The sequence below is a fragment of the Callospermophilus lateralis genome, chromosome 5 (assembly GCF_048772815.1).
Source record: "Callospermophilus lateralis isolate mCalLat2 chromosome 5, mCalLat2.hap1, whole genome shotgun sequence".
NCBI classification, from domain to species: Eukaryota; Metazoa; Chordata; class Mammalia; order Rodentia; family Sciuridae; genus Callospermophilus; species Callospermophilus lateralis.
Window position 1 is genome coordinate 121,487,060 of NC_135309.1, and position 72,089 is coordinate 121,559,148.

A 72,089-nucleotide genomic window follows, 5' to 3' on the forward strand; every position below is an offset into this window, starting at 1 on the left:
AATCTATTTTCTTCTGGCAAATATGGGGAATCTCAAATGGTCAGAGGTTGAGCAATTTACAGGTCTCCTTCCCATGTGATCTTGATATCAGGTGAATATTACAATAAAAACAAATCTCAGAAGCAAGTCTGCTTTACATACAAAGATGTACTGACAACAGAGATTGAGAGTGCTAAAAGAAGAATACATCACCTGCCAAAAGAGAGAAGAAACTATTGAAAATCTCATGGACCAGGAATATGTGGAGGGCTATGTGACACTTCTCAGTATAGCCACATAAAACACATACACCCTTAACCACCTAATGCTTTAAAGCAACCAAACCACATAAATGGGGAAAAATCCTTTTTTCCTTACAGTTTTGCAAGAAAAATTTTGTAGCCAAAATATTGTTCAATAATCTAACTCTGAACTCCACTACTTCAGATATGTTGATAAAATTAAAAGTTAGGACCAGGTTGAATATGGCAAAAATAAATAAGAAAGGGATTATAACTAACAGACATATTAAGTAGGAAGAACCTCATTAAGGATAATATCCAAATTGAATTTTAAAAACAGTTTAGAAAGTAAAACACAAAATAACATATTTTTTTTCAGAAATAGAAAAATACATATAAAAACAAAGCTAAGTAGGAGGGATGGGCAAAACAGAGATGGGAATATTTTAGAACTGATACCATGAAGAGTTTGATTACAGTGGAAAGTTTTATAATAGGGCAATGATTTGTAAGGAAGCAGAATATGCCACCTCATAATATGCCACTTTGGCATAAAGATTATTTTGAACTGGAAGCAAGTGGGAATTCACAGATACAAACAACAATAACAACAAAATACATTTCTCAGAGCTTCCTTATCTGACCAAAGGCAGAAATTTCTGAAAAAGGAGGACTCCATGAATCCCTTCCTAAGGAAGTTTTATAGATGGAAAGTCAGCACAGAAATGGACCCATACAAACAAACCTTCCTTCATTAGTTTCCCCGTATATTTCCCTCCCATAATTTCCTGCCCTTAAAAGTTTAAAACTCTTTGACTTTGCCATGACCCTCCTCTACAAAGATTTGTGTGTGTGTGTGTGTGTGTGTGTGTGTGAAGATGCTATATAAGTCCAATTCTAAAGCCTCTCTGGAGGTATTCTTTATTGTATCTTCTTTCAAGTGATGTGCATTGTAATGTCAATAACTGTTTATTTCTTGCTAATCTGTCTTTTGGCAATCTAATTTAACATGTCTCCTACTACAGATTCTAGGACAGTAGAAGAAAAATAATTTTTTTAAGCCATAGAGGAGGAAAAATTTTTCCTCTACACTTTGAGGGTCTCTGACATGGCCTAACAATTAAACACAAGACAGATTCATATTAAAAAAAAACATACAAATTTACTTTTATGTGACATGAGAGCACTACTTAGGAAGTGAAAACCCAAAGAAGCTGAAGTCAAGCACATATACTAAAATGGACAAGTTTAATAAATTATGAAAACATGACAAAAAAAAAAAAAAAAAGAGGTTGGGTTAATGTTGTATATATAGACCAGGAAAATGAGGTTCACTCTGCAAGGTTTGTTTGTGCAGATTTTTCTCAGCTCCAACTCCCCATCTATAATGATAAGGAAGTTATGTCCTCCCTGTACAAGGAGGATATCTCTTAGATGGTGGTTTATCTCTTCCTTTCTGGAAGAAAAAGGGGAGATGGAACTTCTCTCCTGGAATTTATCATTTTTCAACTGCATCTGGCTCAAAATAATCCTTATGCCAAAGTGGTATTTTTTTGGTGTGTCAGAGGAACACATCTGCCATCATTCCAACCCCCACAGTGCTACTGAAGTATGGCTGGTCTCATAACAGAACAAATGCAGGGGAGAATGTTCAAAGTCCAGCCACCTAGGGCAGAAAGATAGTGTTGGAAAGGCTAGAAGTGCAATATGGTAATGGGTTCTTCACAGGGTACTTGTTCTTTCTAGTGAGCAGAGACTCAGAGACAAAAATATGGTATCTATAGATATAATGGGCCTTAAAAGAAGCAGGAAAGGGGGAAGATAGGTCTAGAGTGAGAACTCTGATTTACTCTTTAGAGAAGTTCTTCAATAGTATATTAAACTGAGTGGTCCACAGTTCCTCCAGGCATGATGCCCATATGTTCTCCTTTCATCCAGACATTTTTGGACTTTGTATGTTACCAAGATTCTAAACCACATCTGAATTTCAGGGAAAGGAAGACAGCATGAAGGTCAAGGTCTACGAGGCTAGGTTGAAGGTCCTATGAGAATCAAGTTCTTCCCGGACCATCTGACCATCCTTGGCACCTAAACTACCAGGGGCGTCTACGTTCATAAAATATGATTGCTCTATATAGTTTTGAAAAGCAGCAGTAATCTCATCTAGCATGCAGCACAGAAGCTATACAGACTGTAATGTTACAGTCTCCATTGTTTACGTTCATTTGAGTTTGAGCAAGCCCAGTGAATCTGAAAGGTAAACATTCCTTCTTCTCAACTTCTCTGTGAGCAAGGAGAATGTCATCAAATGTTCCCCCTGTGAATCTGTGGCTTTGAAAATATATAAATAAGCACTGAGCTCAATTTTTTCATAAAATATTCATAGCATTTTTAAAAAGAATTAAATAGTTGACATAAACAGGGGGGAATCTTGCGGATCCAGCTGCAGAAAATCAAGCACACAAATTCCCAAGTGGCTGGGTGTCCATGTATAGTTTGGGTAATCATGTGTAAACAATTAGGTGGATTAAAGGAGAACAATACCAAATGTGTAATCAATTAGAACTAACAAGAAAATTATTGTTCTAGGAATACATGCTTCCTTAGAAAACCTTACAGAAGTTTTTATTACATAAATAAGTTAACAGTGTTGTAATATTAAAGATCCTGGAGTAAACTTAAACTTCACGATTCATTAGAAATGAATCTGTTAAGTTTAACTGAAGGAGAATGCTTTGATATTAAGATAATGTGGGATAACCATGATCAATTTTATAATCTCTCACCAGCTCTCTTATTTCCCAACATTCCTAATATTAAAATTCATAAATATTTCAAGAGCAGGGTAATACATCTGTTTCTTATTCATTTCTATTTCATTTGTTATGATGTTTAATATGAGCTATTAGAAGTTCCAGAAGTTTAAAACTCCTGTGGAGAATGTAAACTTTTCTTTGTTTTTTTTTTTTCCCTCGAATAAAGGAAAAGTCTTAGTTTAAGCTGCAATATGAATTCCAAAACTTCAAGTGGGATTTGAGAGTTGGCACAATGTGTCTGTCCAACACTGCATTCATTGAAAGACCTCAAGGTGTCTTCTTTCCAGCTGTGATTACATGTTGGTGGGCTCCTGTAAAGGTGATGATTGATGTTTCATAGAATCCTGTGATTTTATTGCACAGTAGTAATCTTTCTAAAATTAAATTTGAAAACTCAAATACAACCTCAGAGTCATGTTTGAGAAAATGAATTCTTGAACTGGTCCAGAGATATAGTGATGTTAATTTTGCAAGAGTCTAACCGCTACTTGTTCTCAGTGTTTTAATTGATGTAGAATATATTCAACCACTCTAATGTGACAAGAAAAAAATGGAGTGTATTTCTTGTTCCGAATTTAGGCAAAGCAGAATAATTCCTAGGATTAGATAGCCAAATGTAAATGTATTATTAAATGTTTTACTCATTTCTTAGGGTGATTGCTCTATCCTTTAGTCTTTTTGCCCTTCATCTACCATTGATTTAGATGAGCTATAGATTATCTTATATGTCTTGGTAATAATTTCTTAATTTGCCTCAGAGTCTTCCTAGCAGGTGCTCATGAAAAGTTTGAAGAATAAATAGACAAATGAATATTAATCTTTTAAAAGTAAGGAAATGTGCTCTCAAAAGTAGAATGTTAAGTTGCATTCAATTCTCTGCACAAAACTCCTCTGTTTGTTCTAGCCTTCTATGACCATTTATTTAAAAATAATAGAAGGATTTGTAAACATGCCTGGTCTCTTTTCAAAGGGATGCATCTCATATGCAGATTCTACCTAGAGGAGAGGTAGAATCTGAGGTAGAGGTAGAAGCTGAGGAGCTTTGAAGCTAAAGGGACAACACAGTGGTAATAACAAAGTTACAGCAAAGCCAAATGGTGGAGAAAACAAGTTGCTAATGACACAGCTGATACAAGTCTTCAAGAGATGTGAATGGGAATTAGGGAGGCACATAGATTTAGCTCTACTTGAAAGTGATTGTTCTAAATTAAAAATAAAATAAAGATATTGTGTTCAACTACAACTAAAAAAAAAGAGTGATTGTTCTGTGCAAAGCACTATTCTAAAGATTTTATATGTATTAATTTACATAATTTTCAAGCAATCCTAAGAAATTATTCTTAGTATTGTCCTCTTCTTTTCCAAATGAATAACAGGCACAGAGAGGTTACACAAAATAATCAAAGTTTTGTAAACAGGGAAGCTAGAATTAAATTACTAACAATCTGATTCCACAATCTGTGCACCTATCCATGGTATGCCATGTGCTTCTCATAAGCGTCAGGAAAAAGACCAAAGGATGGAGGAGTGAGATTTACCAAACGTAAAAAGTTAGTTTTCCAAATATGTAAGGGTAAACACAAGACAGAGAAGGTTTTCTGTAATCACTCTCTTTAGTATGTTCTTTCAGGAAAATTATATCACTTACTAACAAACAAACTGAAGAATCATTGATCCAGCCAGTCAAAATCTAAATAAAAGCTGAAGTCCCAACTTTGGGTATCATATAAGTAGGTATTCCAAAAAACTTAGGGAATACAAAGTCATCTTTTGCAACCCCAAAAAATGTATTATTCCCAGATAGTAGCAAGAAGATGGTGGTTAAAAAAAAAAAAAAAAAAAAGGTTCACAAAAGAAACTTGCCATGAATTTAACACTCTCAAACACCCAGAATAGTGACTAAGATTCCCAATCAAATACAAGTAATTGAAACAACTAGGTTTGAGTATTGTAGGAAATAGAGTAATTGACTTTTTTTTTCTCTTTAGTTGGGCTGCCATTTTAGTATAATAAAGAATAGAATTTAGGGCAATGTCATGAGGAGATCCATGAAGATCCATGAAGATTCCACTCCAAGGATGGAAGCAGAGCCTCTTCCAGGGCTCAATGTGCCTCCTTCTGGGTCTGGTCTTTCCTCCTACTTCTATCTCAAGGGAACTAAGTCATGCCTGGCTTCACCAACGCTTGCCTCATCTAAAATGTGTCTAGGAGCATTTCTGGAAGGATTCTGACCTGGCTTGGATTTGCTTTTTGGTTTCACAAAAACAAATATATGTTTGCTATAAAGAAATGTCCCAGTGCAGGCATCTAGATAAAAAGGCAGTGCTCAGTGGGGTATATGGATGTTCTGTGGCCTAATGATTTGACACCTTGGAATCTAAACAATCCCCACCCATATTTCCTGTCTGTAGTTGGCAGCTCACAGCACCACACCCACTTCCCCAAGCAAACACCTTCAAAAGGATTGCTGACTTTCCTATGGCTCACACTTACTTTTCCCAGAGGACACTAATGATCCCTCTTCTACTTCATCTGTAAAGTGTCAGTAAAACCTCAGAAAGTGGTCATGCTCAAAGGAGCTCACCCATTAAAAATATGGAAGGGCTCTGTGTAACTAGCACAGGAAGGTACACAGAGAAGGTGCCCAATCAAAAAAGTCACCTCCATGGTGCTCTTCCTTTCCCTTGCAAGCAACAGAATTTGCACCCAGGAGTCATCAGAGGAGTCATCCAGTCCAGAGTGAGAAAAATCGGTTCACCAGAAAAGTCCAGTGTCCTGTGGTCTCACCATGGCCAACTCATTTGTTTATTTTCTACTTTGTTTAATGACTAAGTCATCAAATTTGTTCTCCTTGAAGTCTTAAGGAAGAGTGATATGCTGATTGGATGTAACTTCTAATTGAGGTTTCTGGATTCTGTAAATTCCCTCCTCTATGGTGGCACAAAATGAATTGAACAATAATTTCAGACTTATTTCTTATTTATGGTAATTAAATGCAGGCACAAAAAAGAATTATGTTCAGAGTCTTCATGTGTCTGATTAAAGCACAAAAGACCTTTTCCAGCTTCCAAAATTCACTGTGCTGTTTCAGTTCCAGTCATGCTTCCAATTGTCAGTTCCCTGGTATGTGATTTTTCAAATAGAGAGATGAAGATGATGTATGTGTGTGGGTGGAGAGAGGGAAGGAAGCTGGGCTGTGCAGGCCCTGGCATGGTTAATGTGAGCAGATAAGTAGGGATGATGGGAGCCTGCACTGCAGGTGACAGAGGTCCCTCCTTTAAAATATCTCCCCACTGAATATAATCAAATGAAAGCTTGGTTTATTTTTATTTTTTTAGTTTGCTTTTTTAAAATGCAAAATGTGCCTTCTGCACTTAAACTTTTGCACAAATGTAAATAGATGAAATCTTTTCCAGTCCCTTCATTTGACTTGTGAGAAAACCAAGGCTTTGAGAGGCAGAATGACTTGCCTGTGCCTTTAGCTTGTTAGTAGAAAGTTCTTGAACTAGAACATATGTCTCTTATTTGCCACTCTGGTGCTTTGCCCTGATTTCTTCACTGTGTGGTTATCTGCCTGACTTATAGAAACAATCTGAGAGAAGTTTCTAAATATAAAATTAGGCATGCATAATGTACCATGAGCATTTTGCAAATGGGGACATGTAATAAAATTACACATGGCTCTTTTCAAAGGCAATTGTGACCTCCATGTTGATAAATCCAATAGACAATTTTCCATGTTCATGCTACTGGAACTTTCAGCAAGAGTGGGACTAGTCCCTCATTGCCTTCTTTCATCTAAACCCCAGCAGTCCATATTCTCCCAGTTTATCTGGCTGCCTGATCCTTCGTGGTCTCTTTTGCTGACTCCTTCTCTGTTTCCTAAGTCCAAATATTGAAATCATCAAACCTTGGTCTTCTGATTTCTCTCTTCTCTGTCTACTCTCATTCCCTAGGAAATCTTATCCAATCCTGTCCACCTCCACTTACGGATAAATTTAAATGTATGTCTTTGGTATCAATCTGTCCTTTAAATTCAAGACTCTTATGTGACTATTTATTGGACTTCTCTCCAATAATATTTGGCACATCAGAGTTCAATGTTTAAAACTGAACTCAACCTTCTCCTCTCTCAGCACTCACCATTATAGAAAATGATATGTGTTTCACCCAACAGCTCACATAAAAAAGACTGGTGGACTTTAGCACCTCCAATAGTCTCTACTACCCTTACTCGTGCTTCAAATATCCTGAAACTGACAATGTCCTACAACATCTACCATCCACAATATAAGCTAAGTCATCATTATTTCCCCCATGGAACTAGAGCAACCTTATCATTCTGGTTTTCCTCTGTCCCTTGCATACCACAGTTTATTCTTCACACAGATAAGAAAGAGATTCTTTAAAACCCAACTCAGATTTCATTCCTATGCTTGGAATGAAATTTTTGTATGGTTTTCTATCATTCCTAGAGAAAACAAAAACAAAAACACCATTCTTACCACATCCTGCAAGTAAGCCGATAGCTGCCTCCATGACTTCAGGACTGCCACTGCTGTCCTCACCCACCCACTGGTGTGAGGCAGCATGGGTTTCCTTGTTGCTCCTGGAGCATCCAGGTGTACTCTTTCCTCAGGTTGATAAGAAACCACATTTTTTAAAATAGAACAAGAGTTCCAATTGATGGACAGGGTAAAACTTAGAAATCAATATAAATTTACGCTCAGAATGGTGTTAAAATCAACAGATCTTAACAAAGACATATGCAAGCTTATTAATCAGAATGAAACAAGTTATTTTTTCATGCCATCATTATACTTGGTGATTCATTGGATAAGAGGGATAAAGCAAAGCAGGAACCAAAGGAGATACTTAGGTTTTTTAAACATGGTCCCCAAGGAGTATGATTGTGTTCAATTTATCTACTTGGGACAAACTAGATTAGGTAGGCACTAGAGTACCTTCAAGCCAAGGAGTAGTAAGATACTACCCAGAAGTATAAACCCCTGAAAAATAAATGATCTGCTTACAGATAAATCCACAATTTTCAACTGGAAGACCTTACGATGGCTCGCCTTAAGTTAGACTATACCAATAGGATTGTTTAAAATCTCAAAAACATATTTTTCAATTTTGTTGAATCTCAGTAAACTAGATTGAATTTTTTTTTTTTTTAAGTAAAAAAGCACGGACTGGGGATGTGGCTCAGGCGGTGGTGCGCTCGCCTGGCATGTGTGAGGCCCCGGGTTCGATCCTCAGCACCACATACAAACAAAGATGTTGTGTCCGCTGAAAACTAAAAAAATAAATATTAAAAAAAAAATTCTCTCTCTCTCTCTCTCAAAAAAAAAAAAAAAAAAGAAAAGAAAAGAAAAGAAAAGAAAAAAGAAAGAAAAGAAAAAAAAGCACTTCTAATAGTAAGAGTAGGAGATTATGCCTAAATTTTAGTCATTAAGTAAATAGAGTTGGGGCTACAGTCTTGTTGGTTTCTGGAAATTAATAATATAATCATCTATGAAACAGATATTATTACCCTATATACATGTATGATTATACTACTGGAATTAACGTAACAAAAGAGGTGAAAGACCTCTATAATGAGAACTACAGAACACTAAAAAAATAAATTAAATAAGACCTTAGAAGATGAAAAGATCTACCTTGTTCTTGGATAGAAAGAATTGATATTATCAAAATGACCATACTACCAAAAGCACTATACAGATTTAATGCAATTCCAATCAAAATCCCAATGACATTTCTCACAGAAATATAAAAAGCAGTCATGAAATTCATCTGGAAAAATAAGAGACTCAGAATAGCTAGAGCAATCCCTCAGCAGGAAGAATGAAGCAGGTGGCATTACTATACCAGAACTTAAACTATACTACAGAGCAATAGTAACAAAAACACTATGGTATTGGCACCAAACTAGACTTGTAGACCAATGCTACAGAATAGAGGACACAGAAACTAACCCACATAATTACAGTTATCTTATATTTGACAAAGACACCACAAACGTACATTGGAGAAAATATAGACTCTTCAACAAATAGTTCTGGGAAAACAGGAAATCCATATGCAACAAAATGAAATTAAATCCCTAACTCTCACCATGCACAAAACTCAACTCAAAGTGGGTCAAGAACCTAAGAATTAAACCAGAGACAGTGTGTTATAGAAGAAAAAGTAGGCCCAAATCTCCATCATGTAGGATTAGGCCCAAACTTCCTCAATAAAACTCCTATAGCACAAAAATTAATATCAAGAATCAATAAATGGGATGAATTCAAACTAAAAAGCTTCTTCTCAACAGAAGAAATAATCAGTGAGGTGAATAGAGAGCCTTCTAATTGGGAACAAATTCTTTTTTTTTCTCATTTTTATTTATATTTATTTATTTATTTTATTGGTTATTCAAAACATTACAAAACTCTTGACATATCATTTTTCATACATTCAATTCAAGTGGGTTATGAACTCCCATTTTTACCCCAAATACAGATTGCAGAATCACATCCATTACACATCCACATTTTTACATAATGCCATATTAGTAAATTCTTACCACACACACGTCAGATAGAGCACTAATCTTTAGAATATACAAAGAACTAAAAAAATATTAACACCAAAAAAAATTAACCAACAAATAACCCTGTTATTTTTTATATATTTGTACAATTAGTGTGTTTCATTTTAATAATGGAGATTTGATCTCATGATTATGAAACATTGTGGGCAATCAACAAAAATATCACTTCTACCAGTCAGAAGAGCATGTATCTAAAAGACAGAGTTGGTCATTGGAAAGAGAGATGATAGTCTCCCATATTAGTTTGGGGAGTAGTGGTGGAAGATAAAGCTATGGTGGAAAGTCTTTCTAAGCCCTCCACTAGAGTTTTCCTAAAATCATTTTCTCTGTTTTAATTCTTACCTTCCTTTTCCTACAGTAATGTCTAACAAGCTGCTTATTTTCAGGGACTCTGTTGTCTAGCTAGTCTTTTAAAATTTATTAGTAGAAATAAAATGGAACCACATTATATTTATTTTTAATAAACTGTTTTTAATATTACAGAGAATTGCAAAAGTATCATGGAGTGTTCCATCTAGCCCATATCCAGTTTCCCCATTATTAACATCTTACATTAATATGGTCCACTTGTCATAATCGATGACACAAGCCCTATTAATATTAACAGCAGTTCATACCCAATTTCAATTATTTTAGCATTTACCTACTATCTCCTTTGGGATATAAGATCTCATTCGGGATTGCAGTACACAGACATAATGACAAATATTAGACTTTCCTTTTTTTGATGACTTGACAATTTTGAGGAGTATTGGTCAGGTCTTTTGTAGAATTTTCCTCAGTAGGAAGAGGATGACCAAGGAGGCAAAGTGTCATTCTCATAGTGTTGTATCAAGGATTCAGGTTATCAACATGACTTACCACTGGTGATATAAGCCTTGGTCTGGTTGAAGTGGTGTTTGTCCGCTGTCCTCTATACAGGTATTCTTGATTATGCCTCTTTCCATGTTGCAGAAGTCACTAAGTATAGCCCATATTTAAGGAGCAGGGAGTTATGCTCCTTGAGTAGGAAGATCTACATAAATTATTTGCAATTATTTTATGAAGAAAGTGTGTGTATCCTGTTGTATTTATTTATTCATATATATATATATATAAACTTATTAATTTTAAACTTGGGTTATAATCCAATACTACCTTAGTTTTTTCCTTGTTCAAATTGTTATAGTATTGGAACTGGGCTTTCTTGCAGGTCTGCTACCATGTGCTCTAGATGTACTCTAGCGTGTTTGTGTGTGTGTGTGTGTGTGTGTGTGTATAAAATCACACTTTCTTACTTTATGTCTCTTTAAGATATTCCGTGCCATCTATCAACACAAATCTATATTTGTATCTGTATCTCTCTATATATCTGCTTCAGTCCTATTTCTCAAAAAATTCCTTTTATTTTCTTCTCCAAAAAAGGTTTTTTTTTTTAATTTGTTTGTTTATTTCTATTGGAAAAGTTATTAGAAAGCAAGACCTGTCAGCAGATGTACTAGTTGCTACTGGAATGTTCTTCCATCTAGATTTTGCAGGTGACCGAGTAAAGAATTTTTGTTCACATACACATTCCTAAATATCACATATGTACCTGTCTTTATCTACATTAAGCTGAATGAGTTCATGATGCACCCAACTCTAATTCATTACCATATAGATCATTCTGGTCTCATTCCATTGTTTATTTGTAATTTCCCAATCCTGCAGTGAGAAAGCTCTTTCCTCTCCATTTACTTAGTTATTCAGCTCTAGCATACATGTATAGTGGTTTCAGAATTGTTGATTAATTTATCCATGGGAAATAACTATTGAACATTCATAGTTCTTTTACTTTTACTCTTACAGAATACTACATTCCAGACACCTCAACACTTCCCCCCACTCCATTTCATTCATTGAGGCTGTTTTGTCAATTTGTAATATGCTTAAATTCTTTTGTAACATTTCATCCTGGGATTCTCCTAACCTACCCCCTAATATTTTTTTGTTTGTTTGAACACATTAGGCTCACTCTTTGTCAAGTTCCATGGGTTTTGACATACACATGTGTCTATCATACATGCCACTTTACTATCTGTACAATAGCTACCCCACCTCAAAATGATGACTTTAGGTCATCTGTTCAACTCCAAATCCTGGCAACTGTTGATCTATTTACTTTATAGTTTTGCCTTTTCTAGAGGTATATAAATAAATAATACAATATTAAACATTTTTGATAAGTTTCTTTCACTTAACATACATTTATGATTCATCTAAATATCGCAAGGCTTGAGAACTATATCTTTCTATCATTCAATTGTATTTCATTGCATGCATACTACAATTTATTTATTCATTTATTTAAGGATATCTTTACTGCTTACAGATATTGGCAATTACAAACAAGGCCATTATAAATATTTTATGCAGATTTATGTGTGGGAATGAGTTTTTAAATCATTTGGATAAACTCTTAGGAGTGAAGTTGGTAGATTATATAGTAAAACTACATTTGCATTTCCCTCCAGCATTCTTAACTTTCATCATCCTTGCTATCTATTGTCAGTATTCTATAATTTAACAATTCTAGCAATGTGTAATGGTATCTCATTGTTTTTTTTAAACTTGCATTTATTTAATGCAAAATAATGATGAGCACATTTTCATATGATTACTTCCATCTGCATATTTTTCTGATGTGTTTTGGCCATTTTATAATAGTCTACACTGGGATTTCATCTCATTCCAATCAGAATGACAATCATCAAGAATACAAACAATAGGCTGGGCATGGTGGCACACCCTTATTATCTCAGCAATTTAGGAAGCTGATGCAGGAGGATCTTAAGTTTAAAACCAGTCTCTGTAAGGCCCTAAGCAATTTAATGAGACCATGTCTCAAAATTAAATAACAATAATAAAGAGCTGGGGATGTGGCTCAGTGGTTAAACACCCTTGGGTACAATCACCAGTATTAAAACAAAATAGTAAATGCTAGAGAGAATGTGGAGAAAACAGTTCGTGGGACTGTAAATTAATACAACCACTATGGAAATCAGTATGAAGTTTCCAAAAAAGACCAGGATGAACTACTAAATGACCCATCTATTCCACTCCTCAGTATTTTTCTTAAAGAATTAAAGTACAAATTATTCTACTGTCTTTCCTATCCCATTGTATTTCTACATCATATACAACCACAAGAATAGGATCCTAATTAGAATAAGTTATACTCCCTCCGTGTGCATCAAAATACATTGTACAATCATGTATACCTAAAAAGAAAAAAATAAACAAAAAAAGAATCTAAGTCATCATACTATAGTGATCATGTTTATAGCAGCACAATTCACAATAGGCCAACCATGGAACCAGTTTAGGTATTCATCAATGAATAAATGGATAAATAAAATGTGGCATATATACACAGTAAATTTTTTCAGCCATAGAGAAACATTAAATTATGTTTTTTGCAGGAAAATGGATGAAACCTGAGAATATTATGGTAAGTGAAATAAGCCAAACTTAGAAGGTCAAGGGCTGTGCTTTTTCTCTCATATATAAAAAGCTAGAGAGGAAAAAGGAAAAGCAATGTTGGAAGGATCTTATAAAAATACAAGAGAGATCAGTAGAATAGAGGAAAGGGATTGGGGATAGGAGGAAAGGGAAAGATATTGGCTGAATTATATTGTGTACATGCATGAATATGTGAAAATGAATTCCATCATTATGAACAACTGTAAGCACCAATAAAAGATGTTTTGAGAAATATCTGTTTAAATATTTTTCTCATTTTCTCCCTATGGTTGCTTATCTTCTTAATTATTTATTAGTGTTTTTAATTTATTCTGTACATAAGTCTCTTGTTAGTTATGCATATTGAATTTTCTCCAATTCAATGACTTGTCCTTTTACTTTGTTTGTCTTTTGATGAGCAGATATTTTGATTTTGATGATATTATTTTTTCTGTTTTCTTCTAGAGCAGCATGTCCAACAGAAATATAATGTGAACCACAAACATGAACTACATGTGCAATTTTAAATTTTTCAGCAGTTGCAATAAACAAAAGCAAAAAGAAACAGATGAATTTATTTTAATAATTTAGTATCTAACCAAATATATCAAAATATTATTATTTCAAAATCTCATCAATATAAACATTACTAATGAGCTAGTTTACATCTTTATTCTAAATCTTTAAAATCAATGCCTAGTTTAGACTTAGAACATGTCTAAATTTGGATTAGAGACATTTCAAATGTTCAATAATTACATGCAGTTAGTAGCCATAATACTAGATAATGTTGTTCTAGAAACTTGTTTGTTTTAGCTTTTAAAGTCTGTAGTCTATCTAAAAATGGATTTGTGTATGCCACAAAATAAGAACTAAAGATTATTTTTAATATAGATACCCATTTGCTCCAAAAGTATTTCTTGAAAGACTTTTCTCATTGAATTTCATTAACCCCTTTCTTGAAAATCAAGTTATTAAATATCCTGTCTTCTTTATTCTACTTCGTTGACTGATTTATCCAACTTTGTGCCAATATCATAGTATCTTAATTACTGCAGATTATTGAAAGTTCTCAAAATCTGGTAGTATAAATTTCCCAATTTCAGTCTTCCCCAAGCTTATATTAGCTGACCTGTGTCTTTTGTATTTTCATATATAAAAGTATATCACTTATATATTTCATATACAAATCAGCTTATCAATTTTTTTTACAGCCTCAGGTGGTGATTGGCATGAAAAAAATTATTCTTTGAACTCTGAAAATCATCAACTTATTATTATTAATCTAAAAGACAAATTTATTTTTTAACTCCAAATTATTAAGAATTGGGTATGAAACTATGTTAGGAAGAAATGGGAGAGTTGCATGCTTTGCAATAGTCTCCTGTCACATGTAATTACAGGAACCCCAGGCTTTCAATGTGGCTGGTCATAGACAGCGATGTTCTTTTGTGCTTTTGTACCAGAAGAGAATGGCATATGGAGAGGATCAATGCCAAGCAAGCAGAGTGAGGAAGAGGGAGATAATCAAAGGAAAGCTGATATAAACCTGATTACACTAAATTTTAGAATAGTCTTTGAAGAAACTTAGTTTTTCCTTAATTTTCAGAAAAGATATAATGTTCTATAAATTAAAACATTTTCTCCCAAATATGCACACACAATAATTTTCATTTATTTATCTAATAACAGACTTCAATTTTTTAGAGATGAATAAATTAAGCATAAGAGAATAAATTACCAAATGATAATAATAATAATAAATAATAAATTAGCACAGAAAATAAACAATTGAGAATTGTTCTTACAAGTCTAAAAAACTATTATGCTAAAATCTAGTTTGTTCTTTATCCTGCCAAATAAAACTTCTTGATTCACTAAAAATCCTTCATATTTAAAGAAAAATGATAATTCAAGATCATAATATTGATCCTCAGACATTAAAGAGTTATTTCATTCACTCAGCATTATTAAATGAGTCCTAAGGATCAGATGTTTCACTTGACTGGTTTTCTTCGGAGAAACTGAACATCAGATAAAGATTCTTATCAATTCAATATTAAGCAATTCAAATTTATTTTTCTTGAAAATTGGTAATCCATGTATACACTATTTATATGAAATCTGTATAATCCAGAATCCTCTAAGTACCCTCCCTGGGTCAGATTACAAACCAAAACTATCTTTCTTTTGGGGGGGAGGGAGAAAGAACTCATTAAAAATTTATGGTGACTTTGACTCTTGGTTTTCAAAAAGCAATAGTTAGGAATGATCAGTGAAAAATCATCTCTCATCTACTATCTGGTTTTGACTTAGTTCTAATGTTGAAGACAAGTCCTGAATGAAATCCTAGAAAGGAATATGATTGTTAGTTAAGCTTTTCTATGCCCGAGAATCACCAGGAGATTTTTCTTCAAAAGCCCATCTCTTGTCCAACTCTCAGAAATTCTGACTCATAGGTGTAGCGTGGGACCGAGAATCTGTATCTTTAATTCATAATGCTTATGATTCTTTTCTCCAAATTATGAGTATTCACTGGATACCAACTGCACCACGGCATTGCAGAAATCGGAGTTTATGATAACAAGAGTGTGATAGGTCCTTTATGTTATGAGATTTGTTTCTAGAAAAGAGACATGGCAGAGAATACATTTACTGAGAACCCGTGCATCTGGATGGAGTTCTCAAACACACAGAGTTCCTAGTGGATAGTCAGCCAGTGGATGTGTAGAGCCAAATAGCAGTGAGGGCTAAATTCCCAGGAAGCAACCATCATGTGTCAGAGGTGTTTCCTGATGAAGGTGGGCTTGGAGCATACTCTAGAGGAATTGTGGGCTTTGAATGAGCATCACAGAAATGATGACCCATCAAATTTAACTTTATAGCACATTTCTGCTTTCTTTCCCTTCTTCTTTCTCCACCATTTTCTTTCCAGTTATGGAACACTTGGGAAAAAGTTGCTGGGCTTCATGGCTTCTGGGGATTTTAAAGTAGGTTAAGAAATTTTGTGTATATTTCAAGTAGGTGTTTTTGTTTTTGTTGTTGTTGTTGTGTGTGTGTGTGTGTGTTTAGGCATACCACGTAACTTCTCTTGAAATTTTTTCTAAGTTTTGTTTTTCCTGTTTGTTCTATTTTCCTTAGAGAGGCATTGTAGGAAATGTTGTTGTTTTGTGTCATTGGGGCCCTTAATTAGAAAGAGCATAGGTGGCTAATATTCATGTGAACAGAAGAAGTCTTGGCTTTAGAAATATAGAATGACATAATTATTTCTACTTAGTATGACCCTCCTTGCAGACAGATAATACTAAAATAAACTGTGTGGCCTTGAAACACTGCTGTCAGTTGTGGATTCCAACAGTTTACTATGGAAGATGTGTGAAATAGTCAAACAAAGTGAAAAACAAATAGCAAAATCACAATATAATTGCATTAGTTCTATCATTCTGACCTAACCAGTGAAATTGCTCTTAGTTAAATATATCTGTCCTGACAATTTTGATTAAACAATAATAAATAACTGGCACCTGTAGAGTACTATTTATTTCAACTGATTTCAGGGAAATCATTACTCAACAACCTCCTGGTTAATATGAAATTACCTCTCAGCTGTGCTTGGAATAACCACCCAACAGCATTTTGGGAGTTCATGGTAATATAAGAATATAAGCCAGGTGAAATTGCAAATTATTTTAAGAAAGCCAGTTGTAATCAACTCATTGATATTTTCCCAAGGACTTTAACTTTCCTGACCATTCAATAACCCAGATATTTGCTTATTTTCCTCCTTCCTATGAAAACAGTACTGAGGAGATTTTTTTTTAAATGTACTTACAGTTTCCAAATCAAGTGCAATATTTTAAGATCTTAGCTATCTTAAGTTCAAGTTAAGGTTAAGTTTAATGAGTTGGGAGAGTTCCCCCCTTCTTTATACCTTTGCTTGCTCAAACCTGAGACACATGAGTGAGAAAGTTATCTTCTAAAATCTTTTCAACACAATATGACAAAAATGAGATTATAATCATTCCAGAAGTTAATTGAAATGGGTACTGGACTGACAGCTCCATTCCACTGTTCCCTGTACTCTCTGCCATCTGTGCCATCTGATGGATCTCAATGACACAGCGAAGCCTGGCAAGTCATGATCCATAAAGACTCTCTCTTCATTCCTGCCCACCCCAAGATGCTTGTTTAAAATTTATAGTTTTGAACCAGAATTCCTTGGAAGTACTTTGCATCCACAAAATCATTGTTACAGTGACAGTGAACACGACGTTTTGTAGTCTCACCTCAATTGCCCAACAGGGAAGAAGCTTTACGATTATAATACTCATCATTATCTGATACTCTATTTTTATGTTACCCATTTAGAGTGAAATAAGGAGATACTAAGACTTTAAATTTCCTTTAATTACTTCATTGCAAGGGGAAGAATTTGACTCTATTTGGGATGGTTTATATCAGAAAAGTTTTTTTTTTTTTTTTTTTTTTAAGTTCTAGTGTCTCCGGGGCTGTGAATCTTGCTCTGAGTTCAAAATTCAACTTCATCCCTGGATGAAACAAATGCACATGTCACAAGTCTGAGATAGGATTCCTTCCGCTATAGAAGTTCAAGAACATATTTTGTATTGGCACAAGAGATATTTAATCATATGGCTATTTAAAAGAAGTAATTTTTCATTTTAAAATAAAATTGTGAATACCAAAACTTTCTGTATAAGACTTTTTCAATCCTTACAGGGGCCACTTCTAATAATAAGATGTGACTCAGTGGTAGAGTGCTTGCCTAGAACATGTAAGACGTTGGGTTGGATTTCCAGCACAAAACAAACAAACAAAAACCACTTGCCATCTACACATATCACACACACACACACACACACACACACACACACACACACACACACACACTGTACCTATGTGTATGTATTCTCCAGTTAGGTTTAGTACTCTATAATTAACAACTAGGTCAGGTTGATTGACACTATTTAAATATTCTCTAATCTTATTGATTTTTTGGTCTATTTTTCTATTAAATACTGAAAAAGAGGTATTCAAATATTTAACTGGGAATATGCCTTTTTCTATTTCCCCTGTATTTCTGTCAGATTTGTTTAATATGTTTTATAGCACTATTTTTAGGTGTGCACAAATTTAGGATGGCTATACTTCAATGAATTAATCTTTCCACCATTATGAAACACCCCACTTTATCTCTGGTAATGCCTCTTGTCTTTATGTCTAATTAGACTGCTGCGAAGATACTTTATTATATGGCTTAATATTTGAAGGAAGCAAGGATTTTTTTTTCTTCTTAAAGCCTTAATCAATTTTATTAATACTGACTTTTTGCAGAGAGTGGATATTTGGTTTTTACTTTTCTATTTCATCTGCAAAATCTGTGCTTGTCATATGGTTGAGTTTGAGTATACCATTTAATTGTTTTTTTCTATTTTTTTCCATCCAGTATTTTAGTTTATTTGTTGTTTTTCTGTTGATCCTTTCCTTCTCTTCATTTATTCCTGAACTCATTTCCTTCAGCCAAAGAATTTAGTGAAAATCTGATCAAAATTAATTATTTCAAATATTGTTTTCTGAATATTAGATCCTAATTTCATCAATATTTCATCGATATTTAATTCAAGATTTTGTAGGAGAGGACATTTTAGAGATGTTGTGTTGATAGAGAATTATCTTTCTTTATCTTCTAATCTACTATCTTTTTATTCTGGCTGATTTAAATACTCTATATTTTCAACTTTCAGTGGTTTGGCTTGGTTGTACTTATGTATTATTTTCTTTTAACCTATCCTGCTTGGGGTTTGCTGAACTTCTTAGATCTATACAAGAAAATTAAAGAAAAATATCCTTCAAATATTTTTTGAAGTATTATTTCAAATATTTTCCTGCCCTATTTTCTCCTGTCCTGTAATTTAGTTGCAGATTTATTGAATTACTTAATACTTCATTCATGTTTCTCATTTTTTAAAAAATCCTCAGATTGCATAACCATAATTTCTCTTCATTTGCTTCAAGTTTACTGATTTGCTGATTTGCCATTTCTTACCTACTTTTAACTCAACCAATTATTATTTTTTAAATGTCAAAATATTTTAATTTTACATTCTATAATGTCCATTTAATGTCTTTTGTGGGGGAGGAGGTAATCAGTAATTGAACCCAGGGGTGCTTAACCATAAGCCACATCCCCAGCCCCTTTTTAGTTTTTATTTTGAGACAAGGTCTTGCTGAGTTGCTGAGGCTGGCTTTGAACTTGTGATACTCTGCCTCAGCTTCCTAAATTGCTGGGATTACAGGTGTGTGCCACCACGCCCAGCTTCAATGTTGTTTTATAGATTTTCTTTTTTTTTTTCCTGCCTGGTAAGATTTCCCATATGTTCACCTATTTCATCCATTTCTTCTTTCCTCTCCTTTTTTAAAAAAGTATTTATTCTAATATGTTATGTATGATAGCAGAATGCAATTCAATTATATTACACAAATAGAGCACAATTTTTCATGCTTCTGGTTGAACACAAATTAGAGTCACACTATTCATGTTTTCTTTTTTAATTGATTTTGGCTTATTTCACTCACCATTATATTCTCCAACTTCATCCATTTACCTGCAAATGCCATGATTTTTTTTCTCTTTTAATGCTGAGTCATATTTTATTGTGTATATATACCACATTTTATTTATCCCTTCATCTACTGAAGGGTATCTAGGTTGGATCCACAATTTAGTTATTGTGAATTGTGCTGTTATAAACATTGATGTGGCTGTGTCTCTATAGTATACTGTTTTAAAGTCCTTTAATGTTTAAAAATCTTTGTTTGAGGGGTCGGGGTTGTGACTCAGTAGTAGAGCACTTGCCTAGCATGTGTGAGGCACTGAGTTAGATCCCTGGCACCACATTAAAAATATTAAAACAAAAACAATATAAAGGTATAAAAAAATCTTTGTTTGACAGTTCTAGTACTAAGGTTACTTCTGGGTCTGTTTTTATTTATTTATTTTTATTATAGCTTACATTTATTTTCTTCTCTTCATGTCTGTTTTGTTGCAACTAGTTCAAGATGGTAATGATACATTGCTGGAAGTCCGTTTTACATTGTCTTTCTTTAAAAAAAAATCTACTTTTATTCTAACAAGCAGTTAAATTGCTAGGAAACTTGATCCTATCTATTTTTATTTTTATTTATTTATTTTTTTAGGGAATATCCAATCCCCCACCCCCTATTTCTAATGCAACACCCTTATTCCCTGGAATGTTTCTGACTTCTGAGGTGTGAACAGTTTGGGATTTCCACTGAATGCTTCTGGTCTCAATAAATTCACTTAGTTATGACTGTGCTGCAATTTCCAGAACTACACAATCTCTTGAATCTCCATTCAGTACAGATCCCAAGGAAGAACTGCACCTGTTAGACCTTAAAGAGTCTAAGGTACATACATAGTGCAGCCAAGGACTGTGTATAAGGTTCTTCAGAGAAAAAGAACAAGTAGGATTTATGTCCATATCTATTTAGATTTATTTTGATGAATTGACTCAAAATGATGAGGGTCCATATGTCCAAACTCTCTGGGGAAAACTTGCAGGATGAAAACTTACACAGAATTTCTAGGTTACAGACCTAAGGCAGAATTTCCTCTTCTCCAGGAAGCCAGATTTTACTCTTCAGTCTTCCAATGATGGCGGTCCACCTACACCATCAAGTGTAATGTCCCCTAAGTCAAATTATTATAAATGTTAATCATGGCTACTAATGTATTCACAGAAAAAAATCTGTTTTTTTTTTTTTAAGTTTGTGTGTTCTATCTTTTGTTTTTGGCAATACTGGCGATTAAACCTGGGGCTTCACAAATATTCTACCACTAAACTATGCTCCCTGCCCTAAACTAGTGTTTGACCAAACAACTAGACAGCAGACCTAGCCAACTTGACACAGAAAATGTAACTATTACAGATATAGTGGGTACCTTTTGGGTATCAAACAGACTTTTAAGATAGTCATTCTTCACAGATTCCTCCTGTCCAGTATCTGTTGGGGATTAAAAAGACAAAAACAAAACTTTTGGCTTTCTCCTTTTCATGACTTTCCCATCTTTAAACAACCTATCACTTCTGTAGCCCACTCTCCAACACAACCTCCTGAGCTCAGTGAGACCTCTGTGAGCTGTTTGGTCATCATCTCCCAGCACCAGAGCTGGAAAATTTCCTGGGCAGACAAATGGAGTCAAGGTGGGGATTACCTTAGACCACTTCTTTACATTTTTTCATTGCCTAAAAATTGTCAACTTATATTTCTAATGCATTCTGCCCATTTCTATGGTGGTTTAAGTGGGAGGGCAAGTCCTATGCCAGTTTTTCTGTAAGGGCTAGAAGCAGAACTACAAAAATGTGTAACTAGTTCTCAATTATTTATGTTGATAATGTTGTAATTCCTTCTTTGGGATGAAGCATAAGTTGTGTCTTAGCAGTTTTCTGTTATATATGTGTATTTTAATTAAAAATAAAATAAATGAAAGTATATACATTCTTTTAAAACTTTTCATTCTATCTGAAATTTTTAATTTAATGTGATTGTCTTAGAGATAGGGGCCTTTACTAGACTTTAATTTTTCCAACATAGCATAAATGCAACCCAAATCCCTGAAAGCTTAAATATTATTTAATAATACATGTCTTCTTGGAAATAGTTACAGAAAGAATGGGTTAGAAAAATAATCAATAACAACATTTTCATTGCACAAAACGTTGTATTAGTAGCTGTGGGTAATGTCATGTTGTCTAGAAATTTAGAGTGTAATAGGAGAGCCTGGACATTCAAACATACTATGTGCCATACTCAATTTTATTAAATATAGTTCATAAGCAAACACTATGTTCTTGTGTCTTTAGGTCACCTGAATGTCTTAAGAACACAATACTTGTTTATTGGTGTATTGTTTTTCAGAAATGGACAAAGTTCGGACTCATTTACATGAATTCACATTGTAGTAAGCATTCAAATAAAAGAAAATTTGGTAAACATGAATATGATTGGTCTATACCTTAAAACAAAGCCCAATGTTTCATTAGTTTGTCTTTTCAGGTTCCTTAACAATCTTTTCAGTCTCTCTTTGAGAGTATTACCATAGTAACCTTTGCATTATTGTTCAGGTAAGTTTTATAAAATCAAGCCAGAAAATGAATCAAAAAGAAAGTGAGAAAGGTGGGAGTGTGAAAGAACACTGTGTCTGGAGACCTAGGTAGTTGAACCATTTTTAAAGGCCCACAATGGACTTTATTGATTTATTAATTTATTCACAAAAGCTCATTAAATCCTTACTGTTGGTCAGAAACCCAAAGGGGAATTGTTGACACAATATGCATTTGTGAAGCATCTAGGCTTCCCAAGAAATAGAAGTAGAAATCCTGCCACTGACACTAGAGTTAAGTCAAGTTCTCTGGGTTATATCTAGACAAGGTTGGAAGAAAGGATAACTTGCACTTACTGAGAGTCTCAGAGGAATCAAAAAGAGATAGAACAATAGTTGAAGTAAGTCCAGTTATCATTTCAGTGGAGAGCAGGGAGAATCCATCCAGCAGTTTATCAAGTTAAAGAGGTTGAATGGCTAATACAATGGATAATACATGGATTTCAGAATTTCAATATGGTGTTATTCATACAGGTTTTGCTCTCCTTTGATCACTAAACTTATATTCTTGAAAACAGCAAAAACAAACCTATTAAGAATAGAAGCCTACAAAAAAATAGTTCTATTGTAGGGAAGAATTTTAGTCCATTAGGCAAACACAATATCTAATACATCATAATTAATAGATAGTGGTCCAGAACCACTCTCTGAATGAGGCACTTATAAACCAGAGCAGAGGAATTTTCAAGATGCAGTTAGAGATTGGAGATAAGAATTTCAGGATCTAATGTTCTTCAGAGTTGTAAACCATTACTATTGAGGGCATCTCTCCTTAGGTCAAAAACCCCAACCAAGGTTGAATATTTAGAAACAGACCTTAGGCATTAAATAGATTGCAACAGTAGACACAATTTTAAAAATAAGAATCAAACAGAGACAAGAAAAGAAAGCTGCTAAAAAATGAGATTCAAGGTGGTATCTGAGTCATAACTGGTAGAACACTAAGTTGCAGAACAAGATTTTGAGACCAAAGCTGCATCTCTTGGCTCCAACTGGAACTCTGTGAATACCTCCAGGTGGAACCAAACTTATACTAGAAGGAGGAAGCTGGTCAAGCTGGTAGATGGTAAAATTCAGGGACAAGGAACTCACTGAGACATACCTGTCAAAGAGTCCTCTTCCTCAACTTGAAATTGACCTTCTAGAAAACTATCAGATTACCTAACCTAAACATTAATCAATTTTAAAAAATGAGTTCATTGGTGTTAGTTCTACTGTCTTAAGTTCCACAGAGGGACTATTAAGAATTTCCCGAGAGTGTATTAACCGACATATGGAGCTTGTGGTCCTCCGCTCCATCCATTCTAATCTCTGCTGTTATAATTTCTTTTCCTTCATTCCTCTCTATTTAACCCATCATCATCCACTTTCCCTAAAATCTTGAGTATCTTCATTACAGTATTTGTTATATATCAGAAGTCTAATAATTAATGTCACAGAGCTCTTTGGAAGTAGAAATTGGTCCTTGGTTTGCACACTTACGTCCTAACACTGTGCTTGACATGGTACTTAGTAAAATTTATTAAACAAATGAATGACTTAACAAATAAATATTCTTTTTGTCTTTTATTTTTATAAAGGATGGATTATACCATTGAATTAAAAAGTGGACTCCAAATTTATGCTTTCCTTGGGTACTGTGTTTCCTTTGAATTCATCCCTTTGCTCATTGTGTCCCTTCATATCACCAAGGACTCCTAAGGAAATTTATTGTTGGAGAACTGCCACTGACGTTATTGCTCCTCAAAGGAAGAAAGTTCTTTAAATCTGAAGGAATTTTACTCTGTACCTTTGATGTGAAAATCGTATCATCTATTTCTGGTAAAGCTTGCTACATTATATAAGAATATAAAGAAGGAAACGAACACAGGCTACCAGTCTCAACTTTCGCAATCTGCAATTTTCAGCTTCAAAGCAAAAACGACAGATTAAGTTCTCAAGTCTTGAATTTTACTTGGAAGGAAAACAACATTCAGAACTATTCACATCTGATGGCTCAGTTTTATAAATGGCAAAGCTGTAAGCCTATGCACAGAACTCAGTCTGGGCCCTGCATCTGTGCTCATGCAGTACACCCCACAAGGGGTGAGGAGCTTTCCACCTATAGCTGTCTGCTTCTTAAAACCTGTCACTTGGAAATGTGTTACTGCAGACAGCATGTGCATGAGAACTTTCAGCAAAAACCCTGCCATCCTTGGTTGTGTGAGACAATGTGCTCTGGTAATTAGAATGCCAGTCTTTCTTTTGTGTGGGGTCATAGCTCAGAATGTCAACACCTTCCTTGTATTTGGACTACCCCCATATTTCTTTCTTTCCTTAGCACCACACAGCTCTGCTGTTCCATCTTTTGTTTTCCATCTGTGAGCACCAGTGTGAGCAAAGTTGTATAAAGTTATATTAACAGGTAAGAAATCATGCTATTATCTTTTTCAGGAATTATATTATTTGTAACCTAAAAGGTTAAGAGTTGGGAAACCAATCACCCCAGGTGAAATCTTATGTAAAAGGAACATCTAATTTTATTATGTTAAATGTTTACGAAGATGATTAAATATGTGAATTTTTCCACAGAATAGATACATTATAACCAGTCACTGCCAACCCAGTTTTTAAAATTTATATATGCAAATTTATATATATATATATATATTATATATATAATATATATCATATGCTATGTGTACTCTTGATTTATTTATGTATACATATATAAGTACATATATAATTATACATGTATATTATATATATGTATATATGTATATATGTATATATATATATATATATATATATATATATATATATATATATATTTGAATATGTAGATGCCTCTCTCTTCCTTGGCAAGCCACATTATATCTGTTCTAAGAAAGACAAGTTGGGATTAAGCCTTGGCACAAAACCAATCATGGATATCTTATATTTGCTTCTTTTCCTCACCCTACATATCTAAGCAGATGCAGCAACTGAGCTGCCATTTCTGTGAAGCAGAAATATGTCTTTGGTGGGGAAGCTTGACTACCCTTCACCCCCCGAGGTAGGTTGTCCTTCCCTATTGATTAACTGGACTTACAGTTTTCTTTCCAAGTTTATGTTACTTTCAAGTCTTCTGTTTCCTTGTTTTCCTGTAGCTCTTCATTTGCTTCTTGCTTAATTTTCCTCTTGGCTGGCCCTGACTTGCAGATGAACCTATCAGTCTGTGCAGTCTCAAGGACACAAGTTTGTTGTTATATCTTCTATTTCTACAGTAACAAATTTTGAAGAGAGCCAAAATGATCTCTGGGCAGGTATTTTGTTCTCCATGGATCACTGACCTTTGGGAAGGACTCTACTGTGTTCTGGCAGCTGGCAGCTCTGTGAGTTCAAGATGGTAATGAAGAAAGATGTCAGAGTCAGGGATGTGGGGAAGGTTCAGGGTAATTATTTATTAAATACAACTATTTAACTTTCTTTATTTCTTTCTAGCTCCAATTCCTCTACATTGCTTGATTTTTGCAGTACCTCAACTCATGGTCCTGAGAAGGCTGCCAACAGCTCTTGGAGCTATACTTTCATCATTTATATCTGCAATGGAAAAAAAAATTATCCTTGACTCAGCATTCTAAGGAAAAATTCTGAGGTAGTTGAGGTCATCTGCCTCATGCTGACTCTATCTCTCTGAGCTAAGAGATGGAATGATCTGATTGGTTTCATCCAGCAGGTTGTCTCCCTGCCACAGAAGTACAGTCAAGTCTTTTGGAAAACCATGGATTCCCACTTGGGTCTTGAGTCAATGGATGAAGGCAAAGGATAAGGTGGTGCTGGCAGAGGCAGCAAAATGTCCACTATGCCCAAACATACTTGGCAGCGTCCTAGCAACTGTGGAATGTAACAACCTTCCTCCTTTTAGTTTCTGATTTTTAACCTTACCTATGCAGATCACTTGGATTTATGTGAAAAAAAATATTAACAATGAATGACTCAATGCTTCTCCTCTCTGACCATCCTTATACCTATTTCTCGAGAAAAAAAAAAAAGAATTCAGATCAGAAATAACAGGATACATTTGTCTCGTTATCTTGGAGGAAGAATTTTGATTTGAAAATTCTAATGGGCAAACATATATTGCATAAAAGACAACGTCCATCATTTGAGGACTATAAGTTGATTCTTTTTTATTTGAAATATTTCTTTGTTTTTTGGGAAATAATATCTTAGTCATTCAGGGTGCTATAACAAAATACTATAAATTGAGTGTCTTATAGAAAAAGAAATTTATTTCTCACAATTCTGGAGTGGTCAAGGTCATCGAGATCAAGGTGACAGAGGATGTAATGTTTGCTGAGAGCCCACTATGGTGCAAGATGGTATCTTCTTTCTGTGTCCTTATATGGTAGAAGGGAGGAATAAACTCTTTTGAATCTCTTTTATAAGGATGCTAATTCCATTCATGAGGGCTCTGCATTAATGTCCTAATTACCTCCTAAAGGCATAACTCTTAACACCATCACTCTGGGGAGGGGAAAGACCTCAACACATGAATTTTAAGGTGACATAAACATTCAGACCATAACAAGTAATTTTTTTTTTGTCATAAACTTGGGCATGCTTAATAATATACATTGAAAAAAATCTGATCTCTGTTAAATAAGCTAATAGTTTGTGCTTTTCAAGTGGATGTTTACAATTTCCTGGAGCATAGAATACTTCTAGAAATAAAAATACCCAGCTCACTCCTGCAGAGTTCTTGGTTTTTCAAAAGAACTCCATGCTCAGCGCACAAGATAGGTACATCTTGTCAGAGTTACATCAGAAAACATTTAGTTAACCATGCAAGTTAAAATGCTGCCACTAGAACAACACACCAGCCAATGACTAGCCTACTTTCATATAGCACACATGTGGACACAATGAAACAGACACTTTATTGTAGAAAACTCCAGGGAGGGGACAGTTACATACCGCAGCATAGTGCAGGTCCCAGAGGAAGTGCAAGGTGGGCATAAGGTGAAGGAAAACATAAAAACTCCACAGCTTGGACAATGGGTCCTAGAGCAACCTGAGAGTCCTTTTTCTCTTTCTATTCATTTCCAACGTGTGTATCAAATCCAGTTGGAAAGGAAATCAAGACAGTGTGAATGAAGAGAGATGAGTTGGATTAAAATGCTGGCAGTCTTTCCCATCTTGAGTTTACCAATGTCACCAATGCTTAGAATTTCCAGGCACACTTGGGTCCCAGCAGAGGCTGCCAGAGGTGAGCCCAGCCCTTTAAGTGCTTGTGACACATCTGTGTCCTTCAGCAGCTCTGGTTCAGCCTCCTCCTTACAGGTCCTGCCTCTGCGGTCATCACAGTAGCGGCAGCTTCCTGCTGGACAATGCCCTGGTGACCCGAGGACTCATCAGCACTTTGTCCTTGCTGTGGCTTTGATTGCTGCTGAGACTTCAGCTTGGCCCAAACTCAAGAGTTTCAGTCTTTTGGACAGTCTTGGGCCACAGCTTCATCTGGAGAGGAAGTGTTGGGAATCGTCTTTTGTCACAGATAAGACTTAATGAGCCCAAAGGGTGTGTGATTAAAGGAAGCCTGTGGGAAGTTGAGCTGAAGTGTTAGCTGATTGTTTACAAGGCGTTCACCTGGCCATTGCACTAAGAAACTAAACACACGAAAATTAAAGGACAACTATCTGATTCAACAGTTATAAAGGTAAATCCACTGAGTTTGAGCATAGAAAAGGGGATGAAGAAACGGAGGAGAAAAAAGGTACAAGAGGAAAACAAATAGTTATTCATCGTTAATTACTGCAAACCAAAATTTATCAACCAGCTCCTAATAAATTAATAATAAAGATTAGCTAATTATTTGATATTGTGATACCTGTGGCCAAAACTACTAAATTCAAAACACAAAAAACAATGCACCTTCACTATTATATATGGGAGGCAGTACAACGAAAGGTGTGAATTAAGGTTTCAGGAAATAAAACACAAAAGAAGGGTTAAATACCCTTAAATAAACAAACCCATAAATATACCCTCGTAGGAATTTGATAACCTAACATCACAAAGTTAAAATGTGTAATAGATGGAGATGTTTACATGGGCACAGTTACCAGAACATATGAGAACCAGAGACAATTTGATACTTTCTTTAAATTAGCTATGTTGCTACCAGCTACATCAAAGATCATAATTCTAAAGACATTTGTAGTAAACGGAGACTCAATTTTCCTCAGTGTGCTGTCATTAGGCATGGTGTGATGGGAAGGAGTGAACTTTGAGTCAAGAAACCTGGGATCTGGGATTGGAACTACCACTTAGGTATTCTGAGTCCTAGTGAAAGCCACTTGTCCTTCCTTGGGAAAAAAAAAAAATTGCTCTTTTTTTTTCTATGTGTCAAAAAGGGATTGAATTAAATGTTCTTTAAGAAACATTCTAGCTCTAAAATTCAATATCTGTCTAATACATTAAGCCATGATTAGTATTTGATATTGTACTTTTATTTAGTTGGTTAGAGAAAGCTAGTCAGATTATTTGAATAGAAATCAAATTTTTATTAAACAACCAAATGGCTAAGCATACTAGTTGGACATATGATACGTATATTAGGTAAAATGTAATTATTGAAATTCTTTAAGAAAAGTTTTGTGACTGGGTCTTCATTTGGGATAATTTAACAAGAATCCCACAAATTGATTCCTTAAATGGCAAAAGATTATTTCTTCGAGTTCTGTAAATTGGGAAGTGCAAGATCAAGGTGATGGCAGATTCAGTGTCTGCTGAGCACCTGTGTCATGGTTCACAGATGACTTCTCCTTGTGTCCTCTCTTGTTAGAGAGCGAAGATACATCTCTGGTAAAACCCTCATCGGTCATGAGGGCTCCAATCCCATGATCTAGTTACCTCCCAAATCCCCGACCTCTTAATACCATCATATTGGAGTTGAATTTGGGAGTGACATAAACATTTTCTCTATAGAAGAATTAGATTTTATAGATGAAGAAACTGAGGCTAAGATTCTGGCCTGAGGTTACAGTGCTAATAAATGGGAAAGTTAGGGAATGTTTTCAGGAATTGCTTCAAAGTCAGTGTCCTCTTTCAGAAACTACCTGTCTACAATGTCTTTAGAAAATGAGGCATAAGGCATAAAAAAAAAAAAAAAATCATGATTCTCCATCTACCTGAACTCCATCTGCAAGCCTTCCCCCATGTATAGGCTAACAGAGGTCAAGAATCTTGCTTAAACATCCTGGGCAGAAGTTGCCTTCAACTTAAGGTGTATTGGAGGGTAGAGCTTTATACATTCCCATCATTATTTTAAGATATAAAACATCAAGGCCTGAAATCCCATTCAAAACGTAACCATTTCTTCATTTGTGCATATATTCTGATGCTTGGAAATGCTGTATTTCTTCTCTTATTGATTGATTGGTGGATGTCAATCAGTTTACATGGTAGTCAGAAAGCATGTTATAATGAAATCAACTGATACCTGGAATTTAAATGTATTTTCTAGAATTTGATTTTACATTTTTTACTTCAACCAACCCTATATTTAAATACACACACACACACACACACACACACACACACACACACACACACACTGTAGTAAGGATGAAGTTACCAGCTGCCTTTTGAAAATTTCTGGTTACCTTTCAGTGAATCCCAACTATCTCAGTTGCCACCAGTGTGGGAGGGAAGTGAAGAAGAAGAGAGAGTGGAAAGAACTTCACTAGCTTCAAGCAGGGCCTCAGTAGATGTGCTGTGTGGTCACCAGTCAGTTTGCTTCATTCATTGTCTATACCTGCTACCCTCCCCAAAAGATGTAAAAAAGGCAAGTATGCTAACTTTTAAAAAATTATATGGAAATGTGTGCCATATAGGAAAATAATTCCACTGTCCAGGAAAGATAAGCAAAAAGGGGAAAACAAAATTTGATTAATTTCCACTTTGATTTGCATCTCCATGATAACAAAATAAAACCTCTCCTTGCTGTTGCAAGGAGGAAAAAAAAAAAAAAAAACAAGGGGTGGGGCTGTGGCTCAGTGGTAGAGCACTTGCCTGGCATGTGTGAGGCACTGGGTTCAATCCTCAGCACGACATAAAAATAAATAAATAAAGGTATTATGTTCATTTACAACGGAAAAAATTAAAACAAAAACAAAAAATAAATATTATTATTAAAGTAACCTCTCCCAGATATTAAAATGCATCTATTGAAAAATACTCTGAATTTATTGAAAAAGAGATATTTTTAGCCTAAGAGAAACTATCACTTTATAACGATAACTTGGAGGCACCTATTTGAGGGTGAAAATTAAATAGATAAGCATACCTGAGAGGAAATATGGCATCTGTTCCTACATCAGTTTGCAAACATATTACACCAAGTACTACTCAGTGCTGTACTATGAACTGCAAAGCTACCAATACAAGTGTCCTATTCCTAGTTGGAGTCTGTGGAATGCAATGACAGTGGGCTTCATAGACACCTACATAGACTCTATACACCTCTAAGCACTGACACACTGAGAAGAGGATTTCCTAAGAACAGGGGTCACTGCCAGCAATCAGTAGTCCCTGCCAGGATCCAGTTTTACTTTTCCATGATTTCAGTTACCCACAGTGAACTATGGTCTGATAACACTATACTAATATTTGTCTTGACTCTTTCAAGAGCTAGAGAATAAATTTAAAGAACTTTTGTTTCAGTATATTATTATAATTGTTGTATTCTATTATCACTTATTATTGTTGATCTCTTGTTATTTTGTGAATACGTATGGGGAAAAAAAACAAAGTAAGTGTAGGCTTCAGTACTGTGTTGGTCATGTTTCTGTCACTATAATAAAATATCTGAGATAATTAACTTATAATAAGAAAAGGTTCATTTTAGATCATAGTTTTGGAGGTTCTAATCCAAGATCAGACCCATTGCTTTGAGCTTGTGGTGGGCTTGCAGTGGCTGTGGCAAAAATCACCTGGTGGAGAAGCTGCTCACTTCATGGTCAGGAAGCAAAAGGATCTGCCATAAGAACCCACCTCTTAGAGTCTGCCACCCCAATAGCACCACCTGGGGACCAAGTGGAAAACACATGGACCTTTGGGGGACATTCAACATCTAAACCACAGTAAGTATCATCTATGATGTCAGGCATCCATTGGGGATTGGAACATATCTCCTGAGGATAAAGGAGGAATACTGTATTTTATAATTAGGGTATGTCCTGGCAGGAGACAGATGAGTTTTCAGTATGTTTTTGATAGACAACAAATATAGATTTATTTCTTGCTGTAACAATGGAGTTCACACCTCAGGGATAACAGTGGGACAGACACCTCAAAAGGGAAAATAGAGAAAAAGAAAACTTAAAAAACAAACAAACAAACAAGTTTTACTTTTAGTTGACACAAAATAATCATACATGTTTATGGGGTACTCAGTAATATTTTTACACATGCATAAATTATATAATTATCATTTCAGCATTAGCATATCCATCACTTTCAACTTATTTCTTTGGAGTAAAACATTCAAAATCCTCTCTTCTAGCTATTTTGAAATCCACAGTACATTCTTCTTAGTTATTGCATCCTACCCTGTGATAGATCATCAGGATTTACTCCTCTTAGCTGACTTGACTTCATACCAGTTGTCCAAACTCTCCCCACTCCTCCCCTCCTCAGCCTATAGTAATCACAATTCTATTCTCTATTTCCATGAGATCAATTCTTTTAGATTCCACAGATAAGCGAGATCATATGGTAATTGCCCTTCTGTGCCTGACTTAACACAATGTCTTATGAATTAATCAAATTGCAACTGATCTTTTTAAAAACACCTGCTTTTTGTCAAACTTAACATTTTGAGCTCTGGAGCAACAATTGTCAAAGACGCTCTCCCTCCAGCTTCCTGGCTAGTGTTATCAGTTCCCAAAATATGGGTCTGGAGAGGGCTCAGGGAGTCTTTACCTGTTGACTCCTCCTAAGAGGCATATGCTTCAGGTATCCTGGGGCTTTGCCACAGGTAAACCACCACTCTTCTAGGCAGGTTCCAGGACACATTTCACAATTCTGTGCCAGGAACCCTTTGGAAGTAGTCTGTAGGGTGCAATTCTGTGATGACCAAGACATTATTGTATAAAAGCACAGACAACTACATATTAAAACAAAAAAATCATAAAACCCCACATGTGTACTGTTTAAGCTTTGTTGATTGACTTCTGTAAAGTGCACTCCTATTCTTTCTCACTGTTCATGTTTTTTGCTTTCTTACCTCTCTTCTCGTGTTTTTCCCCCATATTTTTATTGGTGCATTATAGTTACTTTCTCAAAGTTTTAAAACATGTTGTTTACACTAAATAAGTCTATAAATAAGGGATATTAATTTATTTCAACCAAACTTTCAACATCTTTTGGGGGAAAAGAGGGTGTGTACATTCTACACTACATACCTATTCGGAGTTCTTTTTCTCTGTCTTTGAATGGGTATGTGTGCGTGTGAGAGATACCATTTTAACCAAGAAGATTTCTTCAGAGGTAGCAAGTTCCCCATTAATCAAAGTGTTCAAGTATAAAAAAGTTGGCTACGTGGTGTTAATGATGTTTCAGAGAAAGATATTTTAGCAATAGCCCTTCACATATATATCCAAAGTACTATTTAACCTTTAATGTGTATTAAATAAAATGTTACATTATAGAGGTTGTTGACTATTTAAGTTGACACATAAGAATTCAATTTTCTATGGTATACTTTTGCCTTTGTCCTTGTCTCATCTTTAATTCTATAAAGTTATGTAGTATATTTGATGAAATATGATATCAATATTTCAAAATATGACATTAACATTTAAGTGTATAACTTATTTAATGAAATGTTATTAGATCTAATATATATCATTTATATTTACCTATAATGGGATTCTTTGCTCAATATTTTTCTATTAATAGTGGCATGAAATCATTCTCTTTATTTCACTAAATATATGTTAAATAACTATAGAATTAAGTAATTATTGGATATATATTTTTAGGCATATGAGGTAGGTAGGTAGATAGCATGGTCAGTATTTAACTCGTCAAGTCACACAGTACACTTAGGTTAAAGAGTTCATGGTTTACAACATAATTTATACTATAAATATAAATCTATACTTCAAATAGTTTTCTATTCATTTGAAATTTTGATTTATTGCTTATGAGATCTCATTATTTCATAAATGTTCATAATGTCTGCTGTGCTCTCTTGTGTCCCACCCCTTCCTAAGCCTGAATCATCAATATTATTTTAAACTCCCAATTGTCCATTTGTAACTAGATAGTATGACATGAAGATAGATTCCATGGCCTCCAGCTACCTGCCCTGTGTCCCAGCAAGCAGAAAACAAAGGAATAGATGGATCTGTGCTGCCAGGCCTGCAGTGCAGCTCCCCTCTCCTGGCCTCCCTCTTGGGTGTGAAGATGAGCGGGACCTACAGCCAATTCAGGCACACAGAGCCCTGTGTTTAGAAGTGACCCAGGAATGGCACAATGCCCGGCTATCAGAGTCCTAAAATTCTTAATAATTGTATCCTGAACTTATGTTTTTTCAACTGCTGATGTGAAAGGATTTTCTTTTAAAAAATAATAAAAAGAAATGTTTGGGGCATTTGTGCAGAGATAAAATTATCTTTCTCAAAGATTTGGGGAGGGATGGGAGGTACTAGAATGGAATGGGGTGATAGAGTAGGGATCCCTGGCAATGTTGAGGCTTGCTTGGGGATTTTAATCACAATTTGTCATAATGTTTGTGCATTTTTCTCTAGCCATGTTCATCCACAAGGATTTAAGTAAGGAATAGCTTAAGAGTTATATTTGAGCAGAGCTGAAAACTTCCTAGGCAAATACAATAAAAAGAATAAAGAAAGTGTGTGAAATCTAAGTTGGGTAAGAAGGAAAGTGACTTGACCTCAGAAAGGGAGCCAATGGTGAGTCCAGATGGGTTTGAAGAATTGCTCCCATTGGTGAACCAATAAGTTGGAAACATAAGAGAATCTAATGAATGGGGGTGGGATTGGAGCCACAGTTAACCAGTAACTAAAAGGCTCAAGATTTCAACCTGAGAATGCTGGGGTGCTGGGGTGGAGCACAGAAATAAAATGCATGTGGAATGGTCCAGGTGCAGAGGCACTCGAATGGAACGGGGTGATAGAGTAGGGAGCACCAGGGTGGGTACTAAGGATTTTTGTATTTTCCCGATGTTCTCCTAAAGTAGTGACAGGAATGCTGGGGAGAGAAAGGAGGCAAATGAGAATCTTGGCAGAGTCTTGGGTATCTTTGCCTGATTCTGATGACTTCAAAAAAGCAGGCTGGCTGGAGTGGTAGATAGCCATTACTAACACCACCTGCAGGGAGGTAGAAATTCCCTTTATGCTGTGAAGCAAATATGGTCCATGAGGGGTAGGGGATAAGTGCTCTTCTCTATCAAAAAGGAAGAAGTAAATGAAGAGGGAAGAAAAATAAAGACTTTTAGAAGTCATTTAAAATGTCTTCACACTGGGCGAGATGGTGCACGCCTGTAATCCCAGAGGCTGAGGCAGGAGGATTATGAGTTCAAAGCCAGCCTCAGCAAAAACTAAGCAACTCAGTGAGACCCTGTCTCGAAATAAAATACTAAAAAGGGCTGGGGATGTGGCCCAGTGGTCAAGTACCCCTGGATTCAAACCCCAGCACCCAAATAAGTAAATAAAATATTTTACATAGTCATGCATATTAATTCCCTCAAAGATGAGACCTGTCACAGTTCTAGTCAGGGTCAGGAAATTGTATACTTCAGATTGTCTTTGCCAACCTTACTGTTTTTTTTTTCTTTCTCTGTATTATCTTCATGTCAACAGGTTGAGAGGCCCTGAGGATCATCATTAAGATCTCATTATCCATGATAGTTTTGCTCTAGTCACGTCATCATAGTTTAAACATGGAAGAGAAAAATGTTATATTCTTCCTTCAGCAGGCAAACAAGCATCTCTTGGGAATCCCCTGAGTGTGAAGCGGTATGCTGAGCAACGGGAAACATGAGAATGGACTGAATGCTGAGCCTGCCAGGAGGACTTTGTAGACTCCAGAGAGTGAAATGGTATCCAGGCAATTGGAAGCCCTGGTATCGTCCCACAATCTAACAAAGAGAGGAAGAGACTACATTTCACTGCTGGAATTTTCTCATTTCCAGTCTCTAACTGATACCATGTTTACCTCATGAGACTGAATTTGAAAGGCCAAATTCCACCCCTGCAGGGAAACTTTGGGCTTCATCTGAATCCCAAAGTAGCAGAAAGGTCCACAGTCCCTGGAAGCAGCTCAAGTTGAACTTCAGTTACAGAGCCTCAGGGTTGTCTGAAGCAGCCCTAGTTAGGACGCAAGACTCTGGTGCTGTCTATCACGGCTCTCCACTGAACTGCTAGGGTTTCAGAAGCAGATGAAAAGAAGATCTGTGGGAATCTCAGAAGGCGGACCCCATGGAGAGCTGCTTCTTACTTCTTAAGCAGCACTACCATTTCCTACCTCAAGAAAGAATTTAATCTTTTGTTCATTTACTCCTCGTAGTGGCATCCAAGGCTATGTTTGTATGCCTTTGTTTTACTATGTCTGTCTACAGGATTGCTATTGACATTCAAATATTAAACAGGAATCTAAATTCTTTGCTAGGATAAGCACATGAAGCACATCTGCCCAGATTTTCTGGATTATTGACCATATTGCCAAGGTCATCTTTATTTTTTGGCTAAAGTATTTATCTACCACAAATGTGCATTTCTGTGATATGGCATAAAAGATATCTCAATGGACCATAACTTAGAATCTCCAAAATACTGAATGATAATAGATTTGCATGCTATTTTAAACAAGAAATTAACTAAATTAACTTGGGTGCTGAGAGAGTAGATGTTTTAAGCTTTTCAAAGTTATTTACCACTTATCAGAAATGCTTTCTATCCCTCTCCCAATCTACTACTAACTGAAATGGGCCATGATTCTGTATGTTCTCTTGTAGAATCACATTTTTTGGGGGGGCGGGGGTGGGGAGAAGGAGCGTAGATATAGAAAATAACTTAGAAATGACGGTGCTTAATTAATTGACTTACCAAAATCACATAGCTGGCTAGTGGCAGAAACAGATTTAAGAATATAAGATATCACAAACCATAGAAAATCTTTGATCTTTGTTTTTTTGAGATATTGGCTTATTTCACTTAGCCTTGTCTCCAGATCGATCTATTTACCAGCATATGTCATAGTCATTCTTCTTCTTGGCTAAGCAATACTCCATTGTGTGTGTGTGTGTGTGTGTGTGTGTGTGTGTATCACATTTTCTTTATTCATTTATCTGTTGTAGGGCACCTAGGTTGGCTCCATAGCTTAGCTATTGTGAATTGTGCTGCTATAAATATTAATTTGGCTGTGTCACTGTAGTATGCTGATTTTAAATCCTTTGAAGGAGGCGTTATTAGAATCTCAGTGGAGTAGACAAATGGGGTTGAAAGGAAGGGAGAGGGTAAGGAAAAAGGAGAGGCAGTGGAATGAATCTGACGTGATGTTGCTATGTACATTTATGAATATACCACAGTGAATCTCACCATCATGTACAACCATATGAACTTAATTTAAAAAAAAAAAAAACTATGGGTAAATGGCAGAAAGATCAATACAGGGAAAGGAGCAGAGAGTGGTGAAGGGGAAGAGGAAGAAGAGGTAGTGGAGTCTGAATTAGAACAAGATATATTCCAAGCTTCTGTAATTATGTCAAAATGGATTTTACCGTCCTCTGTAACTAAACAGAACCAAAAAAAAAAAAAAAAAAAAAGAATATAAGCCTTCATGTAAAAGCCAAGAAGACCCTTTACTACATTTCTTGTGGGAATGCCCCTGTGTGAATAGCCCTTTCACTAAACATTAAATAAATATATTTAAGACTATTTGGGAGTTCTGGTAGGCCACAGAAAATGGTAATTTTCCTACAATAGATATTTGAAGATATTTTCTGTTCATATTATTTTTAATCTTAGCCAATATAATTTTTTATAAAAAAGAATATCAAATAAGAAACAACAACAAAAACAGTCCAAAGCAAAATTAGTGTTGGCAATAAGCAAAAAAAGCAAGTTTGCTTTGAGTTTTCCATGGACTTTTTGATGTTTTTATCAATTTAAATAAAAGTTCTACAGTTTCCTTTAGATGACATCTACAAGGTCGTTGCTTATGGATGAGTCATCATGCTGCTCCTGGAAAATGACTTTAGGAATAAACCATAGGGAGATTTGAAAGAGCCTGTTTCTCACTGTGACAGTTATGCAAGTGGAAGGAATCAGCCTTGAATCCAGGGAAAGCCGTTTCAGCAACTGAACAGAATATTCACCTCCACAAAATGAAGCTGTTCATTTCCACCATATAGTTTTGGCTTCCTGTTATTTATTTGCTTCCTGGTAAAGGGATTTGCCAAAATAATTTGAATTACTATGAATATGCTCTTAGCTACCAGGATGTTGGCTGTTTTGTCATTCACAACCTTAATAAGGCAGATGTCAATTTTAGAAACAAACCCCTGTAGTTTTGGGCTTTGGAAGAATGAGTTTATTACTCAACACTAAAAGTTCAATCCAGAGAAGGGGTATTCATGGAAATAGTTTATTTATTTAATAATAAATAAATAGTTTATTTATTATTAAATAAGTAGTTTATTTATCTATTCTTTGGGGGGGGATAGTGCTATAATCCATACACATCAGATTTTATTGTTGTAGTCAGTATTTCTGGGACATGGGAAATAACTGGATGCTTCAACATAAGAACAAAAGGGAATAGGCTTTTTTCTCACTACACAATGTATTACTATTTTCAAAACTTCTCTCTAATTTTTTAAATTAATTTCTTAAATGACGAATCCAAATGAAATTTGAGTTTTCCATTAGTGTTTGTATGTATGTAATAGACCTACCTGCTATTGTCATTAGGTAATAGCTACTTTGTTTCCAGTAGGCTATAATAAACAGTATTGTTAAGGCTTGGGTATCAATGGAGAATGTCCCTCAAGGTAATTTTCCTGTGGTTTGGGGTTGTTCCTAGTGTGGTGGTGCTAAGAAGTGGTACGCTTAAAGAGGTAGAGAGTCCTTAGAAAGTCCTTAGATTATGGGGGACACTTCCAGTGGAAGAGAGCACTATGCTCTTCTGGCCCCTAAACTCTCCTGAGAGCAAGTTGTTAAAAGAGTGAGACCAACCTTTGAATCACTCTCTGGCTTAGCATTTTGAAACATGACCCCTTCCTCCCACAAACACTTGGGCAGCTATGATGCTATCTACCAGGAGGCCCTTACCAGAAGTCAAACCAAAGGAGACACTTGATCTTGGAGTTTTAGCTCCAAAGTTAACCTGTTTCAAGAATTTTCTTACACTAACAAAAACCAAACCGATACAAGTACTAAACTTATCTTACATTCATTATTTGTTGCACTAATGTCATACGAGTCCTAAGGCAGGATCTGGGCACCACCATTTCACTGATGAATAAATAAAAGCTTAGGAGTCACACCATGTGATCTATAAGTTTGTGCCCCTTCAGAATTAAACATAATGAAATTTTGATGATTCATGGAAGTAGGTGGATGTTTGAGCCTTTATCTATAAGGATCTATTTATTTAGAATAAATGAGCCAAGTTAGTGTTCATTCTACATATTTGTGACTTCCCAGTTTTATCATCCTCTTAGGAATGTGTCTAAGGAAGTCTCAGATATCCCTTAATTCTCAGGGACATTATTTTATACTTCAGAGAAGACCTCAAGTTAATAGCAAACTCTCCCTGCAGATAGAATCAGCTTTCAGGTTCTGAGCAGAAATAAGGCCATTGCACGGACCAGGACCATGATCAGGGTGTTGTCTTGCTGGATGCAGGAAGCAGTCAGTCATCTATTCCCAACTTCCTTAAAATCTCTTCAGAGCTCTAAATGATCATAACATGTTCCTTAGAATGTTATTAACAGAAAAGAGTTTGGAAAATGTCCACATCTTCAATTTAAAAAAGAACTCTGAGACAGACACTGAGGGGGTGAGGGAACTCAACCAGCAGATACTGAGTCATAGGTCCCTGACTTCCAGACTTGCAATCTTTTCTTACATAATGATAACTGGCTTTGGAAATGTTTCATGTTTATTTACTAGAAGCTTTTATCTAGAACCTATAGTCATCTTACAAAGTAAGTCTCTTATAATCTCTTTCTTATGGATAAAAGAAAGAGAGGCCTGGATGCTAAAAGGTTTACATAAGGTATGTCAGCCAGTAATTGGTGGAGCTAAGCTATGAGGCATGTTCTTTATAATGGCACAATCCTTCCTACCAATTAGTGACTATTAATCACAATCACCAATAATCCAAAAAGTCCTTTTATCAAGATCATGAGTCTGAACACAATCCTCATACAACATTTATTATTAAATGGTTAAGTATATGACAAGTAGAGATACTCATTAGTTTAGATAGTCATTAATTTCAAATAAGCTAAAATTAAGTATAGTTAAATCTCTTTATTCAAAGTAATTATGTTCTAAAGAATATTCATAAATGATGAATGAACAAATATTGAATTTTTGCTCCTTAGGGGAAATACAAGTTTAGTTTTCTGCCAGTCTCTAGTGACATTTATATCAAAGAATTATATGGCCTTGTTTTATATGTGTTTTTATTTAAAGGAAGCATACTGAATATATATTGTTGATTAATTAACATAAAACTCATGGTCAACAGTGCATAACTCATGCCTGAGGGAAGCATATGTAACATGAGTGTTTTTGTGGGTTCTTGCACCTGGAAATCCTGGAGAGCCATTTAGCACTCTACTGGTGACCATTATAAATAGCAAACTATTAATAAAAAGCACAAAAATGCAAAAGAAAAAAAATGTGACATTAAATAGATCATCAGAAGTATTCTTGTTTGTAGTAGGAAATCTGAATCCAGAAAGCAAATTATGACCTTGTTCAGCTTCAGCGGGAACCTTGGCCAGAGATGTACACATCAGGAGACTTTGCTTTGTACACATCAGGCAACTCACTTTCCCCCATTCTGTGTATGCCTATGTCCAGGAATGACTACTAGAATGTCAGGAGTATTGAGTTTAAAGTTACAAAATAAACTATAGCAAATCAATAAATTCTCAAATAGGAAATCCATGAATAATGAGGATCAACTACACTAAAGTAATATTAAATGTGGTAAAATTCTTAAATAATTAATAAGTTGAGGTTGAAAACACAATAAATTTGAAGTAATATTCATTACATATACATTAGTTTAAAATAAAACAAAATCTGATCTCTTTTTTTAGGTAGTTTGCAATCTGGCTCCAGAGGGACTAGATGCATAAAAACAAATGTAAAACGTGTGGCCTTACGTATGATTTATATAAAGGAAAAGAATAGGGCATGATGGAGTGCAATGCAAAATTATCTGGAGTTTGGTTTCCAAATTGACCTGGGAAGTTATCAGCAGGAATGTCAGCCAAGGAAGAATTTGGTGAACCTCCTTTTCTGCTTTTGCCTCTTTGTCACCTGCAGGGAGGATAGCAACACTTCACAGCTCATCCGGAAGAAGCTTTATATATACACATATGAAGACTGCTCACAAGAATCAGCTTTTCTCCCTACCTGTCAATCACACACTGTCAACACCACTGTGTTCCACACACACACTCACCCTGCCATTCTCTCTGCATTTCACTCCTAAGTTCAGGAAAGGGATGGGACAATGTGAAAATCTGTTTGTACACCTATTGATTAAGGGGTACTCGAGTTGATTTTTGTCCAAAAACAAAGACATATGATTGATTCAAGACTTTTCTAAGAAACCTGTGAGAATTTTATAACAGAAGCAGATTAATATATCAGAGAGTTGAAATGGGCTTTAGAGATATTTTATTCTAGCCATCTCATCTTGAAAAAACAGGAGCTGAAGTACACTTGTCCAAGGTTATAAAGAGAATTATGTGCAGAATATGGATAAAATAGATCAGATTTAGATGACAAATTCATAAGGAAGGAGAAATACACGGCTATGTCACAGGCCTTAATAAATTTTTAGTGTTTGATAAAAGCTGAATTATTGAAATGTAAGTGTGGTATATGTAATTGTCAATTGAGAGCATTTTAAAAATTTAAAAAGGCAAAGAACTTACAACTTTGGTCAGCATTCCACAAAATCAACTTGAGGCACGAAAACAAGACTGTACAACAAGATTATAAAAAAGTTTAAAGGATTGTCTAAAAAGTCCTCTATATTAGCTTTTATCCTTAATATGAAAGTATCTAGATTCTACCTGAATTAATTATATATCAAAACACTTCAATCTAAGTAATAGGGAGCTTTAAAATATGTTAAGGATGACAATAAACAAATAACTTATCATAAGCAAATAAAAGGACAAATTAACTAAGAAAAATTTTCTGACATATCTCAAGTGATTAATAGCCCTAATATAAAAATAACTTCTAGATACAAGGAGGAGGAAAATTGACATAAAAAAATTGACTAAGTTTATGAACAGGTGGTTTACCACAACAAGGGACTTACAAAAGAATGTTAAGCATGTGAAAATATGGTCAATCTCACTAATAAGAGGTAATTAAAATTAAAAGTAATTTTTACCCATCAAAAATATTTTTGCCTATCACACAGGCAAATTTTATGTATAGGGAAATAGGCACATTTGAAAATCACTGGTGTCAAACAAAATAATAAACACCTCTATGAAAGGAACTTCAGAATACCTTTCAAGATTACAATTGACTAGCAATTTCATCTTTAGGAATCCATCCCAAAGTAATCTGGAAAAAGTTGCAAAATTATATATTTACAAAGCCTCTCATCACTGCCTTGTTTGCAATAGCAAAGGACTAATAATTACCAAATTGGCCGTTAGTAGATGTACTATTTTTCTAGGGTTGCCATACCAAACTACTACAGATTGAATAGCTTAAAATAACAAAAATTTATTGTAACATATTTTTGAAGCTTGTGAGTTTGAAATGGAGGTGTGAAGGTGTCTATAGTGCCATGCTCTCTCTGAACCTTGTAGTAAGGAACGTTTCTCTGTCTCTTCTAGCTTCATAGTATTACTGGCACGTAGTTATATCATTCCGATCTCTGCCTCCATCTCACATGGTCACTTTCTCCCTGCATGTATCTCTTTAAAGATCACCAATAATATTGGATTTAAGCCCACCTAATATAGGAACATGACCTTGTCTGAACCTAATTACATTTGCGAAGACCCCGTTTCCAAATAAGATCACATTCATAAATACTGGAGGTTAAGACATAAATACATCTTTTATATATGTAAACAAAATTCAACCCATAATAGTATGGGACAGATCACATAAACTATAGTACAACACCACAATGGAAATTTATGTTCCTAACCTATGAATGATTAATATGTATCTATATTCTACTCTGGAACAATCTCTAGAGTATATGGTTCAGTAAAAATGTGTATACTATGCCATGATTTTCATTTATATTTAATTAAAATTATAATAACAACAAAGATAATAATAAAATGCTACCTATTAAGAAAGAAGCAATATAGAGGTGACAAAAACAGAAATAAAACTTCCATGAATATAAGTTGTTTTATGGATTTGATTTCATAACCACATAAATATTCTATATAATTATAAAAAATTGAAATTTAAAATGTAAACCATAAATATCAAAAACAAAATGTATGGACCTAGTTTTATTCTTCCAAATATAGATATCCAATTTTCCCTGCAACATTTGTTTAAAGGGCTATCTTATCTCTAACACATGTTCTTGGCACCTTTGTTGAGTGTCTTTATGTGGGTTTGTCTCTGTGATTTCCCTTCTGTTCCATTGGTCTTCATGTTTACCTCGAATCCAATACCATGCTGTTTGTATTACTCTAGGTCTGTAGTGCAAGTTCAGATCAGGTATTGTGATGGTCTTCTTGTTCAGTGTTCAGTGATACTCTTCTTGTTCAGTATTGCTTTGACTATTCTGGATCTTTTATTCTTCCATATGAAATTTAGGACTGCTATATTTTTTTCTGTTTCTGTCAAGAAAGTCATTGGTATTTGATGAGATTTGCATTAATTCTTTGAGTGCTTTTATTAATATGGCTATTTTGACAATATTAATTCTACTTACATCTTCTAAGTCTTCTTTAATTTCTTTCTTCAGTGTTGTATGGTTTTCATTATAGAGATCTTTCACCTTCTTGGTTAGATTTATTTTCAAATATTTTCTCTTTCTTTCTTTTCTCTCCCTTCCTTCCTTCCTTCCTTCCTTCCTTCCTTCCTTCCTTCCTTTCTTCCTTCCTTCCTTCCTTCCTTCCTTTCCAGTACTCATGATTGAGCCCAGTGGCACTTTACCACTGAGTTGAGTCTCCAGTCTAGTCCCCTTCTTAAATTTTTATTTATTTTTTAAGCTTTAAGACAGGGTCCCACTAAGTTGCTTGGGACCTCACTAAGTTGCTGAGGCTGACCTTGAACTTTCAATCCTCCTGCCTCAGCCTCCAGATTTCCTAGGATTATAGGCACGTGCCACCACACCCAGCTTATTTTCCATTTTTAAGGTTCATGTAAACAGAATGATTTTTCTTATTTCTTCCTTAGAAGATTCATTGCTTCTCACCCTGCACAAAAGTCAAGTTAAAGTGGGTCAAAGACTTAGGAATTAGACCAAAAACTTTGCTAAAAGAAAACAAAGGGTCAACAATCCAACATCGGCACAGGCACTGACTTCCTTAACAGAACCTCTAAAGCTTAAGAAATAAAACCAAGACTCAGTAAGTGGGATGACATCATATTAAAAAGCAAAGAGAGATCCTACAGAATGGGAGAAAATTTTTGCCAGCTATTCCACCAACAGGGCATTAGCATCCAGAAAATATAAAGAACTCAAAAACAGCACAAATAAAATCAACAAATGGGCAAAGAACAAAATGAACCTTTCCTTTCTCAAAGCAAGAAGTAAAAATGATCTAAAAATATGTGAAAAGAATGTTCAATTCCCTATCAATCGGAGAGATGCAAGTCAAAGATACACTGAGATTTTATCTCATTCCAGTTAGAATGGCAATCATCAAAAGTACAAATAAAAATAAATGCTGGCAAGGATGTGGGGGAAAAGGTACATTCATACATACATTGTTGGTGGTGCAAATTAGTATAGCCACTTTAGAAAGTATGGAGATTCCTCAAAAGTTGAGAAATGGAACCATCATATTTCCCAGATATCCTACTTCTTGGTATTTACCAAAGAAACTAAAATCAGCATATTATTCAGCTATAGTGATATAAGCATATCAATGTTTATAGCAGTGCAATTCACAATAGTCAAGTTATGGAATCAGCACAAGTGGTCATCAACAAATTAATGGATAAAGAAAATGTGGTATATACACATGATGGAGTTTTACTCAGTCATAAAAGAATGCAAGAATGGTAAATGTATGAAACTGGAGAATATCATGCTAAGTGAATTAAGCTAGATTTAGTCAAAAGTTGAATGTTCTCTCTAATACGTGGAAGCTAGAGTGATATAAGGGGTGAACCCACAAAAACGAAAGGACATCAGTGGAGTTGAAGGGAATTAATGGGGAGGAGAAGGGATGAGAATAGGGAGAAACTGTGGGATGAAATTGACCAAATTATGTTGTGTACATATATGAATATACTACAGTGAATTTTGAGTATCTATAAATCACCAATTATCAAACAATAAAAAATGACAGGAAGACCTGTGGAGTAGAGGAAGGGGTGCAGGGGAAGTGAGGAGGAGAGGGAAAGTGGAAGCACTGGGGATTAAAATGGAGCAAATTATCTTCCATGCACATGTGAATATGTGAAAATGAACTCTGGTACTATGTATAACTGTAATGCACCAACAGAAACATTTTAAAGACCCACAGAACCTTGTCAAACCTAAAAGATAATCATTCCTTAATGTAATTAATGCCCAGCTAAACAATTTTTAGATTATCTTATAAATGATTTTTTTTATATCATCAGATATATGATTTTTGAACATTTTCTCCAAATGAGGAAACTGAGTTTTTATTTTTTCAACTATCTATGTGGAAGAGCAGACATTTTTTAACTTTTAAAAAAAGCAAAATGTGATAATATGAATCTGTGTATTCAGTTGGTGAAACTAAGAGCTATTCCAAATGACTAAAACACAGTAATTTGAAATCATATCTGTAAGCACGAAGAGAACTGTGAAAAAAATGAACCAAAATGCATTCTGCTGCCATGTATAACTAATTAGGAAAAAAAAACCTTAAATGGTTTTTCACATATTGTTGGAAGTAATATTAAGCCTGTTATTTGTGCCATATATTTAAAAAAGAAATAAAGCACTTGAGTGATTTATTTAGCATTATTGAAAACTAAGATTTGGGATTTGGAAGGAAGATTGCTAAGATTAAGTATAAATTTTGTACTTCTTAATTTTAATTGAATGTATTTGTGTTTAAATAATACTTATTTTATAACTGTATCCACCAAAATGTTTTAAAAGATTGAACTAGTAAAAATAAGGGTCTAGATATTCATCTCTAAATACCCTTATTGCATAAAAGAGAATCAAGAATATTTTAAAAGAAGAGACTAGTTCTGGGTTTGAAAATATATTTGACTTTTACTATCTTGACATGCACTTTGACTATCTCTTCTCATGATACTGAAAAAGAAAGCTAGCAATGATTTCTAGATTTACGTCTACTTTTTTAGCAGATTTTCACTGTCCAAAGTTGGGTAGGGTAACATAGGCATCAACAAAGAATGATAACTTTAATAAACTTTACAAATTAGATATATTTAGATCTATTAATTCTACTCAAAAAGAAAATGCCATTGACTACCATCAACTCATTGTTTTTAAAATTGATAAATAAAGTATTTATTCACATACAAATTATACCTCAAAGAAAACAAGTAGTTTGATGAGGGTAAGTTTTATTAATGAATAGAGAAAACATGTAACCATTTTGCATCTCATATTAAACCAATGGACCTAGAGAATAATTATCAATGGCTACTAACGTTAGAAAAGAAAGACAAGCGGATATTATGTCATTACTAGAAGTAATTGAAACATTTATGAAGAATTGCCAAAATATTGACTTTTATATTTATAGATAGATGTAGGTTTATAGAAAAGGTACATGTTAAATGTTGCTAAGGGTATACAATAATGGAAATTCCAGGATATGGAAGACAGCACAAGACAAGCAACCCATTCTGCTTGACAACCAACAAAAAGAAGCAAACAAACACTTCAAGAATAATAAAAAGATAAAGTGGAACATTATAGCAAACCATTCCCAACATGCATGTTAATTAAGACTTCCAAAATACACAACACTTTTAAAATTCCAATTCAAAAAAAATAAAATGCTAAAAAGTAATGACATTTGTATGACAATTGAAGATTGAACCCTGCTGGATATTTGGTGATACTAAGAAATTAATAGTTGATTTAGAGTGGTAAGGGGCAAAGGGTGAAGTGGGTTCATAGTATTGTGGTTATATTTAAAAAGGGGGTTCTTGTCTTTTAGAAGCAAATGCTGAAATACATATGTAGTAATAACATGTCTGGGATTTGTTTCAAAATAATCAAGAAGGGGTCGGGGAAATGGGTGGAGGTACAAAAGAAACAAATTGATTATGAACAGATAATGATTGAGCTGGTCTATGGGTTCATGGGGATTTCATTACATCATTGTTTCTACTTTTTGTATGTTTGAAATTTTCCAGAAAATATTTTTCTATACGAACTCTATGTGTTTTATACATATTAGATACTCTAAACATATCTCTATTCAAATATTTATACATTTATACAAAAATTGAAGTACATAAGCCTAGTAGATTTGCTCAGTGAGAGTGTGCCGCTGAGTTCAATTCCCAGTCCTGTAAAAACGAAACAAAAGAATAAGATTTTGTGGGTGTTGAGTTTGTCTTTGAGTAGTGACCACCCCGACCATTGTCAATCACAGTCTTCACACTGAGCACAAGCACCTTACCTGGTTATCTACACATATCGGAGTTCCATAGGAAGATATGCTGGTGATTCCCAGTTTTCTATGTAATACCTCAGCCACAATCATTCCAGGTTTCCTGAGTCCCAGCTCGATGCAGGCGTGACAATCACAGCAGTGTGTGGATCGCGAGTCTTCTTTCTGGATTACTGTAGTAGGGTTGGAATAGGTCACTGTGACACCTGTTTCTTTTCCAGGCAACACCAGGAGCCTGGAGGGGTTTGCTGTTCTTACTCAGATCATTTTGTGCTCACAGGATTAATTTGTTCATGATTGGGGAAGTTCAATGACTCTCACATGTGGTGATGAATCAGCTAAATTGCCCCCTTACCTTAGAAAGGAGTGAGGATTGGGGGAGTATCCTAGATTGGCAGTGGGGTTTTGCTCTGTGGAAGCCCCTCCGTGTGGAAACTTGAAGCCAGAGAAATGGAAGCTCCAACTTCACACTTCTTTTCTGAGTCAATGCTGAGTCTTGTAGCTTCTCCTTTCTCATTTCCATGCTACACACTTATTTTGTGTTTAAATGTATGTGTGTGTGTGTGTGTGGTTGTGCGCGCATGCACGCGTGTGCGGGCACATTTACTCATGTCAGGGTCTAAGTGTGGATTGATGTGAATATAAGGGACATATTTGTTTTCCCTTGAGCTGTGCATAAGGAATAGACTCCTATTGTTCTCAGTCTTCTGTAGCGCTCTCCATTCTAAGTTTCCTCCTTAAATGTCTCAGAATAGGACCCTTGTGGAAAAAAGAAGAAAAGAAAAAGCTTCAATTATTATGGCTGCCTAAAGGGTAACTTTTATTACCCTTTTTGGGGGACTGCCTAATACTAAGAAAAACTTTATTTTTTTCTTTCTAGGGAGTCTGGAAAGTGTGTTACCATCAAGACCCTCAACAAGAGGATCTCTGGACCAGACATGATATGCTAGAAACCAAAAGTAGGCTGCCAGAGTTAAGAAAAACATGCTAGGATTTAAATGCAAAATAAATGTTTTGTATTTACATAAATCTTTAAGAGTTTACATTCTTTATGGCTAAAATTTTTAACTCTTGGATTGATTACCATTGACACTGTCTTGAGTTTATGCCATGTAAAATTATGTGAACTAAAACCTTGGCCAGGAGCTCCTCAAAAAACAACCATGCCCAAGCGGCCCCAGCATTTAAAATAAAATGGTGAGTGGGAAGTGGTGGGTTATGTTTCCTCTAAGAACAGAAACTTCAGTTGGCTCTTCCCCAACCTAAAATTATTTCAAATTTTACCATCTCTCTTTTCTACTATTACTAAATGCATTAACTCCTTTCTCAAACTATTTCAGCTCAAAACTCAATATACTTACCAAATGCTTTTGGGTCTGACTTCCCCTTTCTTGGAGCTGAGTTATAATTGAAGCAGCTCTCAGAGTGAGGATACTTCAGGAGGACATGTAAGTAAGACATCACCTAAGGTGGAGCTGGACAGCACTGAGCATGTGTCATCGAGACCCGAAGGTGATCTGACCTTTAGGTCCACCCTCCTGTCATGAGCTGTACCAGTACATAATGAAAGTAAGTGAAGTTGTGTGTCATCTTCTACACCTGTGACAAGTAGGTTAGTTACTTCAGGCAGTGTAGCTAAAATTGATGGGTGAGTGAGACCATGAAATGGCATTGTTCTTCTATTCTCTTATCTGCAAATGACATCAAGACCACGTGCTCTCCTGTATCACAGGATATAGTCTCAGTTTCAAGAAAGGAGGGTCAGTAACTCAGAGAGGATTCACGATAACTATGAAGCCTAATAATGTCTGTGCATGTCAGAGTAGCAAAGCATAAAGCAAGGTGCACTAAGTTCATCTTGATATTCAGGATGGTGTTTCCGAGTGGGAGCACATAGCCAGAATGATGGCCTGCCAATGATGCCGTGTCTTAATCTCCACAATCTGTCATTGTAGTACCTGACACAGGAAAAGGAATTTTTCACATGAGACTGAGGGTGTGGGAAGAGTGTCCTGATTTCTAGCTTCACACAACCTAATGGCTTTTCTTTACATCCTTGCCAGCACTCATTATTTCACTTACCCTCATAAATGGTGAACATTCCTAGCTTTGGGCAGAGGACAATGTGGCAGAGAAACCAGTCAGAGAGCTTCAACATTACTGGATGTGAGAATGCAGGAAGGAAGCCAATGAGCCAAAGAATCTTAACTTCTCCAGGAGTCTGAAAAAGGTAAACAGATTCTCCCCAGAACCTCCAGAAAGAAACATAGCCTCTGGACACCATGATTTTAGTCCAGTGAAACCCATGTCAGCAGAACTGTATAATGATAAGTTTTTCTCAGCCATTACATTTGAGGCAATTTGTTACAACAGCAATGAGAAACTTACACTGAATATTATTGCTAAACAAAGCAAATGCAGTCCTCATGAATCTGCTGCTTCCATATGTCCCATCTGCCTACTTCTCCTGTATTTTATCCTAATCAATTCTCTGTTGAAGATACAGTGGTCCCTGCCCACATCACTACCCTATTTAAAATCTTTCATAAGCTCCCTATCATCTTCCCCCCAAAAATTATTTTTAAGTTAAATTTATTTTAACTGTTAGATAAAAACACAAAAATTATACATATTAACGGAGTATTATACAAAGTTTCAATACATGTGTACATTGTATAATTTGATTTTTTTTTAAATCTGTCTCCTCAAATACTTCTTTATGGTGAAAACATTCAAAATCCTTTCTAGCTTGTTCAGATATCAAGTACACAATCACTATCCACAATCACCCCACTATGAAATAGCACACTAGGAAGTTCTTATTCCTGTCTAACTACAGTTAGTGCCCATTGATCAACCTTCCCCATCCCTGCCTTCTTCCTTCCCAACCTCTGGTAAGACCATTCTATTTTTAACTTCTGCAAGATAAATGAGTTTTAGATTGTGCTCATGAGAGAGAACATACAGTACTTGTCTTTCTGTGCCTGGTTTATTTCACTTAACCTGTCTTCCCTTTCCCTGTTATTTTAAACAGAATTTCATACATTTTGCAGTCCAATAGCATTCCACAGTATATATAGGCCACATCTTCTTTATCCATTCATCCATTGGCAGGCTCTCAGGTTGATTGCATTTCTTGGCTATTGTGAAGGAATATTGAGGCAATAAACGGAGAAGTGCAGATGTCTCTCCAACATAATGCTTTTGTTTCCTCTGGATATGTACCCAGTAGCAGGATGGCTGGATCATATGATAGTTCTATTTTTAATATTTTGAGGAATGTTCACACTGTTTTCCGTAATGAAATGATTAATTTATAGTCCCAACAAGAAGGTGCAAGTCTTGGCTTTTCTTTACATCCTTGCCAGCACTCATTATCTTTTGTTGCTTTGATAATAGCCTTTCTTACTGAGTGAGGTGATATCTCCTTGCGGTTTTGCTTTGTTTTCCCTGATAAGAGAAGTTGAGCCTGTTAGCCATTTGTATGACTTATTTTGAAAAAGAATGTCTAATTATGTCTGTTGCCCATTTTAAAATCAGTTCTTTTCTGTTAAGTTTTAAGAATTCCTTATATATTTTGAATACCATGTCCAATACAGAGAGTGTAAATATTTTTTTTTTCCATTTCCTCGGTCTTCTCTTCATGCTCACCTTCGTTTCCATTGCAGAACCTTTTTAGTTTGATATAAACCTTATCTACTTTTGCTTTTGTTTCCTGTGCTGTTGGGGTCTTGTCCAAAAAAGTCTTGCCTATTCCAATGCTCTGAAGTGTTTGCCCTATGCTTTCTCCTAGCATTTTCATTGTTTTGAGTCCTACATTACGTCTTTAACCAATTGATACATTTTGTAAGGAAAAGCATATACATCTCAGACCCATATGCTATGTACCTCTCCAACTTTACTTTTGGCCACTTACGTGCCCTCCTTGCTCTAAGTCAGAGATTCCCAAACTTCCTTAGTTAACAGAGTCCATGGTATCTAATAATTTTTTCATACTATCCCTAGGCACAAATAAATGTCCCGAAATTCTCTTTATTGCATTCTTTATTACAAGTTGTTACATCCAAACAGCTTAATGAGTATTTATATCCTAACTTAGTAGCCAGTTGAGACAAAAATTCATAAAATATGAAGGAGAACTTTTTAAATGTTTTCTTAAATAGTCACAATTATCTTTCAATGGCATGTGTGTGTGTGTGTGTGTGTGTGTGTGTGCGCGCGCGCGCTGTTGGCTAGGGAACAACTTCTTAGACTTTGGAATCAGATTGAAAACTCCCACTCTTATTTTCTGTTCAACTTTGATTTTCTCAAGCACTTGCTTTATCATATTGATACCCAAGAGTGTAGCTTCACAAACATATAATGTCATCAAATGAATGTATAAAATTTGGAGCTACATTTGGTTGGTAATTTGTGTGGTAATGCACAGACACAAACCATCACTGAATTTTCCACTATGTACCCAGTCAATCTAGGGCACAGTAGCAAACTCCCCGGGGACAGAACAGAATGTTCAAAACATCCATAGGAAATGCAATGATGCTCAAGGTCCAACAATACTTATTCAGTGAATTCCTCTGCCCATACCTACTTTGGGCCTTTTCGAATTTCATGCCTTTTTGTATGCTGATTCGACGACTTACAGCATCTTCTTTCCCCAAATCCCTTTTTCTGTTCCTTTACTCACTAATTCACAGCCAGTTCTTAGAATTCAGCTGAAATAAGTGTTATTTCTTTTCCTCTGGGAAAACTTTCTTACTCTCCTAAATTCCAGGAAGCCTCCTGTTTGAGAATTTATCACACCACACTAAGATCACTTCTTAACTTGTCTACCTCCTCCACCAGGCACTGGCTCCTTAAAAATCAGGTCATCACATTCACCACATAATCCCAGAATCTAACACAGTGTGCCTGGCACACTGAGGGTCTCAGCAAAGGATTGTTGTCTAAGGGAAGATGTCATGGTAAGTTCACAGGTCGTAATAGGGGGAGGATCTGGGGGTTGTCTTTGGTAATATCTAGATGTCTCAGACTGGGTTTCCCCAGAAATAAATCCTGCAATAAGGATCTGGGTGTATGTTTATTAGTGAGATGTTCCCAGGCATAAGGAAGTGATACAGAGAAGGGAAAGAAGCTAGTAAGATTTTCACTGTCACTCAGGTTACTACAGTGGACAAAAGGGGCTCAGATCCACTGGGGAATTTTAGAAGATCAGGTAGAACAGGATTCAGAGTTAGGTATGAGCCAGCTGGACTACTGATTGCAGCTCCCAGGAGTCACTAGTAGGCTGCTCCCAAGAGGTAGGAACTCTGGTGATTTTTGCACCTGTCCTGAGCAGGTTGAGTGGTCCCTGGTAAGAGACAAAGGCCTTGGGAAGAGTCTCAGAGCTCGCCACTGGAAATCACTGGGCAGGGTGGACAGGAATGGTGAGAAAAAGACTTAAGACAGGCCTGTGATAACATCTGTGACATGTGAGACCCTTGGATGAGAAAATAAGATATTTAATAAGGGAATTTATGTCACTGTCCTTTGTATCTTGTCAAATAGCCACATGTTGATTTTTCTTTCATTTGACAAAACTATTTTAACATACAATGCCTTTTTCTTGATTAGTACTCAGTATATGCCAGCTTACCTACTACAGAGAAGTGGTGTCCTCATTTAACCTTAAAGTCAAATTTCTTTTTTTGTACTCTACAGGGGAACTGTAATTCCATCCATGAGGAAAGAAAGAAAGAAAGAAAGGAAGGAAGGAAGGAAGGAAGGAAGGAAGGAAGATGAAAAAGAAAACTAGACTGTTTATAAAGAGAAATTCCAAATAAATAACAATGAAAGTGGCTTCCCTTTATAAATATAATCATTGAAAACATGTGATAGGGTCAGACTTACCTTCAAACTTGGGGATTGTTATAAGCTATAGATTCTATAATTGCTCAAAGTGGTTTTGATCTGACTGCTGGGTTTCACCTGCCTCAAATGGACATTCAAGGTCTCACCTATACTAAGTTAATTATTTTTTGTTTATAAAATTGTCTGATAATTTATCTGGTTTCACTTAAATTTGAGGAAATATATCAACATTGGGGATAATTAGCAATTTATTACAGATCTCAATTTAAATCCGTGTTCTGTATGTCCTAACTACATGACCTTTTCAAATTGTACTCCATATCACAGTTTTTCTGTGCAAATATAGAGAAAAAAGTGCCACCAATCCAGAAAAATGAGAAAGGCTTACATAATGAGACACATTAGAAGTGCTCAATACAGCCTAGCCAAAGTGTAAGTAGGAATTCAGTTAAAAGTATCATTAGACTTAGGTTTGCACTATCATCAAGATTTTCATTCTTTCACTTTTGAATATGACCCAGAGATTTTTTTAAAATTTTTTTTTAGTTGTAGATGGACACACAACGTCTTTATTTATTTTATGTGGTGCTGAGGATCGAACCAGTGCTTCACACATGTGACGCAAGCGCTTTGCTACTGAGCCCCAGCCCCAGCCCCAGCCCCAACCCAGAGATTTTAAGATCTTACATTGAAAGCTGGAAGAGAAGAATAAAATCCATATAGATTCATAAACATATAAAACATCTAACACATAAAGCATATATACTTTGTACTAGAGCTAAGAAATAGCCAGGGAAAACTTGCTTGCAGTATTATATGTAGCAAAAGAAAAAAACTGAAAACAAAGCTTTCACAATCTGTTTGCTTCATGGCCTTACACTTCAACATTCAAACCAAGATGATATTATTTGTAATATGGACTTTCATTGCTAAAAAAAATAAAATTTGGAGAAATTTTACATTTGTGTTTTGCTTAAACCAGCAGTTTTGTTGGGAAAAAAAATGTCTATCTCATTTTCCTAGATTCATTTTGACCTCTCTATTGTTGCCCATCATGGTTGAAAACCCTATGTATTGGCTGCTTTAAGTATCTAGTATGTTCTCATGTATAAAGAGTCATGCTAATATATGAGTCATGCATATATCAGCAATATGAATAACTTCCAGTAATGTAAAAATGCTAATTTCTTGGTAAAAGTATGATATAGTCCTTGCTTGTGTAGTCACTGTAAGGTCTGAGTACTTACCTGTAGTAGCACAGATAAACACCTAGAGCTTTCAGATTAAAGATTAGAAAATGATCTATTCTCTATTTTGGGTAATTGTTTGTGGAAAAAAAGAATGTCAGCTTATAATATTTCAAACCTGTTTGCAAATAAAAAGAGATTCTAGATGTATATTTACTAAATGGAACAGATATGAAAAAAAGAAGCATCCGCAGGCCTGATTTTGTGGGAACATTTGTCTCTTATAGTCACGTTGGACCTGAATATTCTACAATTCTGTAATATTAACTCTTGATTGGGAAGGAGAAAATTTAACAAAAATAAAACAAAATTTTAAAAACCCAACATATTTTATTCTTAAACTTTACCTGTAACTTCTCTTGTTAAAGTTAATAATACCATAATATTTCAGGCTTCAAATGTTAGTGTTTAGTTATTTGAACTACTTTCTCCATTACCCAGTCAACTTTTTGAACACTAAATACTATTGACTCCCATCGTGTCATTCATATCAATTTCCTTATTTCCAGATTTGCAAAACCCTGGTTCCAGCTCTCATTGCCTCTCATCTAGCCTTTTGAAACAATTTGTTGCATTTGTCTCTTGTAATCCTTTCTACATATTGCTGTTACTGGGTTACTATCTGTACCCCCCCCCCCAAATAGTTTCAATCCTACCAGGTTTCTGACCCAAATAATTGATGATTTTGCCGATGCCCAAATTCTAGAGCTTAGCATATGAGACTGTTTCCAATATGGCCACCATCTTCCACACCTCCCTTTCCCTCCCTTCCATACACACTGAATTTCAGACACATCAGTTTCTTTACATGCAAACAATACATATTGTGCATCCAAACCACTTCATATCCAAACAACACACACAGGTCCTACTCTGAGTCTTAATTTTGTTGTTTCCTGCCTCCTTATAACAGCAGTTGAAGCTCTGAACCACCCTTCTCATTCTATGTTGTGACTACCTGTCTCCTGCCTTTCCCCCCATTATAGTAGCACTACTCAATGCAAGCATCATTCTTTCTTCTTAGATCATCTCTTTCGGAGAATCATTCTGAATTTATATCCATACAGCAACACTGGCAGATTTAATCTAATGTTCCAGATAAAATTATTTTTTTTATCATTTAAAGCCTTAATGGAGTTTGAATTAAATAGATGGTGGATATGAGATAGATTTCAATGGATTTAAGGAAAAGGAAACAATTAAGATTAAAATGTCAAAAGCATTTGTCCAGCAGACAGAGAAGTGAATTTGGTCCCTGTGTGGCAGGAAGAAGCTATGTATACATGGGCATAATCAAATATACCAAATAAAACTTATAGAACAAGAAAGACTAAATATGCCATGGTTGATTACAGAGGAGAGAAAGAAACTTTGCCTGGACTGTTTCAGGATTCTTGCAGAGATTCCTTTGCAATGCTCTGGGTTTGGGGAAGAACACCATCAACCAATCCAGAGACGCAGGCTCTCCAAACTCTGTAGTTGAGTCTTGGTAGGACCTTGGACATATCTTTTCTCCACAATTTCCTTATCTTTCTATAAAATGAAAGGGCCAGTCCTCTCAGTGTCCACATAAATTGCATTATGATATATAAATTCTACAAAAAAAATTTATTTTATGAAAATACTTAGAATATTGTGCAAACCCAAAGGAATATTCCTACACTGGTGTGTGCTTAAATATTTTACAGGGATTTCTTCTTGATATTTCTTTGATGACACTGAATGTAGGTGATTATAAAATGCCTACATTGATTATGAGATGCCAAATTGATAGTTTCTTTTCAGGCCATCTTCCCTTTTCTACACTAAAATGAATCTTTCTTATTCTGATCATAAAGAGCACATCCTTCTTAAACAGCCATATATTTGACAATAAAAGATTCTTAGTTTGCTGTTTTTCCTACCTCATTAGCTAGTTCCTAATTCCTATAGATTCTAATATACACCATTGTTAAGCTCCAGTATTTGTTCTGTACTAAAGGTAATTTAAAAGAAGATTTCTCTTTTTCAGAAGAAGAATTTGTGGGGCTGGGGTTGTGGCTAGAGAGCTTGCCTAGCATGTGTGAGGCACTGGGTTTGATTCTCAGCATTGCATATAAATAAGTAAATAAAATAACAGTACAACAAAAACTAAAAAATATATTTTAAAAAATTTAAAAAAAAAAAGAATTTGTGTCCTAAAAGCAATAGAATTGACATCAGGCACAGTGGCATATGCTTGTAATCCCAGCAAGTTAGGAGACTGAGGCAGGAGAAGTTGGACCCACCCTCAACAATTTAGAGAAAAACTTATCTCAAAATAAAAAATAAAAGAACTGGGTATGTAGCTCCTGGATTCAATCCCCAGTGTCACTAAAAAGTTAAAGAAAAAAAAAGCAATAAAAGATAATGCCTCTTTTCAGTCAAAGGTCTCTTGAAACTCTGGGTTCCCATTAAGCTATTTTTATTTACTCCATTCTTCCTCCATTTCCATTTTGTTTTCAACAGTCTCCTAAGTGGTGTAGTAGAGAAAAGCAGACATACCTAAATGATACCTAAAATGACTAAACTGTGAGATATTTGGTAATTTTCATTTAACATCTTGCATTTACATAGCAATGCATTTTTGCTCTAATTAACAATACCTAAAATCCTCTGAGTTCCCAGAATGATATTAATAATACATTTTCTACTAATGGCTATGCCTATCTAATTTTCTCTCAGGCAATTCAGAATGTTTGTTAATTTAATTGAAACCATCCATGAACTTTTTTTTTTTATCACCAATCTTTTAAAATGTGAAAAGAAAAAGAGAGAATATTTTATCTGTAGACATGTTAATTATCAAGTGATTTCTAAAACACTAATAGGAAACGCCTCCTCAACTTCATTTGTCTCACTTTTCAGTGGTCTTGAATGCCCTTTCTGAAGAATGTTGGTTCTACCCATCTTTTCCTCTTATGGAAAAGATCTGTGCTTTGTTTTGGTGAAAACATTCATGCCCCTTCATTTCATTTCCTTGGGAGAAGGGCAACACTCCTACCTCACTGTTGAAAGCATGCTTCTTTATAATTAATGGCAAAACTCAAAATAGCTGCCCTTCAGTCATTCTCCAGAAAGTTGCAGTCTAAAACAGATTTCAGATTAACGATATTCAAGAGACATCATTAAAGTAGCATCTATGTCAAGTTTTCTCCTCCTTAGCAAGTTGTGATAAGCAATGCACTTAGACTGCATTCCCATAATTCCCTTACAATCTGCCTCCCGTACCAGTAGACCAGCTTCTCCTCCAAAGGTTGCTCCCAACTGTATTTGGTACCACCGCATTACCCACCTCGGCCACTTCTAGCAGAAACTGTCTCCTTCTGGATACCACCAGCTTTTACCAGAAACCACCCACTCTGTTCAGTGCCACTGCAAACGCCGCCATTCAAAATGCTGATATTCTAAAAGTATAAAACCCATGGGCACCCTGTTCTCTAGAAGCTACTGCCACAAAAAAAAAAAAAAAAAAAAATGTCTTGATCAGCATGAAAATAATATTCTGATGGGTATCTCCCAGCCATCTGTCAGACATGCTCAGACATTTTTTTTTGATCCAGCAGAATATTCCACATGGGTTCAAATATCTCACATTGTTATTTTAAATATAAACAGCCTCAACTCCTTTTTTAGAAGCGGGGAAGACACATTGCAAATCCACATATATGTAAAAGTCTGTATTTTTATTCATAGGAGAAATGCAGTAGAAGCTGTGATTGGAGCCAAAATAAACAGGTTCTTACATGATATGCTAAGGGTATCCAAATACAATTTACAGAAAGTAAAAGAAATGACTTGTGCAAACATAAAATTATACATGTTAAAATATGTAGAATTTGGTAATAAAGAAATTATTAAGATGGGAAAGTTTGTTTCAAAAACATTTGAGAAATGATATAAGCATTAAACAAAGCAAAAAAGGAAAGATGGAAGATTCAGAATAGATTTCTGTTAAATTAAAGCCTATTTTAAAGTCCTAGGTAGCCGTGACATCATAAACTTCAAGGTTAGATTTCCTGCTGTACAGAAATGCACAATATGTATTTGTATACAAATTAAATCATGAATAACAACTTAAACAATTATAGGCTCCTAGAGAATTAGATGATCATGTAGAAATCTTGTTAAACAGGATTTATAAAGCATCTCGGATTTGACTTTTAAATACTTCAAATTTTGCTCTTCTACCTTAGGATGGGAAATCAAGATCAAGAAAAATTTCCTCACCTGTTATAATTCTGTAAATGAATTTCTCTCTCTTTAAAGCTCCTAAAATAAGCTAAAGTCCTTGAAGCCAGGAAGTAATCTTTGCCCTCTTCTGTGAATCAGGCATTTCAGGTACAAGGCTGATTTTCCCGTGAATGCTTTGAAAAAAACTGACTTAACACATGAAGTCCATCTTTGCACCTTAATGGTGGGCTTGTCATAGCTGGTTAAATGAGCATTGTTAGTCTTTAATATTCTTTACTACAACACACCAACTATGGAGATTATTGCACACACTCTTTTTCTTTTTAATATAATGGATTCTTATTTAACCTGTGAAAACAGTACTTTGACATTATCTTCAACAAGATGCAATAAATGTGTTTCAAAATTCTGAGAAATCAGTGAGAAGCAGGCACCATTTTTTTTTTAAGTCTCACTTTAGTTCCAAAAGCATGTCCTACAAGTTGAGAATTAAGAATAAAGGAAGAAGAAAGGCAAAGTGATCCTTACACACCAAAAAGTAATAGACCATTAGCAGTATAAATAATATATAAAGAGCAATTATAGTTTTCCTTTATCAACTTTTTCAGTAATTCACATTCTGCTGGATTGTGGGTCTACAGTCTTTGTGAATAAAATCATTTTTTTCCTAACTAAAGACTCAGTTTGCTGATATAGTGAGAAAGCTGCCTAAATAAATTTAGCTTTAGGATATGAAGCATATACTCAGATATTTTTTCATTGAAATATCAGTAGTTAGGAATACTGGGTTCAGTCCTTTTTATAAGACCTGAATTTATTCTACGTTCTTGCAGTTACACGTTCTAACCTAAAGCATCTAGCAGAGCTTTCAAGCACGAGACAGAACTCAGAAGTTGTCTGTTGACAAGGCTGAAGGACTGTTGCTAATTTACTACAGTAATTAATAATCACTAAATGAAAGGAAACAAACTGTTCTGTTGGGGCCTTATCGGTGTCTGAACATTGTTTCCTCTGAGGACAAGAACATCATAGATAGTGAGGACATTGACAGACACAAACGCCATCTGGTTCACTCTGTAAAGTATACCATCTTTGGAACATTTATATTAATAAATTTTATCTCTTCAAAATCAACATGGGGAAGGCCACACTTCTATTTTTATTTACAGATCTTTTATTGAAGCTGTTATAATAGTGTTGAATTAATCAAAGGACATTGAATCTACCAATTTACTATCTATCATCCCTTTTTTGGCAGGTAAAATAGTAAATACTAGGAATTTTCCAGGAGCCTACCAGGAAATCTGAAAGATGGTTTTTCATTTTTCTAAATTTAGAAACTGATCTTAGAAAAGCAAAATCAAAAATGGTTATGTGAAGATATTTGGTTTCAAGGAGCTTAAAACAATAAATGGTTATAACTTACTACCTATTAAAGTCACAACACATTGTTAAAAAAAAAACAAAACACTTATACAAACACTTGTCAAAACCATAAGGCAGACTCTATTCAAGTGGAGCCATGATGATAGGTATTACCCCAATGGGATCTTCCAGTAGAGAACAGAGACTGCATTCTTTCATATGTGTCTCATGTATTCGGATTAACTTGACATGGCATTTTGGAGAAAAAAAATACTCTCTATTTCTTTTGACAAACAAAAAACCACCTGATTAATTTTCAGATTCAGTTGAATATCTTTTTAAGCTCATCCATTAAAAATAATCAATTGTCTACATCTACACATGTATATAGTTATGTGCATATATACATACTTTTCCTGCTTACTTTCATATGATTCATATATGCATTCAATATTTTAAATTAAATATGGATTCTGATTAGCATATCAAACTGACCAACTGCACATTAGTATTGATATAATTACAATGATGCAAAAATGTTATTGTTTATTTAAAATGACAAATTTTAAAAAACAAAATAATTTTTAAATAGAAAAAATTTAATGTGGAAACACTTTTTTAGAATTATATATCTTTGGGTTGCCTTGTTAAAAATGTTGCTTCATTCTATCTTTTTATTCTAGATAAATTTGAGATAGTTTTTATTAAGAGAGGGTATGCCCTATGCTCCAATTTTCTGATGTCCCTTTGACTTTGCAAACAGTTAAGGAATGAATTCTGGATGCAGATCCCTGGGCCACAGTTAGAGAAAAGGACTGTGGACACAAAAGAAGGAACCTGCTTTTCCACACAAGTGCTGAATTTTCATGAGTGAATCTTTAACTTACCTGAATCTCAGTTTTCCTATTTTTATAAAGATCATTTTAATATATTCTTATTGACTTATATTAAGAATTGGCATGGTAGATGCTCAATAATTGAGAAATTCCATTATCATTATAATTGTTATTGTTTATAGGTTTTGGTCATTGTCCTTAAGGAGAATATCATCCAGAAATGGGAAACATAACATACAGAGGTGGGGGAGACATCAGAATATCACAAGAAATTACTGTCTTTGATTAGCAGGTATATATGGAGAGCCCACTGTTCTGGGTAATACAGAAATGGTAATGTCAACTGAAGTTTTGAGGCTAGAGAACATTTTATTTCTTTTGTAGTAAATGACAATTAGTAAGATCTGATTAAAAATAGGGGCAGTTGGGCTGTGGATGTGGCTCAAGTGGTAGCTCGATCTCCTGGCATGCGAGTGGCCCGGGTTCGATCCTCAGCACCACATACAAAGATGTTGTGTCCACCGAAAACTAAAAAATAAATGTTAAAAAAAATTCTCTCTCTCTCTCTCTTAAAAAAATTTTTTTTTAAAAAAATAGGGGCAGTATATTAAAAACATTCACCTTACCAGTATATCTCACAGAAATGGTTGGCCATATGACACAATCCCGACCAATGAAATTTAAGCAAATGAACTTAGATGGAATTTGAAGAACACTCTTTTGAAAAGAACCAACTCATTTTGTCTTTCCTTTCTCATTTTCCTGCATGGGTTGCAACATGATTCTCAGTACTGCAGTTGCCACATTGTAACCATGAAAGCAAAAGCCAAGTACCGAAGACCACAGAGCAAATAAGGAGCTATGTTCCTTAAACACCTCACGATTCAGGGACTACCTAACCTATGATATGAGAAAAAGTGGATCCACATTTATTAAGTTAATGAGAGGCATCTCCAATATATGTAACCAAAAGCAATACCTAATTAATATATTAGCTTATCAACAGCCCTAAATGTGAAAAACATGGAAAAAATCCTCAAAACGAAAACTATGTTACTTTGTCAGTATAAGTTCAAAGAGAATAAAGTATTATACTAACAAAAAAAAAAAAAATAGGGGCAGTAACACGGATGGGAAGAGAAATAGCATCACTTTTTTCCGATTATTTAATAGTAAGATAGTATGTGCAGGGAACTAAGAAAACTGCCTCCCTCCTACCCACTCTCAAAAATCACAAAAGAGAAATTGATTCTGCGAAGATAAGAGGATACCAGCTAGTTCTGAGATCTAGTATGGGAAACTGGCATATAACACAAAGAAGCAAGTTACCTCCCAATTTTCTAGGTGCATCTGGAAATATCTAAAGTACCAATGCTTCACATAAGGTAAATTGCTTTTGTGGAATGAAGGTCCAGATAAATTCTCTTAGCCTCCAGATGGTGTTGCACACCATGCTGGATATTTTCCTAAAACCAATAATAAGAGCTGATATTTATTAAACACATAATGTATAACAGGCATAGTGTTAAAATTTGCATACATTTTTTAAGTTTTAGGATATTTTTTAAGTAAGAACTTGATGACCCATTTTAGAGTATAATAAGGCTCAAATAACTTACCTTTGTCACAAAGCTAAGTAAAGGTAGTATGAGAATTCAGCTCCAAATCTCTTTAACTCTGAAGTCCGTTCTGTATACATTGAATTTACTGTGGTTTTCTTAAACAAACTTTTCAAAATAATTACTTATTCTATCTCCTCTATTTCGAATACTTCCCCCTGAGGAAAGAAAGGTGTATTAAATAGTGGTGATAGTACCATGTGATTCAACCATATTTCATGAAACTAAGTACCTGAGGATATTCATGAGCATTTTTCTGAATTAGTGTGCTGCATATGCCTATTTCTATGGATAAGAACAGAGTTTCACGTATACACCTACATGAAACTAATTTACATAACTATTCACAAACTCATGCATTAAGCTAGTTATTGACTTTGCATGATTGACTCATGATTATGAGGAAATGTTAAAAATGTTTATAATAACAGCTAAAATATAATAAAAATGTAGTAAAAAAGTAACTGGGTTTCTGCTTGCTTGTTGTGAAGAGATATCTTAATAAGGTGCTTGGATCAAAAGGTATTTCCATAGAAGATTAGGTATCAAGGAAAAGACCTAACTGCTATTGTGTTAGAAATAAATAGTGGGTTAGAAGAGGGATGAAAACAGAAGGAAAAGGATCTAAGTGATAAAAGTGAGGTTAGTTATATGCTGTGGTACAATGATTAAGAATTTTTGATCACAGTAATATCTAAGAATTAGTTTTAAGTTACTTTTGTTTGTGGGTCTCAACACCATCTCTCTCAAACCATATCAAATTTTCTCAAACTTTCAGTAGAACTCATTAGGTAAGCCTTGGTGCACATGTATACTCATACTTGGGTATGAGTATACATGTGGGAGTAGGGGTACAAAAGGCCATGGTGCTATGGAGAAGTACCCTACAGATGGTATTACTTCAGAAAAAATAAGAATGAAGAATGAGAGATGATTGTGATAACAGAAGTCCCTAAAAGTTGCAATAATAAAATGGGAATAAAAATGTGTCTGTCTAGTTTTCAGAGTCAGGGTAAACACTTCTGATAAAGCATAATGGTCTGAGTGTCTTGCCCATCCCCCCACCCCCCACCCCCCCCTTCCCCAGTCGCGCGGGTGCGCCCACACACATACACACACACACACACACACACACACACATACCCCAATGCATATTAAAACCTAATATCCAATGTGATAGTATTAAAAGACAGACTTTGGGGAATTAGTTCCCTTGTGAAAGGGGCCTGAGGGATCTTTTTTACTCCTTCCACTATAGGAGAATACAGCAAGACCATGCTACCTGCAAAGCAAAGCATGAGACCTCGCTAGATACTCAGTATGATGGCACCCTGATCTTGGACTTCCCAGCCTCCAGAGCTGTAAGCAGTCAACTTTTACTGCTTATAAATTTTCTAGTAAAAAGTATTTTGTCATAGCAGCCTAAGAGGAACTAAGACACGGAAAAAGACTGTTGGAAGGAAGATAACAGTGTTTTATGAGAATAAAATTTATCTTGAGAACTCATCAGTATCTGTCAGTTTTTTATTTAACCTAAAGATGTCTTTAGTTGTGAAATTTAGCAGAACACTGTGCCTACATGAGTAGATTGATAGAGATGGTCAGACTATTAATAGCACATCAAAATAAAACTAAAAATTTCACATTCTACATGAACAGAGTAAGTTCTCTGATCTGTAGCCAGTTGCCATTTTTTAAGAGAACATGGTTGGGTGGAGAGCAATGAAGCCATCTTCAGGCCTGGTGGCACTGACATGTGCTTTCAGTCTATTCTAGAGTCACCACAGGCTTCTTGTTCATACCCCTCACTGGAACAGGCTTTCACTGGAAACGCAGGCTAGAAAATTCCCCGAAGGCTTTGCCACCCTGAAAACACTCCTCTCACCATGTAGAATGACAGTCCACTAGGAGCAGGGCCTGGGTAGCACAGCACAGTTGAGCTACATGGTGGCCACATATGACTCCAGGAGCACAAGGTGGTGCCGGGAATGTGTCCATTTTCATCATGCCCCAGCTCTTGAGAAATTATTTCATTCAATATTCTCTAAAGCCAACTTTTTTACTTTGGGTATCAATTGCTGCTCTCCTGATCTAATACGTCTAACATGAATTAGGGCCTAAAATGTATTATAATGGACTCTCTGAAAAGATTTTAGTCCAAAAAGGTGACTTTTCTTTAATCAGTGTAGAATTTAATGGATATTTTCTGGGCTTTTACATTTTCTTTTTAATATTTGGGTTTGCTTATGTTAGAAGAATAATAGTTCATTACCCAGCAAATGTTCTTATTACATTACATCTGTTTCAGTGCTGTTCTGTAGACACTTTGAATTATACAAGTGGCTTTAAAAAGATATTTAGTTGAGGACCATCCATGATTCTTTCTTTTTCAACAACCTAATTGTCATAATATGTGATTTAACAGAAACTTCAAAGTCCTTGCTCTGAACTGTTATTAAATTTCTGAAAGTGATTTGCTTTTCCTACATGGCTCTCTTCGTGCTTTCTTCTTTATCTCTTATGTCATTGAGGGATAAAAATTGAGACCAAATAACTATTGAATTTTTTAATGCAGCAACTGTAAGATAAAAACAGAGTACTTTGTTCTTCACATCTTAAAATTACAACTATTTTCAGCTCTAATTGCCAAAATCTTTATTTAGACTCTGACTTATTTTAAGTGATACCACTTTTTAACCACCTTCCTTTTCTGTCAGAATAAAGTGGAGGGTGACTGAGGCATCCTCTGATGACTGCTTCCTTGCTATTGTGATCTCTGTTCTCAGTAACACGTAGGAACTGGCGCTCAAGTTGTCCAGCCCACATAAGCCAACTGTATCAAAATCTGAGTGTCATTTCTATGCCTCACTTCAAAAAAAGCACTTTTTCAAAGGTTGGAACAAGGTTGTCATGTTAGAACCTACAGCAGCCTGGTACAGACTTGGGAGTTCTGTAAATAGAGGATAGTCTCTATCTTTGGCACCCCAGAATGTCTTTTCCAGTGACAGACTAGGACATATGTAACTGTTTCAGCTGTCTGGGGGAGAAAACAGCTTGGTTTGTAGCATTTGCTGGTTTCCAGGGTATAAATACCACCACCATGGCTGATTTCAAACTACCAATGTGATGTCACTGAGCACGGAACTGGGAATAGACGTGCAGTGGCCCACCATTACACTCCCACCATTGCAGATACTGTAGCTGGAAACAATCTCAAGAACATAGTCAGTAATAGTAAAATGCAGGAAGGTAATTAGAAAAGAATACAATTTTACTATGAACTGCCTTTATTGTTAATGTAACTAATTTTAGACTTATAGGATTCAATTTTAGTAATAAAAGTATTTAAACCTTGGCTCACAACATTATTGGTACATTATTGGTAAAATTTTTAAATATTTATTTTTGGTACTGGGGATTTAATCCAGGGGTACACTACCACTAAGCTATACCCCTAGCTTTTTTTTTTTTTTTTTTTTTTTTTTTTGAGAAAAGTCTTTCTAAGTTGTCCAGTCTGGTCTTAAACTTGCCATCCTTCTGCCTCAGTCTTCTAAGTATCTAGAACTGCAGGTGTGCACTACCATGCAAGGAAGTTTATAATATTCTTGAACAACTGGTTCTTGCAAGTTAGTAAATTCCAGTTTTAGCACACCACTAACCCTTTTCCTCTTATCATTCCTGCTTCTTCTCAACTGACCAAGGGTGGGAGGAGGATAAATAAGTAAATATTTATTGAGTATCTAATATGTTCAAAGCATTCTGTTTAGCCATTTATGTATCTTAACTTATAAGTTATATAAATTGTAGCACAGTTAGTATAAGTAACACTAGGTATTACACACTGGGTATTCCATACATATTACCTCATTTCATACCAAAAAGAATTTATGAAGTGGGCATTAGTATGCATTTTACTGATGAGGATCCAAGGCTCCCAAAGGTAAGAAACTTCTCCAAGGCTACACTTTCTATATTAGTAATGAGGAAGTCAGGATAAATATTCAGATATATTAGATATCACATTGTTTCTTTGTTATTTGTCCTTGTAGCTTTTTGACATAGAGCTTACTATTGCTTTCTACAGATGATGGAGACTGAAGTTCAAAAATGTTAAGAAGTATTTTCAAGGGCACCTGCATTGTAGATGTAGAACATTGCCCATTTTTGCCATCTGTGTTCTGATCACCACAACGTGCTCTCTACCCCTATCTCAACATGCTTCTTCTGTTGAAGATGAAAGTTATTTGGCTTACAGAGTCATGTAAAAGTTTAGGAATTAAAGTGTTAGCTCTTCAACAGAGGATTTATATATTAAGATTAGTCCAAAGCAGAGGGTAATACTCACAACAAAATAATAAATCTGTCACCATAAAGTTTGAAACAACAGCTGTGAGCCAGGGAAGGTCATGTTTTTGATTATTTGGGCCTTCTACTACTTTATCAGCAATATTCCATATTCCATCCACCAAAGATGTCACTACTCAATATTTGAAACAATGAGTTGAACCTGTTGCTTGCTTAAACAAGTGAGTGTTGTTTTTGAAATTTATTGTCTTTCTGGGCAAAAGAGATGACTGATCTTGTATCTGCTTGACTTTGTTTTTTACTTAAGTCTCCACAATGTGATAGGAAGACAGCTCATGGCAGCCCCAACTTTATAACCTTATGATGTGTGTTCCAAGAGGTAGGAAATGTTCTTTCTACTTCTATATACAAGTAACTCAATAACAACTGTCTCTTGATTGCTTGATTTGAACAGCATGCTCCTTGATGGACCTATCACAGGCTAGAGGAATGAAATACTATCATAGGTCAGGCCTGAGTCATTTCCCGAACTCCATGAGGAGGTCAAGAAGTAAAGTTCTTCTTACCATGTTATAGCATGTTATAGAATACCGGAAATCTTTTATCCTGGTGTTATGGTTTGGATCTGAGGTATCCCCCAAAAGCTCACATGTAAGACAATGCAAGAAGGCTCAGAGGAGAAATGATTGTGTTATAAGAGTCTCAACTCAGTGAATTCATCTCCTAATAGGGATTAACTGAGTGATAACCGAAGTGATAGGGCGTGGCTTTAGGGTATATATTTGTATCTGGTAAGTGGAGTCTCTCTCTCTGCTTTCTGATTGTCATTTGAGCTGGTCCCCTCTGCCACACCCTTCTGCCATAAAGTTCAGCCTCCCCTTGAGCCCCGAGGAATGGATCTCTTATGGACTGAGACCTCTGAAACCCTGAGACTGCAAATACATTTTTCCTCCTTTAAAATTGTTCTGGTCAGATCCTTTAGTCACAACAGCAAAATAGATGACTAAAACACTCAGTTAATTTGGGTTATTGTAAGAAATACTGTACACTGGGTGCCTTAAACATCCAACAGTTATTCCTCACAGTTCTCAAGGATGGAGAGTTCAAGATCAAGGTGCAAACAGTTTCAGCATCTTGGGAGACGCTGTTTCTGGTTTGCAGGAGAGATTATCTCTCTGGTATCTCTTCATATAAGAACAATAATCTCATTAATGGAAACTCCATCTTCGTGACCTAATTATCTCCCATTAAAGGTCTCATCTTTATATATCATTGCATTAGGAATTAGGTCATTAACATTTTGAATTTGGTGGACACAAAGACATTTAGTCAATAACATTCTGCTGCTGATCTTCCAAAATTCATATTCTTCTCAAATGCGAAATGTGTTAATTCCATCTGATTATCAAAGGTCTGTAAATCACTCCAGCTCATCTAAAGTCTAAAGACTCACTTAAAAATCATCTAAATTCAGATATGGGTGAGAATGGAGGTAGAATTCATTCTGAAAGAGTAGACTTCTCAAACTGGAATAGTACATTTAATAGAATTTGGATAATTTGAAGTACTCCAAATCCCAACAACCACCAAGTTTTCCTAGCAATCAGAAGCATCCTCTCTCTGTTTTCCTTCCTTGGGAGGTTGGTTCATGACTTCTTTATTGTAGTACACTGCCAAATATGCTTCCACCCCAATCCTGCTTTCTTCAACTGCTCCAGACTTAGAATCACATTTCAACATGTCTTAGCTGACCAGATACAACATCTAGCCTAGAGGAAGAACACTAAAATGATAAAAAATTTTGAAAGACTTTTCTTTTCTAATGTGCACCAGTAAATATCTGTAAAACCTTTGTGAAAATAGATTAGGAGAATGATATGGCCAAAAAACAGCATGTTTTCAGTAAGGATGGATTTTTCAAGATTTATGAGCTTATCATAAATTCTGAATTCAATATGCTGACCCAAGAATCTGGGTGCAGTTCTCATTTCTGCTCCATGAGTTAAACTTTTGTCTCAAGTCCATTTAGCCTACTGTAATAACATGCCATAAACTGAGTGGCTTGAGTCACTGAAGTTTATTTCTCAGAGTTCTGGAGACTGGGAAATCCATCATGGTCAAGGTGCTAGAAGACACAGCATCTGATGAGGGCCAAGTTCCAGGTTTCCCGAAGGCATCTTGCTGTGTCCTCACAAGGTAAGGAAAAAAGGGATGTCTCTCAGGCATCTCTTATAAGGATATTAATCCCATTTATGAAGAGTCTGATCCCATTAGTTAGTTGTGTCCCCAAAGTTCACCTCTTTGGAGGTGAGGATTTTACTATATATATAATTGTTAAAGGAGAAAGGGGAAGACACAAACATACAGTCTACAATAGGTGGCCTATGTTGAATGAGCCTAAACTTTTTGGGTAAAATTTAGGAAAAGCAAAGACTTAGGATATAAAGATGCTGGATTGAAATGAACATGTCAAACTACATTTTAATTTTGTCCTCTGAAAGGAACTCACTCCTCAAAGACATTGGGAAATACACTAGTAATGGAAGCAACAGATGCAGATGTCAGAGAATAGAAAGCATCACTGTGGCATGGGTGGAGGGGTAAAGAAGGAGCACAGGGTGAGTGATTATCACCATGCTTCACCTCAACCATCTGGGGAGTGACAATTTTGTGACAATCCCTAAGACAAAAGTAGATAGGTAGCCTACCGTAGTTCTACTGAATCTGTATAAATAAAGAGTGAAGTGAAACAAACAGAAGTCAACCAGATGAATGCATGACTTGAATCACTGTGGTAGGAGATCATGGTCCCTTGGCCACTGACCACACCTAAGTTTATAATCCAAGATTTCCTTGAATGAATGAGATGTTGAGTATCACTGAGAAATAGTGCTGTGATGCCTCAAATATTAATGATAATTTTTTCTTCTAGTCTTTCCTAAAAGGAAAAAGGCATGAAAGCCAATTATTTTGCTTGCTGGAGTGAGAGGTTCTGATTGTTACAGGGAGATGGCATTACTGCTGAACGAGTGATTGGATCCTCTGAGGGATTGCCATTAGTACTGCCATGTCCAGGAAGAAAAGATTAAATAGAGCAAAAACACTGAAGACTCGGGTCCCTCACTAACGAAGGTTTCTGTGCCTCTATGGGGTGTACACTGGAGATGTTAAAAAAACTCTCCAAATGAAGGGGATCTGGTGTAGACAATGATTAAAGAAATTTTAAGTGCTACCTTCTGCATGTTGTAGAAATAAGTAGCACAGTAACTTGCCATATTTATTCAAGTATGTATTGGTACACCTAGTACTAATGTTTCTTTTCACCTTTACCCTCTATTTCATATAGGTTTTGTTGTAAGTGGCTAACTTCCTAATTTACTCAGAAGTTACAGGATATCAAAATTATTGTGATGGAAACAGGAAAGAAATGAACATTCATGAGTAATATATTTACTGAGAAGGAGGGAGCTGGTCTTCCCTTTGAAGTAATTATGACATCATTTTATTTTGTAGAATAGTTGGTTGGATACAATAGGTACAGGGATGTATTTGTTGTTTTCCTTGTTGTTGGCAGGCTTAAGTATAAGCAAGGATAGGTAAGGCGGACTATGCTAAACCTTCAATTAATCTACTTTCTAATGTACCCTCCTACAATTCAGAGCCTGAAAAGTTAAAAACTGTTTGCTACACTCTCTTGCAACAGGTTTAGATTGTGACAGGTTTAGCTAAATATCGGCACCCTCAAAATATTTGGAAGTGGAAATAAGAAAGGGGCTACATCTCTGAGGTTGCTGTTATAGAGTCCCTGAGGATTTTATAAATGATGTTAGTAAAATTCTCACTGTCAGGCAACAGGTTTTGTGGGTGTCAGAGGTGGGAAGTGGGCATCCTTTCCTTCTTTGGTGTGATGTTACAGCTGCCATGTAGCTCTGGGCCAAGAGTTGTGTCATTAGCTTTTTGGTTGCTGGGCCACAGCAAAACCAGTGTTTCTAAACTCTAAAGTTTCCTGTTAGCTCCTTCTCTAACCCCTCTTTGGTTTTGTTGAGATGGTTCTGTTTCTGGAACCCTAATCTAGAGTCCATTTTCAGTCCTTCCAATGCTTTTGTAAGCAATTAATTCCATATAATCCCTTCCTACCTAAAATCTACAATTGAATTCTTAATTGACCCTTAAAATGCTAAAGTAATCTATGTACAAGCATTACTGTCAGTTTTTCCCCTTTGTAATAAAAACCAGTACTTAGGTAGTTTATGCAAGAGAAGCAACTCTACAATGTAATAGGTGCATGCTCAAGACTGCCACACTTGGCTAAACTGGGTGAGGTTGTACTCAGAGAATGTCTGTGTGGTACAACGCCCTCACCAGAGCCCCAGGAGAGCTCCTTGAGTACTAAAGGTAGTTAGAGAGGGAGGATTGTGTTCAGTATAGCCTAATTTCCACTTGAAAGATCACAGTACTGCATTATCCCAGTCTAAAAGCAACACATATACACATAAAAATTCACGTGTGTGTCTCTCTGTGTGTGTGTGTGTACAGTAAAAAAAATCTCCTTTTTGTCCCAGAAAGGAAAAATTTTTTCAACTTCTTTAATGCAACAGACACTCAACACAAGCCCATTGCTTGAAAACATCCCTAACCAGAAACAGAAATTGCCGCAAAAAGGGTTAATTGTAAACCACATGTTTCTATTCCATGAAAGCCACTTTTACATAATAAAATGGAATAAAAACCTGAGAATCACCAGGCATGGTGGTACATTCCTATAATCTTAGCGGCTTGAGAGGCTGAGGCAGGAAGATGGAGAGTTCAAAGCAGCCGCGGCAACAATGGCAAAGTGCAACAACTTAGTGAGACCCTGTCTCTAAATAAAACTAAGAAAGGAAACAGGGCAGAGGATGGCTCCTTGGTTGAGTGCCACTGAGTTCAAGCCCCCACCCACAACAACAACAACAAAACCCTGAGAATCGAAGAATCTTCAGAAACTGACCTCTTCATAATCACTCGGCATTCTTATGTTTTTTGTTTTCACCAACAAAATCCTAGATGCATAAACCAAGCACTAATCTGAAATTAGGTGAGATTCTGAAACCTTGATTTGGGTGCCCATCACTCCTCTTACAAAGATGCTTACATGCTTGTGTGGGAAGTATAAAAAGGGATGGGTGGGCACCTGTGGACCGACTTGGTGAGGATAGTCACCCATTCCTAGTCCCCTAGTGCTATTCAAGCCAAGCCAGAGACTCTTTTGACTCATAGTAATGTTTGCAAGGAAGTTGTTTCAGTGCCAGATTTT